A 72,089-nucleotide genomic window follows, 5' to 3' on the forward strand; every position below is an offset into this window, starting at 1 on the left:
CTTCTCTTTCCTTCATTCTTTCTTTTTCATTCTTTCTTCTTTCTTTCTTATCGAAGTACAGTTGAGTTATAATGTGTTAATTTCAGCAAAGTGATTCCTATATATATAGGAATATATATATACACACACACACACACACACACACATATATATTCTTTTTCAGTTTCTTTCCCATTATAGGTTATTACAAGATACGATCATCTTGCTTCTTTTACCTCCTCTCTGAGGCAGAATTGATTCTCATTCTTTGCATACTACTTACAGAACCACCTTTGTTTCTGAGGAGTTTAAGACCTTTTTACACAGCTTGAAATCTCTGAGTATCTCTGTTGGCGGCTATTGCTTCATAGAGTCTACAGAGGAAGGTGTGCATGAGATTTCTCTGAGTGCCTAGCCCACACCCCATATTGAGGGGGGAAATTCCACAAAGCCTGTCCATTCTGAAAAATTTCACTGACGCTTTGTGTCATACAGTCATCTCTATTCTGGCTTGCAGGAGTTCTCGGGGAGTAAATTGTCCAAAAAGGGGCAGCAAGTCAAGATGCAATTCAAGGAGGACCGGCTTCTGTTTTCTGGATTTCTACAGGGCCTTTCTCTGAGGGTTCAAAGGTGCTGAGAATAATAATACTAATGAGACATAATCTCCTAACAGAAGCCCGAGGCCCACATTTGCATAAACAGTCGCAAACGCAGACCTTGTCCGCTTGAGAGGCTATAGGTACAGATCATTTTGAAAATCCAAGTCTCCCCCTTGGCTGGAACCTCAGCGGAGGTCGGGGAGAGGGTGGCACAGCTCCCCCGTTCTCGAGAAGACATGTGATGCGTCCCGCTTATAGCTGTGGGCACAAGATTTCTTTTCCTCCCCAAATTCAAAGAGCAAGGCTTTGGAGGCCAGCAGAACAGTGGCCTGGAAGGGAAGGGGTTGGGTCCAGCCAGGGGAGCTGGCTTTGAGGAAGCAGCAGTCAGCTGTTTTAAAGACACACACACCTGGTGGTTTTTTTTTTTTCTTTTCCTAGATATTAGTGATTTCTCTCTTTTTTTCTTTTTAACATCTTTATTGGGGTATAATCGCTTTACAATGGTGTGTTAGTTTCTGCTTTATAACAAAGTGAATCAGTTATACATACACATATGTTCCCATATCTCTTCCCTCTTGCGTCTCCCTCCCTCCCACCCTCCCTATCCCACCCCTCCAGGCGGTCACAAAGCACCGAGAATGGACATATATACACTACCAAACGTAAGGTAGATAGCTAGTGGGAAGCAGCCGCATAGCACAGGGAGATCAGCACCTGGTGTTTTGAGACAACTTTCCCAACACACTCAGCAGTATGCATTCCTTTCCACAACTCTCTAAGAAAAGTGTCTCTTCTGGCTTAAGAAGAATCATAAAAAAAATTGCCGCTCCAACCCCCTCGTCTTAATCCCTTGTCATTTGGAGAACAATAGAGAAAGCATACCTGACAAAGGTGTTGGGCTCAAGCCTGGTGCCTCTTTGCTTTGTGAAGAGCACAGTGGGAGGCTTCATCTCCTCGCTACCTTCAAGTCTGGAGACACAGATCAAGCCACGCCCCTGATTTCAGTTTCTTTTGGAAATGGGTAACACTGCCATCCAAAAGATGGCTTTCTGGCGTCACCATCTGAGGCTGGTGCTTCTAGCCCCGGTCCTCCCAGGCTTTGCCTCCATGCTTTCTTTAAACTCAAAATTAGGTCTCTTAGCAGATCTAACTCTTTTGCCAAACTAGATTTGAAAATATCGGGACACTGAGATACATTTTCACATGCTTGGTAGCAGGGACACTGCCTATTTTGAAGCGGCTGCAATTCAAATGTTCCACCAAAGACAACTCAGCAAACAGTACCAAAGCATCATTGGATATAAGGAATGCTAAATTCTTATTTTCAAGTGACCTTCCTCCAAGTACTCTCTGTAAATAACATCCACAATAAAAATGGATTAATATAAGGCAATAGAGCCTAGCAGATGTGTTCGTATGGGAAAGTCAGAATCACATCTTCTTTTTCTAATAATTTTTGCAAGAGCCATCATTGCATTGAGTGTAATGGAACAGAAAGAAGATGGGAGGGGCTGCTGACTCACCCGTGCTGCCTTTTTTTCTCACCCCCTTGAAGCTGAGATCATCCGATGGGAGAAAGCCTGAATAACGGGCAGGAAGATGGTTTATTATAAAGTGCTTTAATGTTCCAAATTGAATCAATGCAAAAATTCTTCATTGGTCACTAATAGAGAGATCACTGGATATAGGGAAGCATTTTCACACAGTAGGTTGCCATGGGCTCTGCACAGTCCCTGGTGATAGTGAGAGATGGAAGTGAGACTAAGGAAGAGAAGATCAGAAAACCACCAAAGTATAACCCCAAACCCTCTGATTCTCCCGGAGTCTTCCTGACTCCATACGTCTCTCAGCTGCTGTCATTTCCTAGTGACGTCAAATAAGAAATTTTAAAAAGCAAAAGACTGAAAGTACATTTTTTTTTAGATTCTCTGTGTTTCATTTTATCAGTGATTCAACATCAACTACCTTTATGGCATGCTTTCCAAAGTGTTCCCCCGGCCTTAACATTTTTTGTACGCATGTATGTATGTATGTATTTATTATTGAAGCGTAGCTTATTTACAATATTGTGTTAGTTTCAGGTGTACAGCAAAGTGATTCGGTTATACATATATATCTATATATATTCTTTTTTTCCTATTCTTTTCCATTACAGTTTATTATTATTTCCATTATAGCTATTGAATATAGTTCCACCTTTTTTTTTTGGCTGAGCCATGAGGCATTTTAGTTCCCTAACCAGGGATCAAACCCATGCCCCCTGCAGTGGAAGCACAGACTTTAACCACAGGACCACCAGGGAAGTCACTTGTTTCCCCTCTTAACATTTAATTAAAATATTTGCTCATAGGTGACTTACCATTCCTACAAAAGAGGCAGAAACTTTGAGCAGTCTAGGTTTTTTTTTTAAAAAAAGATAGGTACATAAATAGATACATTATATATAACGTAGCTTACGTCTATCCAAAATGAAACAGCATCTCAGAAGTTGAATTCGATAGTCAATATGCTATATATCTTACTGACTAGGACACTGGTCAAATGTAAATAATAATGGCAAAAAGTATACTGACAATAGGAAACAGTGGAATCCTAATTATGTTTGTTTTGCCACCACTCCTAATACAGATTGTCCTTAAATGTCAGTGTCACTTTTAGATTAAATAGCAAATTGTTTAAGTAAGTCTTTGAGAACTTAGCTTTCTTCCAAAAAAAATGAATGAAGTCATGGAACAAGTAATTTTATTTCACAGAAAAAGCTAGGAAAATTCTAACACATAATGTTTTCTTAATTCAGCAATCAGTTATTAAGGGTCTATGCCTCCGCTAAAGGGACAGAGGCCTCAACCGTGGCACCAGACTTGAGCAAGTGTTTCTCATCAGCACTCCGATGCCCCGGAAGGGGTTTCACCTTCTCAGCCCCGCCTGTGGACAGCTTCAGACCAGAGTACAGAACTGGAACTTATCAAGCTCATTGGCATCCAATAGGCCTGCCCCTTCCCCAAGTTCAGGCCACTCGTGACATCCTAAGATATCAGCTACTTTTTTCTCAGCCTCCTTCATCTCTCTCAGAGCTCCACTGCCTTTCCTTTTTCTCTCAACATTCATTCATTCATCCAGCAAATATGTATGGAGCATGAGGCTCCATCCCTGGAGGTGAGCCGGACACTGCTCCTGCCCCGGAAGTCCAGAGTCCAGCACTGCAAGAACACATCTACCAGATAGTCACACGACTACATCTTAGTTACCAGCTATGAAAGTACTATGAATAAAAGTAATATGAGATGATTATAAAGGAGCCTTCATCTACTTTGGGGGGTGTAGGAGGGAAGGGGCTAGGGCTGCTTTTCTGAGGATGGAGCTTCGCACTGGCATCTGAAAAACAGGTCGCAATTAACTGGCTGAAAGTTGCGAAGGTGGTCCAGGCCCAGGAAGGAGAATTTGCCAAGACCCTCAGGAGGCAAGGAGTATTATTTCTCTTTTCTTTTCCTAGCTCTGATTTACTCTTATAATTATCCCCAACAAAAGAGCTTGGGTGGGGGGTGGGGAACTGCATCTACAAGAAATGAAATTCTTGCAGCTGAACAATAGTTACCAGAAGTAAGTTCAGGAAGGGGGTGGATTTCACATATGAGGATGTAGGATTTGGGGAGGTGTGGTCCTGACTGCCAACTACACCCTGGTACCCTTTCCTTCTTTCTTTTAGTACAAGAGCCATGCCCCTGCCCACTGGATCCATTGTTTTAGCAGCGCACAGGCCACCCAGCTTCAGACTACATTTCCCAGCTTCCTTTGCAGCCGTGGGGTGTTTACCTAAGTTCCAACGGGATTTAAGTGGAAATAAATATTGCTTCCTTTAAGGGAGATTGCTTGTTCTCCCTCCCTGTGGCCATGTTTTTGTTTGTTCGCTTTGGCCACGCCACGTGGCATGTGGAATCTTAGTTCCCCATCCAGGGATCGAACCCTTGCCCCCTGCAGTGGAAGCGTGGAATCTTAACCACTGGACCGCCAGCCAGGGAAGTCCCACCATGTTCTTTTCTGACAGAGAAAGTTCCTGGATCACTGGGAAGCCTCTGGTGCAGAGTCACATCCCAGGTCAGGACTGTTCCATGTGAGAGAAGTCCACTATAATCTTGTATTTGGGGTTTCTTCAAGTTAGCCTGTCCCCTAATTAACACAGAAGCGGTTACCTTACTCAATTATTTTGTCTTTATAATACCAACCAAGACAAAAATCATCACCGAAGTCATGATGGAAAAGATGAAGGAATTTGATTATGTAAAAATTTTGTAGGTTAGCAAACACCACAAGTCAAATCAAACGCCAAAGGACAAAACTGGAAAACAGTTTTGCAGCATGTGACGGATGAAAGGCTAACATCACATACATTTCATTAAATATGTACTACCGATCAGGCACTGTGCTGAGTGCTTTATAAGGATTGTCCTGATTGAGACTGACTATAACCCTGTGTGGTAGGTGCAATACAGCACAGTGATTAATCATGGGCTCCAAATTCACTGCTGACTTGCTGTGGGGCTTTGAGGAAGTGACCTAAAATGGGGATAATAGTACCTTCTTCCTAGGGTTGTTTATGAAAATTAGATGTGACAGCATTGCTGTGAACGCTGGGGCAGGTTGTGCCCTGCATAAGGATGAGCTACTGAGGCAATAATTAGGTCTAATGCTCAGCGCCTGCTCTCCAAGCCAGGTGCCCTAGTGCAGGGTGGTACCAGCTTGAGGGAGGGGTGCCTTTCTCTAATTTTCACAAAGGCACCTGTGGACTAGTGGCCATGAAATGAGATACTAGGAAATGCTCCCTGGGAAGACTAGCCAGTCAGTGGGGGAGCAATACCTGCAGTAAGTGTTCAGTACAAGTTAACGATTGTCATTAACATTGTTCTCATTCTCCTGATGAGAAAACGGAGGCTTAGAGAGGCTAAGTGATTTCTCTACTACAGAATGAAGAGATTTTTTATAGATGCATAACAAAAAGGCAAATAATCCAACAAAAATATGCAAAGGACACTGTTCACAGAAAAAAAAACATACAAAAAGATATACAAAATTACTCATAATTAAAGAAATGAAAGCTAAAACAGTAAATGAGACATTTTTCATCTCTCAGATTAGTAAACATTGGTTATATTCAGTCTTGAATAAAGCGGTGAGGAAACTGTCTCTTACACTGTTGATTGGCCTGTAAGTCATCTCATGAGGCTTCTTCCTACCCAGAGTTTCAGAAAAAAGGGATACCTTAGGGGCTTCCCTGGTGGCGCAGTGGTTGAGAGTCCGCCTGCCGATGCAGGGGACACGGGTTCGTGCCCCGGTCCGGGAGGATCCCACATGCCGCGGAGCAGCTGGACCCGTGGGCCATGGCCGCTGAGGCTGCGCGTCCGGAGCCTGTGCTCCGCAACGGGAGAGGCCACAACAGTGAGAGGCCTGCGCGTATCGCAAAAAAAAAAAAAAAAAAAAAAGGGATGCCTTAAATACTCAGAGTTTCTTATATATACGCTACTATATATAAAATAATCAACAAGGACCTACTGTATAGCACTGGGAACTCTACTCAATACTCTGTAATAACCTATATGGGAAAAAAATCGGAAAAAGAGGGGATATATGTATACGTATAACTGAACCACTTTGCTGTACACCTGACACTAACACAACATCATAAATCAACTATACCCCAATATAAAATAAAAATTAAATTAAAAAAATACCCAGGGTTTCTGATCTAGGATAACTGCCAACTGACCCTGGACATGGGCAACCTTTCACCAGTCAGCAATTCATCACTACCAAGGTTTTCTCTGAGGTTTTCACATTTCTTTTAAGTTTAGTTACCAAGAAATTTTTATTATTTCAGTGCTTAAAAAAAAGAGTGCTTCACTGTATACTTTGTATTGGATTTACCTTGGCTTTGGGGTGATAAGGTGTAAACTTTTGAAATAATTGCCTTTAAAAAGGCAACAAAGCAAAAAATGTTAACATGAGTGTTTAAAATTATTCTATGTTGGGACTTCCCTGGTGGTGCAGTGGTTAAGAATCCACCGGCCAGTGCAGGGACACGGGTTCGAGCCCTGGTCCAGGAGGACCCCACATGCTGTGGAGCAACTGAGCCTGTGTGCCACAACTACTGAGCCTTTGCTCTAGAGCCCGGAGCCAAGACTACTGAGCCCGCGTGCTGCAATTACTGAAGCCTGCATGCCTAGAGCTTGTGCTCTGCAACAAGAGAAGACATTGCAATGAGAAGCCCGCACACTGCAACAAAGAGTAACCCCCGCTTGCTGCAACTAGGGAAAGCCTGCGCGCAGCAACGAAGACCCAACACAGCCATAAATAAATAAATTTAAAAAATAAAATAAAATAATTCTACATAAATCACTCCTCCTCTTGTCTCTTAACGGAGACTACACACGTCATTTAATCTTTTATTGAAGACTCGGGGTCATCACTGATGAAAATCAATAACTGTAATCTTGAATATAAAAAATAGAACTGTAAACGTACTAGAAGAAAACATTATTTTATAATTTCAGAATAGGGAAGACCTGACAACTATGACACAAATTCTAGAAGCCTTAAAGAAGATATTGACATTTGATGTTATAAAAATGATACCTGCATGGTAAAAAAAAAAAAAAAAACAAAAAAAACCCAAAATATCACTGAAAAAAGTCAAAAGAGAATACTGGGAAAACATGTTGTAACTCATATTACAGACAAAGGGCTCAATCTCCCCAAAATATATGGAGCTCTTAGAAATTGATAAGAAAATTATTAATATCTTAAAGGAAAGTATTATCACAACTCCCACAGATCCAACTTCCAACCTAATTACTTCCTTTTTGTTGTTGTTTTTCCTTAGCTGGGGTACCTTGAGGACAGAAACTCTATTTCTTTTTTTTTTTTTTTTTTTGCAGTACGCGGGCCTCTCACTGTTGTGGCCTCTCCCGTTGCGGAGCACAGGCTTAGGACGCGCAGGCTCAGCGGCCATGGCTCACGGGCCCAGCTGCTCCGCGGCATGTGGGATCCTCCCGGACCGGGGCACGAACCCGTGTCCCCTGCATTGGCAGGCGGACTCTCAACCACTGCGCCACCAGGGAAGCCCCAAGAAACTCTATTTCTTTTGCCTTGTACAGGACCTGGCACATCTTTGTCACCCCATTAGTTTTTTTTGCTAATTTAAGAAGTTTCGTATGTTATATATTGCATTTGCAACCATTTTGCCAGATACTCTCTCCCCTAATAAGATTTGTCCAAATAACGCTCTACAAGGGGAAACCTCATATTTTAATTTTTCCAGCAGGGAAGGATCCATTTACCTTTACTTTGTGTTTCTGATCTGTGCCTTATCCATGATCAAAGGCAGTGCACTTCATTCCCAGGTTTATCAATTCAGAAAATAAATAAAAAATAAATAAAAACTATCATTTATTAATTGCCTAGTGTTTTACACACATTATCACATTCAATCCTTGGAACAATTTTAGTATTGTCATCAACCTTTTATACATGAGAAAATCATGATTTAGAGATTTAAGTAGTTCTTTAGCTGGCGGTGTTACTCCCTAAGCTTAATAAGCAGCTAAGCTGAGATCAGAACCGAGGTTCTCCCACTACAGAAACCAGAGAGCTGAAACATTTTGCTCTATTGCTGAAAAAGCCTCTGAGGCCCTTTGTCAGAGGTTCATGGGAGGCTCTGCTTTTTCTTTTTCTTTCTTTCTTTTTTTTTTTAATATTTATTTATTTGGTTGCTCTGGGTCTTAGTTGCGGCAGGCGGGCTCTTTAGTTGCGGCTCATGGGCTCCTTAGTTGCAGCACATGGGCTCCTTAGTTGGGGAATTCGAACGTTTAGTTGCAGCACGCCTGTGGGATCTAGTTCCCTAACCGGGGATCGAACCTGGGCTCCCTGCATTGGAAGCTTGGAGTCTTAACCACTGTGCCACCAGGGAAGTCCCAGAGGCTCTGCTTTAGAAGGGCAGATCCAACTAGCATCCCACAATGACTTGTGCCCTCTGTATTCAAGTTCACTCCATTTTCACCTCTCAACTCTATTTAGGAGATTTTCTTTTCTCCCAAAACCACCTCCTTTTTCCCCAAAATATATAGAAAAATAGACCCACAGACATAGAAAACAAACTTATAGTTACCAAAGGGGAAGGGGAGGGAAGGAAAAATTAGGAGTTTGGGATTAAAATATACACACTACTATATATAAACTAGTTAACTGACGAGAACCTATTGTATAGCACAGGGAACAATACTCAATATCTTGTAATAACCTATGATGGAAAAGAATCTAAAAAAAGAATAGATACATATATATGTATAACTGAATCACTTTGCTGTACACCTGAAACTAACACAACATCATAAATCAACTATGTTTCAATGAAAATGTCTTTAAAAACCCACAGAATATATATATTAACACATTCATGAGGTGATCCTGATTATTCCCACATCTTGTATCTCAACTTTCCACCTCTGCCCCTCCATTTCTGAGGGATGCTACAGGCACGTGTTTGCTAGTCGTGGCTCTCCACGTCATCTCCACATGGAGATAAAGTCAAGGACTCCTATCATTTGAAAAAGACTTTGATTGATTCTGACAGTTCGCTCTGATCTCCCCAACTTGAGAATCATTGCTTTATCACTTATTTGTATCTATAAAGGACTGTTTTTCCTCATTTTTAAAGTTCATTTTTAATAAACTTATTTATTTATTTTTGGCTGTGTTGGGTCTTCGTTGCTGCGCGTGGGCTTTCTCTCTAGTTGCAGCGAGCGGGGGCTACTCTTCGTTGCGGTGCATGGGCTTCTCACTGTGATGGCTTCTCTTGTTGCGGAGCTCAGGTTCTAGGTGTGCAGGCTTCAGTAGTGGTGGTGTGTGGGCTCAGTAGCTGTGGCTCATGGGCTCTAGAGCGCAGGCTCAGTAGATGTGGCGCATGGGCTTAGTTGGTCCGCGGCATGTGGGATCTTCCCGGACCAGGGATCGAACCCATAGCCCCTGCCTTGGCAGGCGGATTCTTAACCACTGCGCTACCAGGGAAGTCCCTCCTTTTTAAAGTTTTGAGCGGGTGATTATGCTCCCAAACCCAAGTGTTAGGATCACGAGGGGTGGAGGTTAAGAAGTACAGAGCCTGCGGGCATCCTACCCTAGAGACTCAGACTCCACCGGGTGGAGCCAAGGAATTTGCATTTTAACTGGCTCCCTGGGTCACTCTGCCACAGGACAGGGGAGCACTGGTTGGAAAATTAAGTCAGTCCAGCTTTCCCAATTTCTGCCCTGGTTGGGTGGATCTAGAGTCAGGAGACAGCCGCAGGGTCAAGGTTGTCATGAACAATGTCGTCCTCATCATCACCCTCGAAAGCCATCTATAGAGTGCTTATTACCTATAGAAGGCAATTACCAACCTCAGAAAGAAGAAGCAAAGCAAAGGGCTCTATGATAGAAAGGCTGTGGGAACTGGAATTAGAAGAATGGATCTGGGTTCAACTGGAGGTTGCTTAAGAAGAGGTGCAGTAAGTCAGTAAAATACATCTGATGCAAAGATTTTCTACATAATGGAGTCTAGCAAACTGAGGAAGCCACTGATACTGTAAAACCAGCTAATCTTTGTGTGTTTGTCAGACACAGGCTGAATTAAGACCATGGTTACATCCTGACCTGTCAACGCATACATCTGAAGGAGAGAACTGGGTTTTAAGTTTATTGACCAATTTGTGGCAAACCATGATAAGGCCTGGAAGCAATGCATTGGGAAAAGCTTGGAGGGTATTAGGACCATGGCTGGTTCACAAGAGAATGGACTCCCTTCCTTCAGGCCGGGTAGCCAAAACTATTCATCTTGTGTACAGTGGGGAACTCTTGGCCACAGAAAACTGGCAAGGAAAACTGGCAAGAAGATTCCAGGAGGCAATTAAAATTGTCAATTGTATTAAGCATAGGTCACTGAAGTCTCAGTCTTTTCAAATTTGTGAAGTGTAGGGCAGTGACTACTGCTTCATACTGAAGTTCCACTCCTGTCTTTTCAAGATAGGAGAAGAATTAAGTCTTTCTAGAAGAAAATTCTATCTTCATGGACATCATATGCATGATTGGGTAAGGATCTGCAAATTAGCATATCTTTAGATAAGTTTTGCTCATTTGAAAGCCTAAGTTATCCTTGAAGGACAAGCTTATTTCAGTATTTCCAAACAAGATAAAGTGCCCTTGGGGATGATAAACCAGTAGCCTGGGTCCCTTGGTCCTCTGGGTGGGAAACTTCTCCTTGTCTGAAGCTATGTGGGAGGAGAAATTCATGGTTTACCAGGTTTGCCTGGAGCCAGGGTCAGGGTCTGTCATACTCAATAAGTATTTCTTTTTTTTTTTTTTTGCGGTATGTGGGCCTCTCACTGCTGTGGCCTCTCCCGTTGCGGAGCACAGGCTCCGGACGCGCAGGCTCAGGGGCCATGGCTCACGGGCCCAGCCGCTCTGCGGCATATGGAATCCTCCCAGACTGGGGCACGAACCCATGTCCCCTGCCGGCAGGCAGACTCCCAACCACTGCGCCACCAGGGAAGCCCAATAAGTATTTCTTGAATAAATGAACCTGGTTACAAACTCACCTGAAATACTTGTTGAAAGTATTTTGCAGGGATGAAAAACACTTGACAGGGTTGATAAAAAGGATTTTATAAGCATGATCCAGTGACAGTAGTTAGGGCCCAAGAAATCCCTTCTCTATTCCTTTTTGGATAACATCTTGGATTATGTCTTCACAAATTTATAATGGATCCTAATGATTCCTTCAGACGGCTTCTTGAATCAAACATTTTGGAATAAAAGTTAGCCATACCTATCAAATGGGGCAATTAAATACCATTTTCCATTCCCATGTAAACACACATAAGCTGCAATTCTTCGTGCTGGAAAAAACAGAATTTGTATTACTAAAGTAGAACTTTGTCTTAATCTTATTTATTTTTAAATCGAAGTATAGTTAATTTACAATGTTCCATTTATCTTTTTTTTTTTTTTACAATGCTGTTCTTAATCTTAACTTAAAAATAAACATCGTTAAACTGAACATCGCTTTCTACTAAACTGATCATAAGTCGTGCTGTTCTTACTGAGGAATTTATTTTCAGGTTTGAATCTTTGTTAATGAAATTAAGGTAAACGTACTGTTACTTGTATTACTGTTAATGAAATTAAGTTTACTGTTATTTTTAATTTTTTTGAAATTTAACATTATTTAAGGCAACAATTTTATCAGCAGTATTAATGAACAAAATTCATTTACATTGTTTACCTTCTATCTATGGCAACGTATATATATATCTCAATCACTTTATATCTATATAGATATATAGATATATGGATATACACTTAATTTGCAGTAGTGCTATATGGTTTTCCTTCCAAATAATGGAATTTAAAAGTTGAATCAATTAAAAGAAAAATATTAAGTAGTAATTAGCATAATGGGTTAGAATCATGAAGAGGATAACAGAAGGACTGGATTTAGGGGAAACACTGAGTACGGAGCCAGTGTGGAGTGGAGAGCGGGCTGGCCAACAGGATGAGCTGTCTCTCCTAGGATCACATGCGCCATGCTGTGGAGTTTACACTTTATCCTAAGAGCCCTGGGAGCCACTAAAGACTTGTAAGTGTCATGACGAGATTTGCTCTTCTACAAAATCATTATGGTGTAGAGAGAGGATTAGACGTGACAAAAGGAGCCAGCAGGTCAGTTAGGAGCCGACTGCAAAAATCCAGGAGAGGGGGCTTCCCTGGTGGCGCAGTGGTTGAGAGTCCGCCTGCCGATGCAGGGGACACGGGTTCGTGCCCCGGTCCGGGAGGATCCCACATGCCGCGGAGCGGCTGGGCCCGTGAGCCATGGCCGCTGAGCCTGCGCGTCCGGAGCCTGTGCTCCGCAGCGGGAGAGGCCACAACAGTGACAGGCCCGCGTACCGCAAAAAAAAAAAAAAAAAAAAAAAAATCCAGGAGAGGGATGATGGTGGTCTAACTCCTGGTGTTGCCAACAAGACAAAAAGAGTAAAGAGCTATTATGGCATGACTTGGTCGTTGAGGTAGAAGAACCTCTGGTTCTTGGCTTAGACAACTGGATCAATGGCGGGAGGGAGGGCCCATCACAGAGACGGGGGAAGACAGAAGGAGAAGTGGGTTTTAAGAGGATTCTGATGATCTGCTTAGATATGTATTGGAGGTGACTTGTATGCAAATGAAGAGGAAATATTCAGTAGGAGTTGATGTCTGAGCCAGAAGCTGATGTGATTTGAATGGGAGTTACCAGCACTTAACCTTTCTTTTGAAATGGATAAAATCCTACCTGTGTGAGTTTGCTAGGGCTGCCAAAACAAGGTACCACGGACTGAGTGGCTTCAACCACAGAAACTTATTTCCTGATAGTTCTGGGGGTTAGAAGTCCAAGATCAAGGTGTCAGCAGGGTTGGTCTCCTCTTCGGGCTTCTCGCCTGAGCTTGTAGATGGCCATCTTCTCTATTTGTCTTCACACCGTCTTCCCTCTGCATGTGTGCGTGTGCATGCCTGTGTCCTAATCTCCTCTTCTGATAAAGACCTCAGTCATTTTGGATTAGGGCCCTTCCTAAGACCATAATTCACCTTAATTACCTCTGTAATGACCCTTTCTCCACATAGTCACATTCTGAGGCATAAGGAGTTAGAAAGTCAACATTGTAGTTTGGGAGACTGCGATGCAGCCTATAAATCACATCCTAACTTGTTAAATCAAAAAGAAATTCTGTTGGCTAATGAAACCAGTAAGTTCAAGCGGATGAAGGACGATTCTGAATAAAGGGATTCAAATCTTGACTCCAGGGTGTGTGTTCATTTCTCTCCCTCAGCTCTACGTGATGTCACCTGTATTTTCCCTCATGGTACCAAAGATGGCCATTTCAGGACCACAACCTCTGTACAGGAACCAAGCCCTGTGAAGAAAGGAACTTTTTCCTGATAATCCCTACAGAAAACTTGAAGATGATCTTAAGTGACCTATCTTAAATCACTCACCCACCTCAAACAAATCGTCGGTGTATGGAAAAGTAACTCTGGGCAAGGTCCAGGTTTGAGCCTCTAGACTTTCCCTGCCCACCTGTCAATCCCACATAATCCTCACAGATCGGGAATAATGGAAGAGTGTTTCCTTACAGAGTTGTTAAACAGGCAGTGACAACTGTAACAAACCGTGTCCACTACAATGACTAAAGCCACACGAGTGGATGTGGTAGCCCATGAAGAATGTGTGGGAGAGGGACTTCCCTGTTGGCGCAGTGGTTAAGAATCCGCCTGCCAATGCAGGGGACACGGGCTCGAGCCCTGGTTGGGGAAGATCCCACATGCCGCAGAGCAACTAAGCCCGTGCGCCACAACTACTGAGCCTGTGCTCTAGAGCCCGCGAGCCACAACTACTACAGCCTGTGCGCCTAGAGCCCGTGCTCTGCAACAAGAGAAGCCACCGCAAATGAGAAGCCCGCACCACAACAAAGAGTAGCCCCTGCTGGCGGCAACTACAGAAAGCCCGTGTGCAGCAACGAAGAGCCAATGCAGCCAAAACATAAATTAAAAAAAAAAAGATAATGTGTGGGAGGAATAAAAGAGGGCTGAGGTTAGGAACCCGAGGGAAAAACACAATATTCAAAGGATGAGATGTGAAATAAATAGACATCCTTTAGGAAAATGCAGAAGATAAAGGAAGAAAGGCAGGACAGAGTGTTATCACAGATGCCAACAGAAGAGACAGTTTTAACAAAGAAACCATGATTTGTGAAACCTAGGAGAGAAAAAAAATTAATATCTTTAATCACAAAGAGCTCAGACACATCAATTTTTTAAAAAGAACACAAATAGAAAAATGAGCAAAAGATCAGAGCAGGCAGTTCCCACACACACACACACACACACACACACACACAAAATTAAATTAAAATGATATGTGACTAGGTATTCATTTATCAAGGAAAACCAATGGAAACACTTTTGAGATATCGTTTTGGGCTTTTAAGATTGGCAAAATAAAAAGACTTGAAGACAAATTGAAACACTTTTGAGATATCGTTTTGGGCTTTTAAGATTGGCAAAATAAAAAGACTTGAAGACATCCGGCATTAGCAAAGAGGAAGGGAAATAAGCACCCAGGATGAATTGCTGGTGGTTCAAAGTGGGGCATCTTCTGGGAGAGCAATTTGTCAGAATTTAAAGGTACGTACTCTTTACAAAATCAGCTACGAAGTTACTATCATAAGTAAATTAAGCCTTGTTTTTTTTGTTTTTTAGAAAGGAAATAATCCAGAGATCATCTAAAATACGTTAAACTCAAAATATTGCTAACAGGTATGGAGGGGCACCCACCAATTAGAACGGACACAGGCTATAAACCACCCACGCACAACCATACTGGTGGGTCTCCACTGAAAATCCCATGAAGGGGAAAACCAGGAGGACAAAATGAGGTAGACATGTGGACATATGGGCTGCTTTGGAAAGTCCTCCAAAACATATTAATGAAAGTAGAAGGTGCAGAGCCATGTGAATAGCATGGATTCAGGTTTTAAGGCCATAGCTGTGCAGATAAATACCTGAAAACATTTTCTGGAGGAAAGCATAAGAAACTGATAGCAAGTGGTTGCCTTTGGTGAGAGGGACCATGTAAAAAGAGGTGGTAGGAGGTTGCAGGGGTGAGATTTCCAATTTCTGTTTTACGTCATTTAATGCTTTTTAATTTATTCAAGTGACAAATGATAATTGAGCAGGCCCCAATGTCAGGCACTGAACTAGGCACACGGGAAAAATACTAGAGGAGGGAAATAGAGCGGAGGGCTTTCAGCCTGCGTTCCTCAGCTAGGCTGCCTGGCTGTGAATCGGCTTTGAATCCTGGCTGCACACTTAGAAGTTGGGAGACCACAGTTAAATGACTTAACCTCTCTCTCTCTGTTGCTTCATGTGTAGAATGTGGACTAGCAGTTCTTATTTCACAGAATTGCTATAAGAAGTAAATGAGATAACACATGTAAGGTGCTTAGCACCACGCCAGGCATTTAGTACATGTTCCTTAATTGTAAGTGCTCAAAAAAAAAGTGAGCCACAAGAGACACAGTCCCCGGCCTCAGATAACACCCAGTACAGTGGGTGGCTGAACTTCAGAGGAGGAGTTGGTTATTGGAAACGAGGGTCCAGAGAGTTGGATGAAACATGCAAGCAGATGCCGGAGCCATCCAGCAAGACAGGAGGGCTTGAGGGCCTTCTTGCCCTGAGGAGGAAGGAGTTGGGGGAAACGGAGCCTCAGGGCACCATGGGAAGATCCCAGGAGAGCCAGGATGCATTCAATGCAGGGAGATGTCCTACAAGAGTTGAAGACACTCTGGGAGCTGGGTCTGGAGCAGAAGGAAGGGTCTGAGAAGTTAGCTGAGGAAGCTCCAGAATGGAGCTAATCAGCTAGAACCGGAGGCCAGGAAGCTTCCAGAGGATTGGGGAGGGGAGAGTGAGGCCACAGAAAGAGGTGTAAGGCTAAAGCAGGGGAGTGATGTATTAATAATTTTGTTCAAAGGAATTGTTGGATCACCCTTGTTTGGGCTGATAATTTTTTCTTTTATTTTTCTGTATTAAGTACCTGGAACTTCTGTGGTATCCTCAGAGGCTTCAGCCTACAAGAATCCTAAGGATGCATCCCTTTTGCTACACGTCCTGTGCCTAATGTTGGCAGTGGGAAGAAGGCCATGAGCCTTGGGGGTCAGCTGGCTTGTGGCCCAGTGATCCCTGGGCTATGCCCTTGCTTCTGAGCCTCCCTGGGTTTGATTTGTGCCCCTCACTCTGTATTTGCAGCTCATTCCAGTCTTCCCTGACTCCCAGGTGGCTGAGTAGGGGAACAGGCAGGGGCTACTTGGCCAATGGCAACATGAAGGGCTTACAAGGGAACCGTATTCTTTGAACAGAAGGCAAATGCTGGACTTCCCTTGTGGCACAGTGGTTAAGAATCCGCCTGCCAATGCAAGGGACACAGGTTCGATCCCTGGTCCGGAAAGCTCCCATATGCCGCGGAGCAACTGAGCCCGTGCCCCACAACTACTGAGCCTATGCTCTGGAGCCGCGAGCCACAACTACTGAGCCCGTGTGCCACAGCTACGGGAGCCCGCGCACCTAGAGCCCGTGCTCCACAACAAAAGAAGCCACCGCAATGAGAAGCCCACGCACCGCAATGAAGAGCAGCCCCCGCTCGCCGCAACTAGAGAAAGCCCGCGTGCAGCAACGAAAATCCAATGCAGACAAAACTAAATAAAAAAAAAAAATGATCCAGTTCAAATACTGTTTAAAAAAAAAAGAAGAAGAAGACAAATGCTAAATGGGTGGAAAACCTGCTCTCCTAGGGAAAAGGGTTGCCTCAGTTTCCCACCAGCACTTAACATTCAGTAAGTAAAGCCCTAAAAGTTTGTTAAAGGAGCAAACGGACAGCACCTCTGGGTTCTGCTTTAAGCTGCAAGTCGCAGCCTTTGAGGTAGGGGCTGGGAGTGGACAGAGGCTCTTCAGTGTGCCCCGCACTAATGACACTACCAGCTCCAAAAGGAGAACCAATTAAGTGGTCAGAAGTTGGAAAAAGTAAGGAATGAGATACTGGGCCCAGCTCCCGTTGACGCAAGATCTTTTCTTCCATAATCCATCCCATCTTCACCAAAACAATAAGTGCACTAATTAATCTTACATATTTTAGCCTACGTGATAGAGTTATTCACCTCATTTTTCCAAAAACTGTATTCTCCGATTACAATTTGAGTTTTCTTGCTTTCTTTTCTCACCTCTTCTGGTTCCTTTTTCATCTCCACTTGCACCCAGAGTTTGGTTTTTACCTTACTCTGATTTCTTGTTTCATAAAGGCCAAACCGTCTTACGTCTATTGAAGACAAAAAAGCAGGTATTTTCTGAAATGTTCTTTCCATCACTCTAGTAAATGATTTTCAGAGTTGGACTTTTTCTGCACATCTGAGTAATGCTTCTATTCCTTTTTGCTATAGAAATTTTCCCCAGGTCCCAAAGTTCCATTTTGTGTGTTTGGTTTGTGTGTGTGTGTGTGTGTGTGTGTGTGTGTGTTTACTCATCCTTGAATGGGCTTATTTATATTCCAACATGGCATTTGTAAGTAGTCATTCCTTAATTCAACAGGTACGAACTTTTCAAAAATTGATATTTGTTTGTCCTCTGGTGGGCAAGGTGTTTCAAAAACGGAATTACATATAAGGATTCAACTTCAAAGAGCCTCTGATTTATGAGAAGAGGTAAGATAGGTATAATAACTAGAGTGCAAGGTAGAAAGCCAGGTGGGGGACATGGGTAGAGTTCATAATTTCTGCTTGTGGCCTTTTTCATAGATGATACAAAGTAAACAATGATGCTGAAATTGGGAAGGACTGACTCTGTTCACAGTTCAATGTTGTTCTAAGTCACAGCCATTAGGAATTAAGACCACTGAGGCTATTTCCAACTTATGTTACCTTTTTCTTCCTCGGTAAATATGGAAAAATACTAGCAAACACTAACGTGCCAAGGTTTCTATGATGCTATCAATCAATGAGCGTAAGGAATTTTACATTCTGTTACAGTGTTTGTTACAAAATAACTACATTCCATCATAAATCACTGTTGTCGCTCAAAGAAGCCTCAAGAATATTACCAAATGTCAGTGGAAAATAAACGAGATGTTTTCCTTGGGTTGAATAATTTCTCAAAATGTTTTATTTTCCAGTGATGAAAACATGTAACATGTAATAGATACATTAATCAATTGCCTCGATTATATTCTTTTGTGAAAAGGGAATTTGACAAAACGTCATTACAGGAAACTTACATTTTAAGCATAGTTTTTTTTTTTAAATTTTTATTTATTTATTTTTGGCTGCTTTGCGTCTTCGTTGCGCGGGCTTTCTCTAGTTGCGGCGAGTGGGGGCTACTCTTCAATGCAGTGCACAGGCTTCTCACTGCCGCGGCTTCTCTTGTTGCGGAGCACGAGCTCTAGGTGCACAGGCTTCAGTAGTTGTGGCGTGCGGGCTTCAGTAGTTGTGGCACGCGGACTCAGTAGTTGTGGTTTGCGGGTTCTGGAGCGCAGGCTCAGTATTTGTGGTGCACGGGCTTAGTTGCTCCGCAGCATGTGGGATCTTCCCGGAACAGGGCTCGAACCCGTGTCCCCTGCATTGGCAGGCGGATTCTTAACCACTGCGCCACCAGGGAAGTCCCTAAGCATAGTTTTTAACTTTTTTTCCCCTAAGTATAGTTTTAATCTTTTTTTTCCCTAAGTGCACCAACTGCTTTTTAAATTTAATTTTTTTAAAAAACGGGGATTTAAAATACTATTTTAATTTTGAATTAAAAACTCAGATTATGACCAATGATAGTTTTAAGCTTATCTAATTAATATGTGATTTAAAAATAGATAGAAAAGAGTATAACTTCCAAACCCCTAGAGGGGGTGTCCACCTCACAGATCCTTATCTGGATAAATGCTGTAACAAAGGCAAGGAGACGCTAGGTGGCTCCATGATTTTTAAATAAAATTAAAGTCCGCAAAAGATAATGCATAGTCAAGGAACAAAATATCTCTACTGGGCTGAACCTTTAACCCAAACAAGAAACAATAATCTTCAATCATGGTCTCTCACTCAGGATAATTTGGAGTATAGGGTTAAGAGTTAAACTAAAACAAAACAAAACAAAACAAAAACAAACTTTCAGGACTGCAAAGTATATATGGGTAAGCAATTTGCTAAAAAATAAGGGAAGGCATTATATTATATTCTTAAGGACATCAATTACTAAGGGGGAGATGGTTTCAAATTTTTCCTAATTTATTGCCATCTAGTTTGCCAGCTCTTCTTGTGGACTTTCTCTTTTTAGTTTAAGTTTTAAATTTACAAAAAAATATTAAATTGGGGCATTATAACTTATTAAAAATTGTTTTCCTTCCTTATAGCTGTCACCCTTATTAACATCGCAAGAGAAACAGCAAAACAAAACAGCTTCGTTTGGGTTATTTGGGAAGGAAAACAAAAGCACGGTGCTTATCTAAACTAGGAAACCTAACTCAAAATACGACTAAGGCAAACACTATTCCATTCTATATCATCTGCGAGGAGATTGAAAGAAATTGCGTGACAAGAATTCCTTTCCGGTTTCACAAAAGACGAGAAAAATGTTACATCTGAAGTGTGATTTGCATTTTAGAACCAAAATTTGCTCGTTAGATGTTTCTGGATTTCATTTTTTACGAAGTGAGGTAGCAGAAGACGATCATTTTCCTGAAAGTATATAACTAACTTTGTCCTGAAAATAAATGCGGGGTGGTGGAGGGGAGGGGTTTCCGAATTATTAAATATTCTGAACTGTCAGTCTGCAATTGGCTAATAGAAAAAAATCTTTTCCCCCACCCTCTCCCTTAAACGAGAATCTCAGACCGGTCACTTCTTAAGAGCATATTTAGGAATCGTTTTAATTGTAAAAGAAACAGTTTTCTTATCGTTGTTCGGGGCCAGTAAGTAACGATCGCGTGGCACGTGGGGTCCACACAGTACTTCACTGGTTTTGTTTGTTTTTCCAGGCAGGAGCCGCATTTGAAAACTTACAAAAGTAGAGGGCAAGTCTTCTACCTAAATGAGCGCTTCTTGCACAGTTTAAATTACAGTTGGCTTTAAAATGCTAATTCCGAACCCCCTTATTTCAATGTCTTTGAAAACGTTCACCCTTCTGTTTTGAAAGACAACAAATCACACCAAAAGACTGCGCAAACGTGACCTAAATGAACATGTTTCCCGAATGTGAACGAACCTATCGTGATGTTTAGAGACGTGGTTAGAGAAATTAAAAACCGATTTCAGTCCCTCCCTTCAGAATTCCCCAGGAGAAGGGATATCTTTCGTATACCCCAAAGACTTGTAAATCACGTCTATTATTTTCGACTGTGAGCCGATCGGTCGAGACCGGACGTGAATCCGGCAACTCGATGACAAAAGGTGTAGCTCCAGGTCGAAATACCAAAGGGGGCTAGGCAGGTGGCCTGAGCGGCCACCCAGAGTTAACTTACAGACTTTTTAGAAAACAGTAGTACCGTCTCGGGTGATCTCTTTGTTTTGATATTCGTTATTTTATTTCGTTATTGTGCTGAGGACACGGTGGTTAGGAACGGGGAGCGCCTCGCTCGAATCCTGCAGGCGCCAGCCTCCCCCGGTTCCCCTGGCCCCCGGGGCTCCCCTGGCCTGGCGAGGAGGGGCTGCAGGGGCGGGGCGGGGCGGGGCGCGGCGGGCGGGGCGGGCGGCGCGAGGTTTCCGCGCGCTCGGCCGGGACGCGCGGGCAGGTGGGGCGTGGCGGGGGCGTGGAGAGCCGCGGCCCGCGGGCCGCCGCCCAGCCCCGGGACCTGCCCGGGAGGAGTCGCGCCGCCGACGGTTATAAGAAGCCAGCCTGTCGGCGCTCCGCGCGCACCCTCCCCCGCCCAGAACACCGGTCGCCCGGCCAGGGCCGAGGCGGGGCCGCAGGGTTGGCCTCCAAAGGGATGCTCTCGCCCGAGCGGCGAGATCAGCCCCGCTCGCCCCTCGCCGCCGCCGCCGCGCCGCACCCGCCGACGGTCGCCGACATGGCTCTCTACTGCGGCGACAACTTCGGCGTGTACTCGCAGCCCGGCCTGTCCCCGGGCGCCGCCGCCCCGGGCGCCCCCCCGGCCGCCCGGGCGCCCTACGGTCTGGCCGACTATGCCGCGCCGCCGGCCGCAGCCGCCAACCCCTACCTGTGGCTCAACGGGCCGGCCGTGGGCGGTCCCCCTGCCGCCGCCGCGTACCTGGGAGCCCCGCCGCCGCCGCCGCCGCCGCCCCCCGGGGGCGCGCCCGGGCCCTTCCTGCAGCCACCGACCGCCGCCGGCACCTTCGCCTGCGCGCAGCGGCCCTTCGCGCAGCCCGCGGCCGCAGCGCCCGCCTCGCCCGCCGGGCCCGCGGCGCCCGGGGAGCTGAGCTGGCTGTCCATGGCCAACCGCGAGGACCTGATGAAGATGGTGCGGCCGCCCTACTCGTACTCGGCGCTCATCGCCATGGCCATCCAGAGCGCGCCCGAGCGCAAGCTCACGCTCAGCCATATCTACCAGTTCGTGGCCGACAGCTTCCCCTTCTACCAGCGCAGCAAGGCCGGCTGGCAGAACTCCATCCGCCACAACCTGTCGCTGAACGACTGCTTCAAGAAGGTGCCCCGCGACGAGGACGACCCAGGTGAGGGCGGACAGGTGCTTCCCGGCCGGTCCCTTACCCCACCCCCCACCCCCAACTCACACACGCGCAGAGACTGGCCAGTTAGGGTTAAAGGTAAAGAACCTGAATCCTCAAGCAGAGAGCCGCCCCTGGGTGATGTTCCTCAGGCCGCTGGAAGGGCCGGTCGAGTTGCAGGGAGGTGGGTTAGGAATAAGAACACGGGTGGGCTCTCAGATAAGGGATGGCTGTAAAGATTCAGATGAGCTGAGAATCCCATTACATTTCACGAGAGAGGTGGGGAGAGACCGGGAGTTGGAACACGCTGTCCGTAGATGTACTTCCTCCTGTCTCGGGTTCCAGAGAGACTCACTGTGCCCTTCGTGGGACACGTACTGTCCCTACCTTAAGACATGATTCGAGGATGGTGGCACGGGCATCGCGAGACGGGGGGTCGAGGGATCAGGGAGCTTGAGCTGGGTCCTGCAGATTGTGGTTTGGGAACCTTATGTATTTAGAAATGTAAAAATGAAAACCCCAAGTTTGCTTCGTTCGGATCTAACCCCCGGGGGTGAGGAGGGCTGGGTTACCATGGCGTGTTAGTGGTTTCCCTCTTACCTGAGGAGTGAGGTGGAGAAAAGCTCAAAAATGAAACAGAATCTTACCTGAGGTTTTCAGAAGGAGCCCAGGACTAGGGGTGTGAGGGGAGAGTCGTGATAGGAAAAAGGGAAGAGAAAACTGTTTCAGTTGCCCTCTACAGAGATCCAGGATTTTGTGTAAATTATGTGAATGCCCTGGAGTATTTGTACCTAAAGTCATTCTCGAGCAGTGCTTTCCAATTGAAATACAGTACAACCCACACGTGGCTGTGAATTGTCTTGTAGCCACGTGAAAAAAGTGAAAAGAAGCTGGTGAAAACGTTTTTTAATTTCATTTCGACATAGAACAAATATAAAAAATTATCAGTGAGCTACTTTCCATTATTCTTTTGGTACTAAGTCTTCAAACTCCTATGTGTGTGTTTGACACCACATCTCACTTGGGACTAACCGCTTTTCAAGTGCTTAGCAGCCACGTTTGGCTAGTGGTTACTGTACTGGACAGAGCATGCAGTTCTAGAAGATAACATCTTCCAGATCTGGCTTCTCAATCACCTGAGATGATCATGTCAATTGTCATGTATACTCCTCGACTTTCTAAAAAGGTCGAGGATCTCTAGCCAGTGTCTTATCGAAGCTTTTGGTACCAGGAACTTCCCTGGAGGGCCAGTGGTTAAGACTCCGAGCTTCCACTGCCGGGGTACAGGTTTGATCCCTGATCCAGGGAACTCAGATCCAGCATGCCACGCGGCATGCCCGCCCCCCCCCCAAAAAAAAAAAAAGAAAAAAGCTTTTGGTACCAAGGTAGATATGTGAATAAGTTTTTTTCCTGCAACTACTTGCAGAAAATGTGTAGGTGGAGGTAATGGATATGGGGGAGTGTGTGCTAGTAGTTAAGAATGCTGAGTCTAGAGCCAGCCTGCTTAAATCCTGGCCCTACCTACCGTTGCTAACTGGAAAGACGGCAGGTTGCTAACCAATCTGCACCTCAGTTTTCCCATCTGAAAAATGGAGGCCATAATACTGCCTGTCTCCAAAGAGCTGTGAGGAGTAACTGAAGTTATCCATGCAGAGAATTCACTACAGGATAAGCGCTTTACAGTATTTGCAAATGCCAAAGATTCTTTTTACCAGAAGTGAAAATAGCTGTTGGGAGATAAAATCCTCCAAGACGATAGATCTTTTTTACTTCCATTGTGCTCAAAAGGGAGAGAAATTTTCTAAGCAGAAGACTAGCATTGCATGCATTAAATGGGGCCCTGATCTCTGAGATTGGCCTGGTGGAGGAAGAGCTTGGAAGAGATGCAGGGGTGCCTCCTGCCCTAGGCAAGGAAGGGGTGTGGAGCCTCCTTGTACTCCAAATATATGCCATCCAAGGCATTGTTCAACCAGTCACTTCCCCAGTAATAACCTGATTTTGTTCGGCAAGGCAGAGGGTTGGGTATTGGAGGTTGCCTTTTTCCAATGGAGTATTTTTTGGGGGGCAAGTATTGCTCCCTTTCAGCAAGTGATAACAGATACTGTTTCTTCACTCACTCACTATGGTGTGGCTACTTTGCGGAGATCTATCATTTAACCCTCACAGCCAACCTGTGAGGTGTACTGTTCTTATCCCTATCTCTACAGATAAATGAGGCTCAGTTAGTGCCATCTCCCACAAAAGGATGCATTTGAACAGCAGACTGGTTTGAGCATCTCTGTCGGAGTTTCACGAGAGCCTGCCCACCAGCCCCCTATCACATGCGAAGCTTGAGTACATGAGCCTGAACCGCGTCCTCCCCTAACTCAGCTTTCTTTCTCATCTCCATAGGGAAAGGTAATTACTGGACCCTGGATCCAAACTGTGAGAAAATGTTTGACAATGGGAACTTCCGTCGGAAGCGAAAGCGCCGCTCGGAAACCAGCAGCACCCCTACGGTGGCCGTGGGGACCTCGAAAACAGAAGAAGGGCTCTCCCCAGGACTGGGGTCTGGAGTGGGTGGGAAGCCAGAAGGAGACAGCTCCCCGGCGTTGCTGAGGCCCTCTCAGTCCCCAGAGCCTCCTGAGGGCACCAAGAGTACCGCCTCCTCCCCAGGAGGGTCCGTGCTCTCCTCCACCCCTTGCCTGAACAGCTTCTTCAGCAGCCTTAGCACGCTAAGTGTTAACAGCAGTGGGAGCACCCAGCGAGTGCTCCCCGGTGGCCGCCCCCTAGGGATCCAGGGGACCCAGATGCCCTCGGGCGGCGCGTTCCCCCCCAGCTCAGTCCCGGAGGCCTCGCCAGACACCTCGCAGCTGAGTCACAGCACCAGCAATGGCAGCAGCCAGAGGTCTTCCTACTACAGCCCCTTCCCTGCCAGCACCAGCGGGGGACCAAGCAGCCCCTTCAGCACCCCTTTCTACAATTTCAGCATGGTCAACAGCCTCATCTACCCCCGGGAGGGCTCCGAGATATAGACCCCCCGCTTCCCAGACTTGACTATGGACACCTGAAATCGTGTTGAAAATGCAGATTCCAAGGCAGTAGGTCTGGGGCAAGAACTGAGACTCCGCATTTCTCCGAAGCTCCCGGCTGAGCTTGCGGTCCACTGACCACACTTGGAGTAGCGTGGATGCAGTAGGTAACTGTTTCTACAGCCCGGCAAACTTTGACAGGTTTCCCTGGAGAGAAATCCAGCTCACTCTGTTCTGGGATCATGCCCGTGAGCCCTGTGAGGGCATGGACCACGTGTGTTTGTTCATCACTGTATATCAGGGTCACAAGCTCAGATGGGTCCAGGGACCGGCTACAAAAACAAGTGAATTAAGTTATTGGGTCGGAAAAAGATAACAGTTGGCACTGGAAGCAGTTGGGAGTGGTTGGGACCTTCGAGCTGAAGGCTGCTGTGGGCAGCTGGTTATCTCCTGCTTGACAGCATTCTGAGTTTTCTAGAAAAGTCAGAGACCTGGATTTTTTTTTTAAATTTTTTTTTAAATGAATTTATTTATTTTTATTTTTGGCTGCGTTGGGTCTTCATTGCTTCACGCAGGCTTTCTCTAGTTGTGGCGAGCAGGGCCTGCTCTTCGTTACGGTGCGTGGGCTTCTCATTGTGGTGGTTTCTCTTGTTGCGGAGCACAGGCTCTAGGTGTGCGGGCTTCAGTAGTTGTGGCTCGCGGGCTCAGTAGTTGTGGCTCGCGGGCTCAGTAGTTGCAGCTCGCGGGCACTAGAGCACAGGCTCGGTAGTTGTGGAGCACGGGCTTAGTTGCTCCGTGGCATGTGGGATCCTCCCGGACCAGGGCCCGAACCTGCGTCCCCTGCATTGGCAGGCAGATTCCCAACCACTGCGTCACCAGGGAAGCCCAGAGGCCTGGATTTTTATAGGAAACCTCCATTTGTCTTTTTTGTGGCTATTGAGAGTTTTTCGAATACTGTGCTAGGAAGCGCCACAAATCCTTGAGCTCTACGCAGCTCACAAATCACCTCTGTTTATGCTCAGTGTCAGGTACATGGCAGATACTAATAGCAATAGAACCGCCCAAGCACACCCTGTGTGCCAGGCACTGTTCTAGATACTTGACGTATATTAGCTCGTTTAATCCTCACAACAACCTTGGGAGAGAGGTATTGTTACTCCCCCTCATTTTCTGTATGAGGGCAGTGAACTGCCAAGAAGTTAGTTAACTTGCCCAAGGCCATACAGATAGTAAGTCATGGACCCAGGATCCAGTTTTGGCCGTGTGTGTGTGTGTGTGTGTGTGTGTGTGTGTGTGTGTGTGTGTGTGTGTGTGTTTTGTTTTTTAGGGTTTTTTGTTTTGTTTTGTTTTGTTTTGTTGTTTTTTGACCTCACTGTGTGGCTTGCGGTACCTCTGTCCCCCGACCAGGGATTGAACCCAGGCCACGGCAGTGACAGTGCCAAATGCTAACCACTAGGCCACCAGGGAACTCTCACCAGGATCCAGTTTTAAGGCGGTCTGGCTCCAGAGTCAGTGCTTGTAAGCTTTGTGTTCTAGTGTGTTCTAGTTCCTGAAAAGCAAAGGCACCAACATGCATAGGCAGACATGGTGTCTAAAGAGTAGGAATGAGCTAGGTTTCATCTGACCAAAGATTCTGGTTGAAATCAGTATCACTTGAGACATTCTGAGCAGCGAGGTTGGACACGAGCTCTGTCTTACTTCTGCTGCCATATTTCTGAGGTTTGGGGTGACCATCCTAATTAATTGGCATCCTATCCGTTTTAGCATTTGTCCTGGATTTTTCGTCTTTGAAACAAAGTTTTCGAATTTTATTAAAAGTAGTTTTTAAATGGAATTTTTATAAGTTTTTAAAATAAGACATTTGTGGTCAAAAAATTTTTTTTATGTAATTTATTTTTAACATTCCCTTCTACTCCTCAAGAGGTATCTTCCTTTAAATAGTTTTTTATGGTCACCCTCCTGGTGCCCAACAGCATGTCTGTACATGGCAGACATGCAGCCACTGTTTGAACTTATCCAGAAAGTGTGAACTAACATGCAGGTAGTTGGTGATTTTATTGGAATAGCGATGTATTAAGATGAAGATAATGTCCTATGAATTGTTTTTTGGACCATGTTGTTTGGTCTTTGATGGGAGCGTTGCTGGTTCGGGATTTTAATTTTTTTAGAAAAAGGAACACAAATTCATTGGAAAAATTTTTTGAACTTTCCCCTGTGTATTCTTTTTTGAGACTCTCACAGTGTTACTGTTAAATTTGAATTTTGAAATATACATACAGAAAATTATTTTTTGAAAAGTCTATTGCGGTATAAATAACATCACCATTACTTTGTAAATATTATGCAGGAGGACAACCAAAGAGACTACCTACCGCCGTATTGTGTGTACAGAAAAACGCTTTCTATAGATATTTTTCTATGTGAAAAACTGTATGGACTTTTATAAATACTGTTTCTAACACAATTCTATATTTGTAAATTAATTTATAATGTGAACTGGGACAAAGTTTTTTTTCCCCAAAAAAGCACACCGCATGCTGGAAATCACATGAAATAAACTTTAAGTGGGATGACTTATGGCTACTTTTTAGGCATTACTGTTTTTCTGTCTTTAACTTCTTTCTCCTAAAGGAATAGAGCTATAAGTGGCATGGCATGGAGGCTGCTACAGGGATTTTTGTGTGTTGAGAGAGCGAGCGATTGATTTTTTTTTTTTTTAATTGGATTTGTTCCACCTACACACATCCTAAAGGGTTGGAATGAAACAGTTCTGGAGGATCTCTAGGCATATGAGCATTTTATTTATTTTTAACAGAGTAACGGTTCTGTCATTTAGTTTAAACTAAGTTTCAGTGCACCAGATAATTTGTGTTCCAGAAAGAAATGGTGCTGTAAGGCCCCACGAGCTGGCAGCGCTCCTCAGGGGAAGCTCTGGCTTTGGCTGTTGTGGTCCTCAAGGGGGCCATGGGCAGCTCATCGTTTCCAAGGAAATTGCTAGGAAACTTGAACTTGGCCCCAGCTAGAAGAAACCTGAAAGATAAGGTTTCTAGCCTAGGGTTTCATCAGCACTATAGATATTTGGAGAGGGATAACCCATTGTAGAGGTTGCCCTGTACACCACAGAACGTTTAGTAGCATCTCTAGTCTCTACCCATTAGATACCAGAAGCACTCCCCCTTCCTCCCCGCCCCCTCCCCCCCAGGACCTGGCCATGTGTGACAACCAAAAGTTTCTCCAGACATTGACAAATGTCCCCTGGGGGGCAAAATTAGACCTGGATGAGAACCACTGATCTAGACCAACACCCACAATTGGCCAGGGAGGAAATGGAGACCCCTCACTACCCCACACAAAGTCCTAGGCTCTATGGCTAGCAGAGGAGCCCTGAATGAATGAGGCCTCTGGGCTCTGGTACAGGACAGTTTCTGTCCTATGAAATGGCTTTTCTCTTCAATGAGTTGTGAGTAGAAGCAGCCCAACGATTGTGGCATTTCTCAGAACAGATCTACCTGTTTGCCAGTCGCATTGGAGGTAGACTCGCCATATTTTAGTTGCTTGTTGTACATGCTTATGGTAGCTTCCTTCGTGGCATCTATATCTATTAATAGAGACCTCGGCTGGGAATAATTCTGACCAAACAAAATTAAACTATCTGGGTTATTATTATTTGATAGGGATGGTGGTGCGGAGAACAGACTTTTAAGGATTTTTTGGAAAGAAAGATACATTAAAAGAATGTGATTAACCTGTATTTGGAAGCATCTAAATCTGGGTGTTTGATAGCTATGAAATGCCAGAACGATGGCATTTATGAAAACAAAGGCGAAGAGGAGAATCCACTTCTGATCTCCCAGACAACCGCAAAGGGCAGCAGGGTGGCTCAGTCCCCCGAGCTGAGCCGGGGACCAAAGAAGCTGTGCCCAGGGCAGGTCTCCATCCGGGAACTGCCTCCTGCTGGGCCTGGGATTAAAGGGAAAGAGACGGAGCTGCCTGTGCCTGTGATGTTTCCAGGTCAAAGTCTGCACTGGCATCCAATTGACACCCATTTCCTGCATCTGTGACATTTTCTGCCTGAGAACCAGGTCAGGAATTCTGGACCTGAGCTAGATTTCACTTTCCGTTGTTCGGGACAATACCGAGAAGAAGACGTACCCCTCCATCCCCATGTAGTTTAGCGCCCTTCTTTCTCTGGGGTTCTCCCAGAGTCTAGGGCCTGGTGTCAAGTTGCAGCCCAGGCTGAGGACCTTTGGGCACATGTATAACTTAAAGCATCTGCCTTTCGACCTTCTAGGACCTGGTGTACCTTTTAGAATAAGACAGGGGTAAAGGAGAATTTGAAAAACTAATAAGCAGGTTTCAGGTTTCCTTCTTGATACTTTTACATCCTTTATCTTCTTGAGCTTACTGGGAAAAGGCAGCCGGGGAGCCCAGAGGCTTTGAAAACTGGGCACCTTTGCCCCCTTAACTCCTCCCCCAGCTCCCCAGGGCTCTCCAGGCAAAATGGGCCAAGCTTTGGTGCCCCAATGCCCCCCCCCCGACACACCCCGGAAGAAGGAACATCACTGAACTTCAGAGGAAACTCCCACACTGTGCTTCTCTACCTCTCTGAGACTTACTAGAACTTGGAAAGAGCCTAAATCTTCAGGATCTAAATGGTTTTTTAATCTTCTTGAGCTGCTCTAGTAGATAAAACCTTGAGGTTTTTCATGAAAAAGAAATCCGTGGTGCTTTCCTGAGGCAGGGATTTGCTGGTTTCTGGGGTAGAGACCTGGGGGCCTGTGGCCTTGCCTTTTGTCATGGAAAGCAGTCAGCTGTGCTTGTGGCTGGGTGGCTGGCACCGCTGGAAGAAGAAGGAATTTCCTGTCAGGTTTGAAAACAAAAAAAGGTCAAAAAAGACCTGATACCTACAGAATTCCTCCCTACCTTTTTATTTATGATGTTGGGGGATCATCGCCAAAACCCTGGGAGGCCTGGAGAACAGTCCTTTATCATTTTAAAAAAGGTAAACATTACAATAATAATAACTCTCTTATTAGGTGCCAAGCACAGTCCTAAAATATATATATATTAAATTTAAAAAAACAACTCTATGAAGTGGATACTGTCACTCATTTCACCAATGAGAATACTGAGACCCAGGAAGTTTGTATAACTAAGCCAAGGTCAAAAATCTAAGTGGTTGCTGCAGGTAAGTGGTTGAACTGAGATTCAAAATCAGGCCATCTGATGTCACAGCCTACCTGCCCTTAACCTACTATAATGCCGCTCCATTTTGAAGATGAGAAACAGAGAGGTTAAGTGACTTGCCCAAGGCCACACAGCTTGCTGGTTGCAGATTTGGGCTTAGAACCCAGGCTCCTGCCCTGCCACCCACTCCCTTCTTCTCTTCAGGCACTTCATTTGTAAACTCCTTGAGGTTGGTTTTTGTGTCCAGGGCTCCTTTTCAGGGATACAGGAAGGTAAACAGAGAGAAGTCACTTTTCCTTGACATGTCCTCCTTTGCAGGATAAGCCAGCAGCCAGATCAGAGGCCCAGATCTCAGGCTCTGAAGCGGCAGGGGGAAGCCAGATGTTGGAGGTGCTGATTTGGAACCTTGGACTTTGAACATAAATCTGGAAATGTATCCACTGACTCAGCAAATCCCTTTGGGCAGCAGGCCCTGTGCTAGGCATTGAGGATACTAAGATGACTAGACCCACTCAGATCCTTAGCAAGCATGGTAGGGCCTAGAACAGATGTACACAGGGTAGGGAAGATCCACAGGAAGGGACTGAGCTTCCCTCACGCAGCTGCCAGCCTCCTCCAAGGGAGACAGAATGACTTCACCTCTGGGAAGAGCAGTGGGCAATTTCCCTGTCCTGGGCCGAGAAGCTGCAGCCCTGCCACTGTCTCCTTCACCCCATGTCTCCCCTGTGCTCCTGCTGGGAGGAGACAATACCAGGGCCTTATTCAAAACCGTGGTGCTTCTGGACTGACAGAAGGGGCAGAGCAACCATGGTCAAGCGGTCAAAGGGAGTTCCCTTCAAGGCCTCAGGCCTTGGTGCACGACTACAGTCAGTTCCACTACACCGTTGCCCTTCCAGCCCTGGGCGCTTTCCAGCCACACCAACAAGCATCAAGACTTGCGGCCCCAACTCCACCGCACTTCAAAGGAGCTTCGAGGGACTTCCCTGGCTGTCCAGTGGTTAAGACTCCGTGCTTCCACTACAGGGGATGAAGTTTCGATCCCTGGTCAGGGAACTAAGATCCCGCAAGCCGAGATGCGGCTATAAAACCAAAACAATACAAATAAGCAAACAAAAGGAGGTTCGAGGCTGCAAGCATGCTGGGGTCCCCTCCTCCCCAGTTTACTCTCTCGAAAGGCATTAAGCAAACCACAGTGCAGGGATGCCTCTGCTCCAGGTTGGGATCAGCAAGTGGGGCATTACCAAGCACAAGGATCTCTTCCCTCTCAGCCCCAAAGATGATGCCAACTCACCCTATCACATCACTCTCACCTCCAACTGCCCCCACCTGGGCTGACCCATAGGCACTGTGACCGTGGCCCCTTTGTACAAACTCCCTGGGTGGGCCTCTGTCTTCTGGATAAAATGGATAATAGCGGTATCTCCTTCACAGGACTCTTGAGAGGGTTAATGCATCTATTTTATATTGAATCTGTATGTTTGCCCAGCAGTAACATCCGGAAGGGCCTCAGCATCCACTCACAGAACCTCCACTTGTTTCTTCTCAGAAGGTCTGAGGTCAGTGTCACCATTTGTTTGCCCCACAGTCTTGGAGAGTGAATATTATTAGCCTCATATTACAGAAAGGAAAAAGCAGAGTAGGATGGGCTTCCCTCGTGGCACAACGGTTAAGAATCCGCATGCCAATGCAGGGGACACGGGTTCAAGCCCTGGTCCGGGAAGATCCCACGTGCCACGGAGCAACTAAGCCCGCGTGCCACAACTACTGAAGCGCGTGCACCTAGAGCCTGTGCTCCGCAACAAGAGAAGCCCGCGCACCACGATGAAGAGTAGCCCCCACTCGCCGCAACCTAGAGAAAGCCCGCGCACAGCAACGAAGACCCAACGCATCCAAAAATAAAAATAAATACATTTATAAAAAGAAAACAAAAAAACAGAGTAGGAATCTTGGCAAACAGCTGGCTGCCAGGAGCCACGGAGATCTCATAGGAAAGGGAAGTTCACTCATTCATGGCCTCCAGTGAGCGAGTGAGTCACTTAGTAAATGTACCAAACACCTACTAACTTTTATTTTGCTTCCTGTTTCCCTCGCACCCCACCTCCAAGCCTGAAACGAGGACTGTTGGCTCCAGAATCCAAAATTAGTCTGCAGCCCACGACTTCTCACTGGTTCCTCTGCCATCACCACACCTCCCGCCTGGAGGCCTCCCAGCCCTGACTCCTGACTCCCTGCTGTGCACGCTACCTCCATCCCTACCTTTCCAAGCTCATTCTCCATTTGGAGCCCAGAGTAATCTTTTAAACAACAGATATGATGATACTGCTTTCCTGCTTAGAACCTTTTGATAACCTCTATTACTAGCAAACTCCAAAGTTCTTTTGTGCCCTGCATGAACTAGCTCCTGCCCTTACTCATGTAACCCCCGCTCTACTTGGCTCCAGACACTTACAGCTCTGCAGCCCCTCAAGCATTCCAAACTCTTCTGTTTTAGGGTCTTTGCAGTTATTTCCTCTACCATGAGAGCTCAATTCCCCAGACCTTTTTTCTTTCTTTTTTTTTTTGGTCGCACTGTGTGGCATGCAGAATCTTAGTTCCCTGACCAGGGATCGAACCCCTGTAATGGAGGCATGGAATCTTAACCACTGGACCACCAGGGAGGTCCTTCCCCAGATCTTTTCAGGCTTCCACTCAGAGGTCCATCTCCGGAGCAGCTGTCCCTTGAGCATCGTAACCCTTCCCATTTCCATCAAGTCCCCTTGGAAGCCCTTTATAAATTGTTCTTCCCACCGTAACTAAACCCCATTCATGTCTGTCTCCTCCTATTTTACTTATTTTTTTTAATTTTTATTTTTTGGCCGTGCCACGTGGCATGTGGGATCTTAGTTCCCCAGGGATCGAACCCAAGCCCCCTGCAGTGGAAGCGTGGAGTCAACCACTGGACCACCAAGGAAGTCCCTCCTCCTATTTTAAAGTGAAATAATTATCTTATTGATCTTAAAAGAAAAGTACATTTCCCCCCCTCCCTGTGTGAGGAAACTGAGGCACAGAGCATCCCTTTCCACAAGAGTTTCATTGATGATACACCTCATTTGCCCGTCTGTGGTACCACTTAGTCCGTACAGTAGAAAATTTCTCTTTCTCCTCCAGTCTTAAGTGGGCAAAACCCCAGGAATTTTTGCTATGTTTAGCCTGGATTTAGCACTCAGCCGTCCTCCTCTCCCACACATCACTTCCCCCTTTCTGCGTTCATACCTCCCCTGTGTTCTCCCGGAGACGTAAGTCTCAGCCAAACACCTGGAGTCTTTGATCATCAACCCATCAGCTACCTCCCAGCACTCATTTCAGCGACAAGACTTTCAAGTTCTCCCCCTTTACTAGGTCTGGGAAAGGAAGAAAAAAAAAACCACCCGTAGCAGCTGTTACACTGCACCTTTCTTTGCGTACTGGTGGTAAGTGCCAAGGAATTGCTGCTTCAACAAAGATTTTAAAAAACCTTCCTTCAATGGGATTAACTTCCGGGCAGCCGATAATGGCTGCCACACAGCGTCGCAATGTCAGCCACAGAACCCCAGCCTCTTCTACTGCCTTTCCAGGCTGTGTGCCGGATGTCCTGCTGTTTCCAATTTCTTGATTCAGGAACTACGGAGAACATACACATCTTAATAATGGGATTATTGCCATTGCCAAAGTAGTAGTGGGGCTGGCACTTGTGAGGCAATGATCCTCCTTTCCAGCATCTTACATGCTCAGATTCCTCCAAAAGGGCAGCATCACAATTCATCCTGGTGCTCCCAAATGCAGTGACCCTTCATTTGCTCAGCAATTTTTACTAACCACTTTCTATACCTACTCAGAGACCTGGCTAAAATCAAGGTCCCTATAAGGCTGGTGCTTTCATTCTAGGGGAGGAGGGGAAGAAAAGAAGGGGTAAGAGCAGGGTCAAAGTGCTTTGATGGGAGAAATGTGGGGTGCTGTGGGAACTTCTGGGAGAGGCCGCACCCCTCACCTGAGTAGGAGCTGGCGAGGTGAAGAGGGAAGGGAGGGAGGGAAGATGTATGGACAGGAGGAGGCTGTGGCAGCAGAATGGAGGTCTGGAAACCAGAAGCCATGGTTCTTATGGGAACTGAAAGAAGCTGCCCTCAGAGGCAGGTCACATACAGCAGAGTTTTAGGCAGGCAGGGCAGTGGAGTGGGTGGAAGCCTGCGTCAATAGAATAGAACTGGGCAGAATAGAAGAGAAATGAATCAGATTTGTATTTCAAAGCAACTTCTTTGTAGATAATCTTTTGGAAGGACAAGATCTTCTTAGAGAGACCTCTCTGGAAGCTACTGTAGCAAGCAAGAAGTGATGGGAATCTGAAATAAGGTTGGGATAATGAGGAAGAAAACAATGGGAGGTTTGAGGGACATGTAGGATATAGGAAGGTAGACTTTGGGATTTCCAGAAACTGGTGGTCGAGGGAGAAGCATGACTCCAAGATGACATCGGGGTTCTGCCTGAGGTCGTGGGGTGAAAGGTGGTGCCATTCACCAGATCAGGACACTCCAGAAGAGGGGAGACTGTCTGAGAGTCACCCAGGAGGAACTTTCCAGCAGGAGCTGGAGTCTGTAGATTAATTAGGAAGGAGGACCAGGCTAGCTGTGTAAATCTGAGAGGTATCAGAATGTGGATGAGAGATTTAATTTAGTCACTTAACAAATATTTCTTAGCAGCTACTTTGTGCCAAGCCCTGTGCCCTGGGCTGGAGATACAATGGTGAGTATAATAGACTTGTTCCCTTGTCTCTTGGATTTCATAGTCTAGTGGGAGAGGAAATAACCTTGCTAATGAATATGTAATTACAAAGTGGCCTGAGTGCTGTGAAGGGGCAGGGTGGAGTTCTGTGAGAATAAAAGGAAGGATAGTAATCAAGCCTGAGGCACCAGAAAAGGTTTTCCTGAGGGCATGAGGCTTGAATGGAGATCTGAGATAGTGGGCGGGAGTGGACCAGGTGAAAGGAACGAAAGCACATTCCAGACAGAGGGAGCAGAACTTACAAAGTCTCTGTGGCCAAGAGGACCCAGCGCGTTGGAGGGGCTGAACAGGGCTGCGCGGGTGCACGGAGCAGTATGGTGGGACATTGTCAGATTTGCATTCTGAAGGGTTGTTTGAGGTAAGGGGTCTTCAGAAGTGAAGCGGACAAGAGTAGGATGTCATTGCAGTTCAAGCAAGTGACTTGGACCACGATCGTGACAATACAGAAAGACATATGGATTCTTGTGAAAGGTATCAGGGAAGTATTGGGTGGGCCAAAGAGTGCCTTCGGTTTTTAAGTAAAAACAAAAGACACGTTTTTCATTTTCACCAAGAACTTTATTGAAAAAAGACTTTTTTACCTTTTTGAGCAAAGGACTGTTCCAGGTGCCTTTTACAGTCTTCCAGGAAATTGAAATTTTTCCATTAAAAGAATTTTGTAAAGACCTAAGTAAATGGAAATCCGAAGGTGCAATGTCTGGTGAATACAGCAGATGAACTTCCCAGTCAAGCTGTAACAGTTTCTGCCTGGTCATCAAAGAAACATGCAGTCTTGTGTTATCCTGATGGAAGATTATGCATTTTCTGTTCACTAATTCTGGACACTTTTCACTAAGTGCTGCTTTCAGTTAGTCTAATTGGGAGCAGTACTTGTTGGAATTAATCGTTTGGTTTTCTAGAAGGAGCTCATAATAGAGCTTCCAATCCGACCATATACACAACACCACCTTCTTTGCATGAAGACCGACCTTTGGTGTGGTTGATGGTGGTTCATTTCACTTGCCCCGTGCCCCGTGATCACTTCCATTCCACATTATTGTATAGTATCCACTTTTCATCCCCTGTCATAATTTGTTTCAGAAAAGGAACGTTTTCATTATGTTTCAGTAGATACTCGCGGTGGAAATACAGTCAAGACGGGTTTTTTTCCGCTTAACTTACGTGGAACCCAAACATCAAAGCGATGAGCATAACCAAGCTGGTGCAAATGATTTTCAACGCCTGATTTGGATATTTTGAGTATGTTGTCTGTCTCCCGCAAGGTATAACATTGATCATTCGCAATGTCTCGATTTGACCGCTATCAACTTCGACTGGTCTACCCGACCGTGGAGCATCGTCCAGGGAAAAATCTCCAGCATGAAACTTCGCAACACTTTTGACACGTTCAATCAGTCACAGCACCTTCTCCATACACTGCACAAATCTCTTTTCATGTTTCGGTTGCGTTTTTACCTTTCCTGAAATAATAAAGCATAATTTGCGGAAAATGTAGCTTTTTTGTTCTTCCACCTTCGATATTAAAATGGCTACACAAAAGTTCACCAATTTTGATATCTTTTTTTAGATGCATGCTGATATGACAGTTGTCACATACGGTCTAACAAAATTGTTTCAAATGAAGTTAAAGACAACTAAGTGCTACTAGAGCCATCTTATGGAAAAAACCGAACGAAACTTTTGGCCCACCCAATAAAATCAACAAGTCTTGGTGAGGCATTGGATATAGAGATGTAAGGGAGAAAGGTATCAAGGATGAGTTTTTGGTCTGTACCCTAGGAAACTGGTTGGTAAGGGTTTCCGAGATGAGGAAAATTGAAAGAAGATCAATTGTTATTTGGTGCATGTGTGTCATAAATCTGGTCTCAAATACATTGAGTTGAGGTGCCCCAGACATTCAGGTAGGAGCACAGATGATTCTGGAGCTCACAGGAGAAGCCTAGGCTGGAAATTTAAATTATGAGTCACTGGTGTGGAACTATTAATTAAGGGAATTCTGGCTTCTGACATGCAAAGAGCTTGAAGGTTATCACTTCCATGCTCGCACTAAGAAAAAGCTGAGCAAACTGAAAATCAACAACTTTTCTTACATTCATCAGAGAACTGATGCCTCCAAAACTGAAAAGAGATGAACACCAAGAATCACAGTTTACCAGGAGCAAAGTTTACTCTTGCCACTGGAGCCAGTGCTGGTAGAAAAACCTAAAATGTAATTGACAAATTGCTGGAGGATCAGTGTGGACAAGCTTGAGAGTTAAAACTTCTGGAGTCCCCGCACGTTGCTGAGTTTTACCTCCAGGAACTCTTTCAGGTTCTCAGAGTACAGGTTGGAAAAAAAAGTCCTCTCATGCTCCTGACAGGGAGAGGGGGAAAGTAACGATTTTGAAATAAACCAGATCATTCTGTTCCCCATAATAACATCCTGTTCTATGTATTTTTTTTTTTTAGATTTTATTTATTTAGTTATTTATTTACTGGCTGCGTTGGGTCTTCCGCTGCTGCACGTGGGCTCTCTCTACTTGCGGCGAGAGGGAGCTACTCTTCGTTGCCGTGAGAGAGCTTCTCATTGCGGTGGCTTCTCTTGTTGCAGAGCACAGGCTCTAGGCCTGCAGGCTTCAGTAGTTGTGGCACACGAGCTTCAGTAGTTGTGGCTCACGGGCTCTAGAGTGCGGGCTCTAGAGCGCAGGCTCAGTAGATGTGGCGCACGGACTTCGTTGCTCCGCGGCATGTGGGATTTTCCCGGACCAGGGCTCAAACCCGTGTACCCTGCATTGACAGGCGGATTCTTAACCACTGAGCCACCAGGGAAGCCCCTGCCCTATGTATTTTATCAGAGCCTAACTGACTTGGGAGAAGGGAAATACCCAACTCCAGCCCCCTCTAGACTTCCTATCTCACCTAAAGAAACAAACAAAACAGCAGAGAAGCACTTGTGCAGGTCACAGACCAGGAGCACAGGCTCACTAATAGACCAAAATTGAATTATAAACTATAAAACACTTCACCTATTCCCACCTTACCACCATATCGATCTGGCTCCTGTATAATAACAGTGGATTATAGCTAAACGAACAGTAAGGCTCAGACTCTATTTCAAGACAGAGTCTCTAGGGAAACCCAAAGACAACAAGGGATGCAAAAATGAGGACACTGGAGGAAATGTTATCCTCTGACGCATATAGCTACAGCAAACAGTAAATACAGCCTAACTCCTAGCCAAATAAACATAAACACACTAAAGGCATATCCTCAGTTTTTTTTTTTTTTACCAGATTCATCATATCTGGCTTTCAAGAAAAAAACTTACAAGGCATGCTAACAGGCAAAAAACACAGTCTGAACAAAACAAACATTAGAACCAGGCTGATGGCAAGGATGTTGGAATGATCAGACCAGGACTTTAAAATAACTATGATTAATATTAAGGGCTTTAATGGAGAGAGTGGACACCGTGAAAGAAGAGATGGATGATACAGGCAGACAGATGGGAACTCTAAGAAGGAATCAAAAGGAAATGCTAGAAGTCAAAAACACTTGAACAGAAATGTAGAATGCTTTTGATAGGCTCATAAGTAAACTGGACACATCCAAGTAAAGGATCAGTGAGCTTGAAGATATGTTGATAGAAACTTTCAAAACTGAAATGCAAAAAGGAAAAAAGGATGAAAAAGACAGAACAGATGATCCAAGAACTATGCAACAATGACAAAAGGTATAACTTACGTGTAGTGGGAATACCAGAAGGAAAAGGAGAAAGGAACAGAAGAAATAATTGAAGCAATAATGTTTGTGAATTTTCCAAAGTTAATGAAATATTAACTGAGGTAGTAGCTGTGGATGAAGCCACTTAGCAGGTAGACTGTGTAATGAGGAGAAAAGAGGGTATCAAAGCTGCCTGGAGGACCATCAGGGTTTCAGTGACTTACTGATAGAAGAGGATGGTTGCACCAAAAAGACACAGAAGAATGAATGAGCAGAGAGGAAGACAAGGAGATTGATGTGTCCCAGAAGCCAAGGAAAGTAGATGTAAATGAAGAAAGGATGGTCAATCAAGGCCAATGCTTCAAATAGAGCCCCATATTTTTCATGTGAATTTTAAAAAACTCTGACAAATTTTCCCCTAAATGTATCTATGTAAGTGCTTATATCCCCTCACCAACAGTGGGGGACATATAAATATTTCTTGTGTTTGCCAGTCTTAAGTGGCTAGATAGAAGATAAAAGCATATAAATTTATATCCTCCTTTTACACCACCCACGAATGGTACAAAAAGAAATGAGAAAAAAATCTCATTCAGGTTCCAGTTAAACATGATGGTTGAAGGAAGCCCCTGGCGATCCAGTGGTTAGGACTCCGTGCTCTCACTGCCGAGGGCCTGGGTTCAATTCCTGGTCAGGGAACTAAGATCCCACAAGCCGTGCAGTACGGCAAAAAAAAAAAAAAAAAAAAGGTCGAATGAAGATTTATCTTTACTCCCTTGAAACATCACTAAATGAGTAAAAAATGTTAAAAGGCAGCAGACAACAACGGGAAAGAGGAGACAGCAAGCAGAAAAGTGTATATGATTTAGTATCAGGTGATGGAGAGGAGGAAGAATGGGTGTGCTTCGTTTAAAAATGCATAACATATCCCTGATAGGGACAAAAGGAGCTGGTAATACCTTGGGGAGGTGAATTGGGGGGCTGGGGAAGGAGTGGGAGGGAGACTTCAATGCAGAGCCTTTTGTACTTTTTGAACTTGGAAACATATAACTGTTTTGTCCAAAACCAAGTTACTACAATTTAAATTTAAATCCAAAAGAGAATTGCCCTCATTTGTATCATTGTCCTGAGGGAGGTTGTCAGTGGGGCAAAGATGGATTCCTCCTGGCCCTTGAGTGCAGGGCAGATTCAAAAATGAGGCTCCTTCTGTATATCACGTGATGCCCTTCCAGACACTTCGTCTTTATCAGCTATCCAGCCTACTCACCTCTCCAGTATTCAGACAAACAAGACCCAAGGGCAAAAGTACAGGGTTCCCAGGGCCTTCAATAACAGCGGGTACACTGCTTACTATACACCAGGCACTGTTTCAGAAGGGCTTTACATGTATTTATTCAATCCCTACAACACTGAGGCAGGTATCATTATTTATGGGATAGATCCCTTAGGTCCTGTAACAAGCAGCTTGGAGCACTGAAGAGAATGGTAACAGGCAATTCCCACCAATGCAGGTGGGAATTCTGGATCCACTTTGGTCTTTGTTGTCTTGACCGAACTTCTCTGAGCCTTGTATCTTCATTAAAGATCTCTACTATAATTCTTCTTTTTTTAAAAATAAATTTATTTATTTTATTTATTCATTTTTTTGGCTGCATTGGGTCTTCGCTGCTGCGTGTGGGCTTTTCTCTAGTTGCGGCAAGCAGGGGATACTCTTTGTTGCAGTGTGCGGGCTTCTCATTGTGGTGGCTTCTCTTGTTGCAGAACATGGGCTCTAGGTGTGCGGGCTCAGTAGTTGTAGCACGTGGGCTCAGTAGTTGTGGCTCGAGGGCTCTAGAGCGCAGGCTCAGTAGTTGTGGCTCACGGGCTTAGTTGCTCTGCAGCATGTGGGATCTTCCCAGACCAGGGCTTGAACCCATGTCCCCTGCACTGGCAAGCAGATTCTTAACCACTGCACCACCAGGGAAGCCCTCTACTATAATTCTTTTACCAACAGTAATCATCTTGTACCCAAAATAAAACCTCTAGCCTTGCCATAGTCATTAATAAAAATAGCCATTAAACAAATAGTTGCATAAATAACTATAATTCCATGAAGGAAACATTTTGTGATAGATACAAGGGAATAGCTCAAGGTCTGGGCAGTCATTGAAGAACATGGGTGACTGGGCTGGCCAAATGGATAAGGAGAAGGCATTCCAGACAAAAGATAGAGTATGGGTTAGGTGCCAAGGTGAGAAGGTACAGGGGGAAGATCAATGGGACTCAAGTGTCTTGAGTGAGTGGAGAGTGGGAAAGCAGAGGGAGGCGGGCCAGAGACATAGGTGGATCTCATGCACCACTGGCAGCCAGGAGGAGAATTTTGAACACTGCTCTGTGAACACTGGGAAGCCATTGAAGGGTTTTAAGCAGAGGAACGGCATGACTAGATTTCCATGTTTACAAGATCCATATGCAGGCTGCAGTACAGAGACATAGTAAGAGAATTCCATAAAGTTATGACATAAATACAGAAAACACATTTTCTTTCCATTGTACAGTATTAACAAGGTAGAAAAGGAGACTGGAAAAGGAAATCCCCACACAAAATGGCAACCAAAGGTTTAAAATAGAAGAAGAAAATGGAAGAAGATAAACTAAGAGAAGAAATGTTTCCAGAGGTTAGAAAAAGACTGGACTCTTTAGTTTTCATCATCTCTCATTTCATTATTTCTTTTTTATTTTATTTTTTAAAATTAATTAATTCATTATTTAATTTATTTTTGGCTGTGCTGTGTCTTTGTTGCTGTGCACAGGCTTTTCTTTAGTTGTGGCGAGTGGGGGCTACTCTTGATTGCAGTGCACAGGCTTCTCATTGCGATGGCTTCTCTTGTGGGGGAGCACTGACTCTAGGCGTGTTGGCTTCAGTAGTTGTGGCACGCGGACTCAGTAGTTGTGGCTCGTGGGCTCTAGGCTTAGTTGCTCCATGGCATGTGGGATCTTCCTGGACCAGGGCTCGAACCCATGTCCCCTGCATTGGCAGGCAGATTCTTAATCATTGCGCCACCAGGAAAGTCCCAACAATTAATTTATTGATATTTATAATCTTCAGATGGAAAGGACCCACCCAATGCTAAGCAGGATTTTTTGGGGAAAAAAAAGACCTATACACGGACATTCTGGTAAAACTCTAGAAATCCAAGGATAATACCTACTAAGGAAAGAAAATCAGATGGTCAGCAGACTTCTCCTCAAAAGCACTGCACCCTCTGAGGACTTCTTGGTGATACGCAAGACATTCCATCTAACTTAGGCAAAAAAGGAATTTATTAGGAGGGTATGCAGTAACTCACAGAATCAAAGGAAACCTGAAAAACTGTGTCTTGTTGGGGAGGGAATCATATTAGCTCTGAAGGTCACAGCAGCAGGTCTCCTCTGGACCCCATCATTGGGAGGAGGGAGCTGCAGCCAGGTATGGTATCTGTGTCACTCTGCATAAGATTCAAATTTCAGGGAAAAATTTCTGATTGACTCCTGGGCTGGGAGGCGGGTGGGACACCTTAATTGACAGGATACAGTTACCAGAATACTGAGGATGAATTTGCAGTCAAACAACACATTAATTCATCTAGTTGATCCATGTTTATTGAGTCCTTCTATGTGCCAGGCACTGTTCTGGGTACTGGACATAAGCAGTGAACAAACCAGACAGAGACACTATTCTCATGGAGCATACATTCTGGTGAGGGAGGTGGTGGTTGACAGAAAATAAATACAGCTCCATGATCTCTTTTCTCCAGTGATGAAATTGAAAAAGGTATGAAGTAGTATCCTTGTCCCTATTCTTATTATTTTATAAGGAAATATTTGTTTGGATTTACCTAAAAGTCAATCACTTTCTATGCTCACCATCTTTTCTTACATTTCTTTAAAGACATTTTCTTTTTTGCTGAAGTAAATCATACAGATGTTCTTTTAGTGAAGTTCTCTTGGCCATATACTCCTTCAATTTTTCCTTGTAGAGAAATGTTCCATTTGCCCTAGTTCTTGAAAGGTAGTATGCTTTCAGGACACAGAAATCTACGTTGACATGTGTTTCCCTCAACTCTTTAAAGATGTTATTCTGTATCTTCTGGTTTCTTTCTTTTTTAAATAAATATTTATTTTAAAATAAATAAATAACATTAGTCTTTGTTGCAGCATGCAGAAACTTCATTGTGGCATGCAGGATCTAGCTCCCTGACCAGGGATCGAACCCGGGCCCCTTGCATTGGGAGCGTGTAGTCTTAACCACTGGACCACCAGGGAAGTTCACATATCTTCTGATTTCTGTTACCAGCTGTCTGAATAATTGTCATTCCTCTGGAGAGGATCTGTCTTCTCTTTCTGGCTGCTAATAACATGTTCTCTTTGCCTTTGGTGTTCTACAGTTTCACTAAAATATGTATAGGTATAGATTTGTTTTTGCTTACCCTGCTTGGTGTATGCTATCTTCCTTGTTTCTGTAGATTTTTGCCTTTTATCTATTTTGGAAAATGCACAGCCATTATCTCTTTAAATATAGCTTCTCCTCCATCCTCAGGATTTTCTGTTTCTGGGACTATGATTAAATGTATATCCCATTTCTCATTCTACATATGTAACCTCTCTCTCTATCATATGTTTCATCACCTTGTCTCTCTAAGTTGCATCCTCCATAACGTTATTCGCTCTACCTCCCAGGTCACTCTTTCCCTCTTCATTTTTCCCTAGGCTTTGTATAACTTTTCCACTATTGATCTTTAAATTTGAACAATAACACTTTTCATTCCAAAAAATTCGATTTGGGGACTTCCCTGGTTGTCCAGTGGTTAAGTCTCTGCACTCCCAATGCAGGGGGCCTGGGTTTGATCCCTGGTCAGGGAACTAGATCCTGCATGCCAAAACTAAGAGCCCACACTCGGCAACTAAGAGCTCGCATGCGGCAACTAAGAGATTGCATGCTGCAACTGAGCCCGCATGCTGCAAGGAAGATCCCGTGTACCACAACTAAGACCCAGCGCAGCCAAATAAATATGTTTTTTAAAAAAAGACGCTGAGACTAACTCAATGAAAATAACCAGTCTTTAAAAAAAAAAGTTTGATTTGTTTCTTTTCCAAATCTGCCTTAGCATTTCAGATAGTGTCTGATGGATTGCTTAGCTTTACAATCCATCTTTTATTTTGTAAACATGTTGTACATATTTTATATTCTAGATCTGATAATTCCAATATCTGAAGTCTTTTCAAGTCTAAATCTATTGATTGTTTCAGCTTACTCTCACTCATTATGACTTGTCTCTCTGTGTCACTTGCCTTGATTGTGAATTAATATATGGTTAATGTTAATCTCTGGGAAAGAGGATTTATATAAGCTTCTGCTATCAGGAGGGGATGCTACCAACATGTGAGCATTTTAGCCCTTTTTGAGGGTCCCAGTTTATGCTGGGACTCCCCGGCATTCAGCATCCCCACCCTGCTGCCTGCTGTATTTGTGTGCCTTAGTAATATACGAGGCCAATTTCAATATTTGCCCTCTGGTCAAATTCCACCTTTGTACTTGTTTGCTTACTACTCTCTATTGGTTTCAGTTCATCTTTTTGCTTGTTTTTAACTTTTCATTTTGAAATAATTTTATACCTACAGAAAAGCTGCAACAACAGTACAAAAGACTCCCATATACTCTTTCTTCACCCAGATATCCCATTACACATGAATACTTTAGTACGTATATTTTCCCAAAATAAAGCTACTCTGTTACACAATCGGAACACAACCACAAAACTCAGGAAATTAACATTGATAAAATACTACAGCTAATCCACAGACCCTTTCAAAATTTTGCTAATTGCCTCAATAATATCCTTTATAAAAGCTGTCTCCTTTCTGGTCCAGGATCAAATCCAGGATCACACATATTTAGCTGTTGTGTCTCTTAAGTTTTCATCAATTTGGAACAGTTCTTCAGTTTTTCCATACCTTTCAAGACTTTGTCATTTTTGAGGAGTACTGGACAGTTATTTTTCAATTTGAATGTCTTATGTTTTCCTCATGGTTAGATTCAGGTTATTACTATTTCTTTTTTTTTTGGCAGAAGTATCACAGATTTGGTTCTGTTCCCCTTAGTGCATCAGATTCAGAGGCAAATGATATTGATCGGTCCTATTATTGGTGATGACAACTTTTTTTCACTTAGTTAAGATGATGCTATAGACTGAATTGTGTCCCTCCCAAAATTTTATGTTGAAGCCCTAATCCCCAGTGTGATGCTATTTGGAGACAGGCCTTTGGAAGATAATTAGATTTAGACGAGGCTTAGGATCAGTGCCCTTATAAGAAGAGACATCCAGAGAGCTTGTTCTCTCTGCCATGTGAGGGCACAGCAAGAAGGCGGCTATCTGCAAGCCAGAAGGACAGCTATCACCAGAAACTGACCAGGTTGGCACCCTGATCTTGGACTTCCAGAACTGTGAGAAAATAAATTTCTGTTGTTTAAGCCACCCATCTATGGTATTTTTTTTTAAACATCTTTATTGGGGTATAATTGCTTTACAATGGTGTGTTAGTTTCTGCTTTATAACAAAGTGAATCAGTTATACATATACATATGTTCCCATATCTCTTCCCTCTTGCGTCTCCCTCCCTCCCACCCTCCCTATCCCACCCCTCCAGGCAGTCACAAAGCACTGAGCCGATATCCCTGTGCCATGTGACTGCTTCCCACTAGCTATCTACTTTACGTTGTTAGTGTATATATGTCCATGCCTCTCTCTCACCCTGTCACAGCTCACCCTTCCCCCTCCCCATATCCTCAAGTCTGTTCTCCAGTAGGTCTGTGTCTTTATTCCTGTCTTACCCCTAGGTTCTTCATGACCTTTTTCTTTTTCTTAAATTCCATATATATGTGTTAGCATACGGTATTTGTCTTTCTCTTTCTGACTTACTTCACTCTGTATGACAGACTCTAGGTCCATCCACCTCATTACAAATAGCTCAATTTCGTTTCTTTTTATGGCTGAGTAATATTCCATTGTATATATGTGCCACATCTTCTTTATCCATTCATCCGATGATGGGCACTTAGGTTGTTTCCATCTCCGGGCTATTGTAAATAGAGCTGCAATGAATATTTTGGTACATGACTCTTTTTGAATTTTGGTTTTCTCAGGGTATATGCCCAGTAGTGGGATTTCTGGGTCATATGGTAGTTCTATTTGTAGTTTTTTAAGGAACCTCCATACTGTGGGAATGTGAATTGGTTCCGCTACTATGGAGAACAGTATGGTATTTTTAATAGCAGCCCTAACTGACTAATATAGATGGTATTTTCAGGTTTCTTCACTACAAAGTTAATTTATAAGTAATTTTACTTATGAATTAGTAAGAAAATTGATAAGTATTTTGTAGAGAGCTACCTTGAGACTGGGTATTCTGTTTCTCATCAAATTTTACCCATTAGCAACAAGGCAATTTCCTCTTGATTGCTGCGTCTCCTCTCCTCCTCCCTCTCTCCCTCCATCTGTGCCATCCTTCCCCCATTCCCCCTTTTCCCCCCTCCCTCCCCTCCTTCCTCTGTTCCTCCCTCCTTCTTTCCTTTCTTCCTTCCCTGAGATCTCAAAATGAACAAGTGACTGTTTCAGCTCCCAGTTCCATCACAATCATTACTGTGTTCCTATGACATGAGCGATCCTTCCTTCTAAATCAGCAGAGCCCAGATCTTTTGAGAATGGGAAGGAAAAAATTGTTGAGCCTTTCATTGGGTGTCATATGAGAGGTGTGACTCCCAAGCTCTACCTCTTCATTCTCTGGCCAATGAACTTTTGCTTGGGAGAAAGAGCACCATTACTTTCCTTGTTCACAGCCAACGGCTGTTTGAATAGCCGTTCAAGAGTCAGTCAAATGGCTGACTTTTTAATAGCCATTCAAGAGCAGCTCTTTCTGGATGATGGAGTACATGCAGACCAATGACTCCTTTGGGTGTCATCTGATTTGTTTACTTTATTATGAAGTGAGTTTCTTTGTAGAAGGTAATAGTGTATGGTTTACCGTCATAGTGAATGATATTAAGTAAGGTGTTTGGTGGTGTTCCTAGTAGTGGCATGACAGGCAAGAACACAAATCCATTTCTAGAGAAAGTCTATTTAAGCAAAGACAGATTTATCCTTCCTCCATGATGGAAGAGATACCATGTAACCAGCTAGAAACCACGTGCCCTGGAGGTATCTTTCTATTATTAAAGATTCAGGGTTTCCAAGGCTAATGGTGAATTTAGTGCTTGGTGGCTGTGGTCAGACAAGCTTGGCGTTGCTGGTCTTCTCAAGAGAAGATAAACTCCATGAAGGAAGATGTTGTCTGACTTGTTTATCCAGTGTAATTAGTGACAGATATGTGTCTGAGACATATTGAGTGTTTAATAAGCATCATGCTCAGGAATCAATAAGGTCCTCACCTTAGACCAGAAGGTCTTCTTGAGGCAAAGTGGACAGTGAGATATTTTCTTGAAGCTTTGTCTTCCGGGAGAATTTCCTTTCTCTACTGTCTTTCAAGGCGTGGAGATGTAAGGCTGAAGTCAGACACTTGCGGTTGACGCTGCAGTATTGTGCATATCCATCTGTAAATCAGGGCTAGGTTGTTTGTTTTTTTCTTCTCAATCAACTTTCCTTGGGGCCAAGTTGTTTGCACTCACAAAATATGTACTCCCACCTACGTAACTTCTTGTGTCTTCATGAGAAGCCCACTTCACAAGGCCCACTTCTCTCATTCTCTCTTTCATCGCCACTTGATGAAGGGCTGCTTCTGGGCACCTCTAACATCATGGCATAGGATCAAGGTGAAGAGGAGAACCCCACGAGGGAACTTTGCATCAGCGAGCTCTACCTCACCATCTGTGTGGGGGAAAGTTGAGACAGACTGACCCCAGCAGCCAAGGTGCTGGTGCAGCTCACAGGCCAGACCCCTGTGTTCTCCAAAGCCAGATACACCGTCAGATCCTTCGGCATCAGGAGAAATGAAAAGATGGTTCACTGCACAGTCCGTGGCGCCAAGGCAGAAGAAATCCTGGAAAAATGTCTAAAGGTGTGGAGAACATGTGTTAAGAAAAAGTAACTTCTCAGATATCAGAAACTGGTTTTGCGATCCAAGAACACATCGATTGGGGATCACATATGACCCAAGAATTGATATCTACGAGCTGGACTTCTACATGGTGCTGGGTAGGCCAGTTTTCAGCATTGCAGGTGAGAAGCACAGGACAGGCTGAATCAGGGCCAAACACAGAATCAGAAAAGAGGAGGCCATGCACTGGTTCCAGCAGAAGTATGATGGGATCATCCTTCCTGGCAAATAAGTTCTCATTTCTATCCAAAAGGTCAATAAAAAGTTTTCAGCAAAATGTAAAAAACAAAAACAAAAACCCCACAAATTAGTAAATGTATATTGAATGCTATATAACAGTAAATAATTAAATCTAGATGAAATGGAAACATTTCTAAAGATACTGTATATCAGCTAATAAAACTGACACATAAGATGTAGAAGCTCTGAACAGATTAATAACTACAGAAGAAATTTGAATAGTAGTAAAAAATCTACACCTAAAAAAGACACTAGGCCAAGATAGATTTATGAGTAAGCTCTACCAATGTTTCAAAGACAGTATTACCCCAATGCTACTTTTAAACATGGACAAGTATGAAAATTTATTAATTTGTTCTATGAAGCCAGCAAAATCCCAATACCTCTTTTTTTTTTTAACATCTTTATTGGAGTATAATTGCTTTACGATGGTGTGTTAGTTTCTGCTTTATATCAAAGTGAATTAGCTGTACATATACATATACCTCCATATCTCCTCCCTCTTGCATCTCCCTCCCACCTTTCCTATCCCACCCCTCTAAGTGGTCACAAAGCACCGAGCTGATCTTCCTGTGCTATGTGGCTGCTTCCCACTAGCTATCTATTTTACATTTGGTAGTGTGTATATGTCCATGCCACTCTCTCACATCATCCCAGCTTAGCCTTCCCCCTCCCTGTGTCCTCAAGTCCATTCTCTATGTTGTGTCTTTATTCCTGTCCTGCCCCTAGGTTCTTCAGAACCTTTTTTTTTTTTTTTAGATTCCATATATATGTGTTAGCATAAGGTATTTATTTTTCTCTTTCTGACTTACTTCACTCTGTATGACAGTCTCTAGGTTCATCTACCTCACTACAAGTAATTCAATTTTTTTTCTTTTTATGGCTGAGCAATATTCCATTGTATATTCGTGCCACATCTTCTTTATCCATTCATCTGTTGATGGACACTTAGCTTACTTCCATGTCCTGGCTATTGTAAATAGAGCTGCAATGAACATTGTGGTCCTTGACTCTTTTTGAATTATGTTTTTCTCAGGGTATATGCCCAGTAGTGGGGTTGCTAGGTCACATGGTAGTTCTATTTTTAGTTTTTTAAGGAACCTCCATACTGTTCTCCATAGTGGCTGTATCAATTTACATTCCCACCAACAGTGCAAGAGGGTTCCCTTTTCTCCACACCCTCTCCAGCATTTATTGTTTGTAGGTTTTTAAAAATTAATTAATTAATATATTTATTTATTTATCTTTGGCTGTATTGGGTCTTCATTGCTGCACACGGGCTTTCTCTATTTGTGGCGAGTGGGGGCTACTCTTCGTTGCAGTGCACAGGCTTCTCCTTATGCTGGCTTCTCTTGTTGCGGAGCATGAGCTCTAGTTGTGTGGGCTTCAGTAGTTGTGGCATGTGGGCTCAGTAGTTGTGGATTGCAGGCTGTAGAGCACAGGCTCAGTAGTTGTGGAGCTCAGGCTTAGTTGCTCAGCAGCATGTGGGATCTTCCCGGACAAGGGCTTGGACCCATATCCCCTGCATTGGCAGGCGGGTTCTTAACCACTGCACCACCAGGGAAGCCCTGTTTGTAGATTTTTTTTAATGATGGCCACTCTGACTGGTGTGAGGTGATACCTCATTGTACTTTTGATTTGCATTTCTCTAATGATTAGTGATGTTGAGCATCCTTTCATGTGTTTGTTGGCAATCTGTATATCTTCTTTGGAGAAAGGTCTATTGAGGTCTTCTGCCCATTTTTGGATTGGGTTTCTTGTTTTTTGATATTGAGCTGTATGAGCTGCTTGTAAATTTTGGAGATTAATCCTTTGTCAGTTGCTTCGTTTGCAAATATTTTCTCCCATTCTGAGGGCTGTTTTTTTGTCTTATGTTTTCCCTTGCTGTGCAAAAGCTTTTAATTTTCATTAGGTCCCATTTGTTTCTTTTTGTTTTTATTTCCATTTCTGTAGGAGGTGGGTCAAAAAGAATCTTGCTGTGATTTATGTCATAGAGTGTTCTGCCTATGTTTTCCTCTAAGAGTTTTATAGTGTCCGGCCTTACATTTAGGTCTTTAATCCATTTTGAGTTTATTTTTGTGTATGGTGTTACAAGTGTTCTAATTTCACTCTTTTTCGTGTAGCTGTCCAGCTTTCCCAGAACCACTTTTGAAGAGGCTGTCTTTTCTCCATTGTATATTCTTGCCTCCTTTATCAAAGATAAGGTGACCATATGTGTGCGGGTTTATCTCTGAGCTTTCTATCCTGTTCCATTGATCTATATTTCTGTTTTTGTGCCAGTACCATACTTTCTCGATTACTGTAGCTTTGTAGTATAGTCTGAAGTCTGGGAGCCTGATTCCTCCAGCTCCTTTTTTCTTTCTGAAGATTGCTTTGGTTATTTGGGGTCTTTTGTGTTTCTACACAAATTGTGAAATTTTTTGTTCTAGTTCTGTGAAAAATGCCGTTGGTAGTTTGATAGCGATTGCATTGAATCTGTAGAGTGCTTTGGGTAGTATCGTCATTTTCTCAATGTTGATTCTTCCAATCCAAGAACATGATATATCTCTCCATCTGTTTGTATCATCTTGAATTTCTTTCATCAGTGTCTTACAGTTTTCTGCATACAGGTCCTTTGTCTCCTTAGGTAGGTTTATTCCTAGGTATTTTATTCTTTTTGTTGCAGTGGTAAGTGGGAGTGTTTCTTTAACTTCTCTTTCAGATTTTTCATCATTAGTGTATAGGAATGCAAGAGATTTATGTGCATTCATTTTGTATCCTGCTACTTTACCAAATTCATTGATTAGCTCTAGTAGTTTTCTGGTAGCATCTTTAGGATTCTCTATGTATACTATCATGTCATCTGAAAATAGTGACAGCTTTACTTCTTTTCTGATTTGGATTCCTTTTATTTCTTTTTCTTCTCTGACTGCTGTGGCTAAAACTTCCAAAACTATATTGAATAATAGTGGTGAGAGTGGACAACCTTGTCTTGCTCCTGATCTTAGAGGAAATGGTTTCAGTTTTTCACCATTGAGAATGATGTTGGCTGTGGGTTTGTCATATATGGCCTTTATTATGTTGAGGTAAGTTCGCTCTATGCCTGCTTCCTGGAGGGTTTTTATCATAAATGGGTGTTGAATTTTGTCAAAAGCTTTTTCTGCATCTATTGAGATGGTCATATGGTTTTTCTCCTTCAGTTTGTTAATATGGTGTATCACGTTGATTGATTTGCGTATAGTGAAGAATCCTTGCATTCCTGGAATAAACCCCACTTGATCATGGTGTATGATTGTTTTAATGTGCTGTTGGATTCTGTTTGCTAGTATTTTGTTGAGGATTTTTGCATCTATGTTCATCAGTGATATTAGCCTGTAGTTTTCTTTTTTTGTCACATCTTTGTCTGGTTTTGGTATCCGGGTGATGGTGGCCTCATAGAATGAGTTTGGGAGTGTTCCTCCCTCTGCTATATTTTGGAAGAGTTTGAGGAGGATAGGTGTTAGCTCTTCTCTAAGTGTTTGATAGAATTCGCCTGTGAAGCCATGTGGTCCTGGGCTTTTGTTTGTTGGAAGATTTTTAATCACAGTTTCAATTTCAGTGCTTGTGATTAGTCTGTTCATATTTTCTATTTCTTCCTGGTTCAGTCTCGGAAGGTTTTGCATTTCTAAGAATTTGTCCATTTCTTCCAGGTTGTCCATTTTATTGGCATATAGCTGCTTGTAGTAATCTCTCATGATCCTTTGTATTTCTGCAGTGTCAGTTGCTACTTACAAAATCCCAATAACTCTTAAACTGGTTAGCTCTCCAAATAAAAGTATAGACAAATTTCACTTACAAATGAGTGCTAATATACACAAAAGTCTGTCAAGAGACAGGCTCTGTGAGACTCTTGTGTTTCTACACATCTTGCAAACAGAGGTACTAACTGCCCTTTTGTTCCAGGTTATAATTTCAAGGATGTTTGTATAGTCAGCAACCTTGGATGATAGTGATAGAACCTCCACCTGGAATAGAGAGAAGATAGCTTACTGTATGATAAAAATGATGTCTCCCTCCAGTGCCTTTGCTTAATTCTCTTTACAAAAGATTCAGGTTCCTAACCTTGGAGTTCTGAACTGTGATGCAAGCCTGCTGGTTGTATAGCAACTACCTGTGTTGCCCCTATGGGATTTATGGAGCAAGGGAAACCAATGGAAACTTATGGTTATGGATGCTTATGCTGCTTGCTGTGCTGTGTGTAATAAAATCCTTTGCCTTTGACCCAAGAGTCTCGTGTATTCTGTAAGCTTATATGATACTATATTGGGTGAACTTGTTAGCTGGCAAGCAAGGAAAAAAAATCTGAGAACTTTCACATTTCTTAATAAAGTCTTAAACTCTTATCAGGTTGAATTCAGTAAGGTGTGAAAAGATCATATATCATGGAAAAATAGGGCTTATTCTAGTTATTCAAGGATCATTCATCATTAGAAAAATCTCTTAATGTGAGAATTCCCTGGTGGCTCAGTGGATAAGACTCTGAGCTCTCAAGGCAGGGGGCCTGGGTTCGATCCCTGGTCAGGGAACTAGATCCCACATGCATGCCACAACTAAGGAGCCCCCTGCTGCAAACGAAAAAAAAAAAAAAGAAAATCTGTTAATTAATTGAATATATTAAGAAAGCAAGAAAACAAAGCATATGCTGAAAAACATTTGTTAAAATGTATCAATTATTTCTTAATAAAACTAAATAAAACAATAAGTATCAACAAAACTATTTATTAATGAGCTAGGAATAGGAAAAAAACATTCCTTAATTTAAGAAAATGTTTTTATAAGGAACCAAAAACAATGCTTTAAAAGCATTCCCATTGGGCTTCCCTGGTGGTGCAATGGTTAAGAATCTGCCTGCCAGTGTCGGGGACATGAGTTCGAGCCCTGGTCTGGGAAGACCCCACATGCCACGGAGCAACTAAGTCCGTGCGCCACGACTACTGAGCCTGTGCTCTAGAGCCCGCAAGCCACAGCTACTGAAGCCCGCTCACTAGAGCCCATGCTCCACAACAAGAGAAGCCACTGCAATGAGAAACCCACACACCACAATAGCAGTAACTATTATGTAGCTCGCTGCAACTAAAGAAAGCCCGTGCACAGCAATGAGGACCCAACACAGCCAAAAATAAATAATAAATAAAGTAATTAATTTTTTAAAAAAGCATTCCCATTAAAGACAGGAACAAGGCAAAATTTTACACTGTTACCTATACTTTTCAACATTGAATTGGAGTTAACTAGTCAGTAAGAATAATAAGCAAGAGGTATAAATATTGAAAAAAGAGAAAGATTTGTCATTTTGCAGGTGGACAATATTATCCTCTAAAAAATATAAGAGGGCTTCCCTGGTGGCGCAGTGGTTGAGAGTCCGCCTGCCGATGCAGGGGACACGGGTTCGTGCCCCGGTCCAGGAAGATCCCACATGCCGCGGAGCGACTGGGCCCGTGAGCCATGGCCGCTGAGCCTGCGCGTCTGGAACCTGTGCTCCGCAACGGGAGAGGCCACAGCAGTGACAGGCCCGCGTACCGCAAAAAAAAAACAAAAAACAAGAGAATCATCTACAGAAGTATTAAAACTAATGAGATAGTTCAGTAATATGATCACGATCAGATACAAAAATTCATGGCTTTCCTTTATAGAATCAATAATCAATAGAAAATATAAATTTAAAAATATCCCATTTTCAATATTAATAAAATCTATAAAATTACTAGCTATAAATTTAACAAGGAAAAGTCAAGCTCCATGTTATATATAAATATTTTTATAACAATCCATAAAATCTTACCGAATGTCATTAAAAAGGAAAACAAAAAAACATGCTCTTGAATAGGAAAACTCAATATGTAAAGATGTCACTGTCCCCCAAACAATGTTTAATGTAATACTAATTGATGCCCCTAAAGAATTTTTTAATGTAACTAAAGAACTCCAGTGCTTACCTGTAGTAAGTAATAATATATGAGATAATTTTGGAAAAAGGAAAAATACGTGTATATATATATATATATATATCCTCTTTCCCTTACTATCTATTAAGATATAGCACTTACAGGGACTTCCTTGGTGGTGCAGTGGTTAAGGCTCTGAGCTTCTACTGCAGGGTGTGTGGGTTCAATCCCTGGTCAGAGAACTAAGATCCCACATGCCATGCAGCGTGGCCAAAAAAATAAATAAATAAATAAATAAAAAAAAAAGAATCTGCCTGCCAATGCAGGGGACACAGATTCGAGCCCTAGTCTGGGAAGGTCCCACATGCTGAGGAGGAACTAAGCCCATGTGCCACAACTACTGAACCTGTGCTCTAGAACCCATGAGCCACAACTACTGAGCCCACGTGCTGCAACTACTGAAGCCCTCCTGCCTAGAGCCTGTGCTCCACAACCAGAGGAGCCACCACAATGAGAAGCCCGTGCACCGCAACGAAGAGTAGCCTCCTCTCGCCTCAACTAGGGAAAGACCACGCACATCAACGAAGACCCAATGTAGCCAAAAATAAATAAATAAATAAATAAATAAAAACAAAAAAGATACAGCATTTACAAACTTTAAAACAGCATGTATCGGGACTTCTCTGGCGGTCCAGTGGTTAAGACTCTATGATTCCACTGCAGGGGGCATGGGTTTGATCCCTGGTCAGGGAACTAAGATCCCACTTGCCACGCAGTGCAGCCAAAAAATAAAAATAAAACAGCATGTATTAGTGTAGGAAAATACAATGGATCAAGGAGACAGTCTGGAGATGCCATTAAGGAACCTACGTACATTTAGAATATCCTCGAGGTGGCATTTCAAATCAGTGGAAAAGGAAAAAACACTCAAAAGAAAGAGTTAGGGCACTTGGAATCCATAAAGAAAACATACATTTAAACTCTTATGTATACCATATACAAAAATAAATTCCAGAAGGTTAAAGAGATAAATCTGAAAACAAAGGTATAAAATTATTATTAAAAAATGAGGATAATTTTATAATCTTGGAAATATTTGCATATGAAAGGTAAATAATTACTTTCCATATATTTCAGCTACAAATCCATAAAAACTAGACAAATATAGAACAGGTTAGTCACAGAAGAAATAACAGATGCCAATATATACATAAAGATTCTGAGCCTCATTTTTAGTCGGGGAAATTCAAATGAAAACAAATGCTTTTTCTTTTTACTCATATTAATTAACAAATTGAAGAAGATTGATAATTTCCAAGGTTAGCAATGGTGTATTCTTATACATTACTTGTGCCAGTATAAATTACTTCTACTACTTAGCAATTCTGAAGGCAGTATGTCATACAAAATTTAAAGTACACTTATTTTTGGCCCAGAAATTCTACTTCTGGCCAATTATTTCAAGCCACTCTAAGATTTGCACAAATATTGTCAGATATTCATCTATAACCTTGCTCTTTTCTTAATAGCATTTTCATGGTGTCTGTTTACCTGCCTTCTAAACTGTAACTTTTAAAATTTAGTTTCTTTTAGCTGTGTTTCTTTCACACAACATATTGTGGGATTTTGTATTTGAGGCATTCCAGAAATCTTGTTCTTTCATGGATGAGCTTATCACACCCACGTTTATTGTCACACAGGTTTGATCTAACTTTTGTCATCTCATTAAATTATTTTTCTTCTTTGCTGTTTTGCTCTGTTTCATTGTTACATTTTACTATAAGGACTGTAATTTCTTCTTTTTTTCCTCTCCCTTTGCTTATTCAATCCTGTTGCTTAACCTCTAGGTCTGTTTCATCTTGTACAAAATGAACAGCATAATATTTATTTACCATCTCATGGGGTCTCATCTTTGCTTCCTGACAACTTGTTAGGAGCCCTTACTAGGCTAAATTCTTCCTCTGCTCCTGAATTCAATTTCTCAGTCTTCAAGGGAGAGGGGAGATTTTTCCCTCTGGGTTTCTGCCTGCCCTCTGCTAACTGTTGGTAATTGGTTCTTGTCAGAGCAATGAACTCCCAGCCCCAATTACCTGCCAGGCTTTTGCATGGAAAAAGGACTGCACCGTTTGGCTTGCCTCTGAGGCTTTAAACATTTCTATGACTGGAACAACTAGACAACACCAAATTGACCAACTAAACAAAATCCCCTAACTTCTGGCAGAACCGGGCAGAGAAGGGCACAGGGATGATCAGATCTACATCAGAGCCTGAAGGTCACTGCTTCACCGTAAGGCCCAGTCCCACCCGGAACGATACTTCAGTTCACCCTAATACGTGGGGCTGACCTTGACCTTCCTTCTCCTTGCTCCTGCCCTCCTTCCATCTACACCAGAGGTACAAGAGTTCTAGCCTGCAGATAGAGAGAGAATGTGGCCTTGAGCTCCACCCTAAGGCACAGGAATTTGGTACTCTAGAAGCAACTCCCAGGAAACCTGTGTCCTCTCTGGCTAGGGGGAAGCCCTATCACTAATGTTTTCTGGGCCTTGCCTCTGTATTTGTCCCCTCTCCAGACCCACAATCTCTTGGAAGCCCCTTTCACTCACTCCCTATCCAGAATCTCCTTGTCATTGGTGGTCTCACCCCCCAGACAAGGCAAAATCCTCTCTTCTTTTTCTAGTTTGGCCTTAGGGGTACAGCGAAGACTGCTACTAGCTCAGATCCCCCAAGACTGGGACTATTTCTGCTCTAAGCTGCAGGGCTGAATCTCCAGGGCTTGGTTGGAATTTCATAAGATCTGCAACGCTCTCCCTGTAGGGAACTCCGTTCTCTGACATTCAAGGTGTGTTTTCTGGCATCTCATTTGGAGCACTGCCCGAGCAGATAAAAATCTATTCCCAAAGTGCCCTAAAGCAGTATTTCATTCCAACCACATGAAATCCCTGATAAATAAGGCAGGGGGCTTTCTTTCCTCAATTCTCTTGGTCAGGAGAAAAGACTTCTGTCAGCCTAACCTCTCCAAGCCCGTTTTCAGGGCAAACGTCCTCACTCTGTATAAGAAGCAGTTGGCAACACCCGGTGTAGAGCAGCTAGAGACCCCCTGAGAGACCTGGTGTTGGGAAACCATTCTGAGGTCCAGATTTTAAAGCTGCCTTTTAAGCTACCCTTAAATGTGCGTTCTGTTATGTTTTATCTATTCCTGGAAACAGTAATCACTGAGCAAGAGAGAATCCTAGCAAAAGCGTTCAAGTGACACTGGAAAGGGGATCTGATTGTCAAAGCCCGATGGCACAGGAGCTCAGAACATCTGGAAGAAAGGATTTGGGACACAGACCCCTCCCACAGATCCGGGGAGCCCCCATCTACCTCAGTCTAATAGGATCTCTCCTGAAGAGATGTAAGAGACAGAATAGGCCTAGATCAGGAGTTAGCAACCTACAGCCCTTGAAACAAATCCCACATAAGGCCTGTTTTTGTGCAGAACCAAGAATGGTTTTTCCATTTTTAAATGTTGGAAAAAATCAAAAGAATACTCTTCTATGACACATGAAAATTATATGAAATTCAAATTTTGGCATAAATGAAGTTTTATTGGAACATAGCTTCTCCCGTTCGTTTGCATATTATGCCGGGCTGCTGTGGGGCTCCCACTGCACTGCCGACAGTGAACACAGACCACGCGACCCTCCAAGCCTAAAATGTTTATCCTCTGACACTTTACAGAAAAAGTGTGCTGCCTACTTGTTTAGATCATAAGGAAAGTAAAGTCCTTGATTTGACGTAGTTGCAGCGGAATAGGTTTACTCAATTCTTGGTCAGTTAAAAACAACTTCTCCTGGTCCTTCTTCCTCTTCTCCTCCTTCTCTCCTCCTTCTCCTTCTCCTTCTCCTTCTTCTTCATTTTGGAGAATATGACAGTGAGGTGGCCAGAGCAGCCATGGTCAAGGCTACTCCTTGCTTTTGGGCATTTGGTTTTTGTCTTTTCTCTTAGCTGCTTTTTAAAATTTTGTGGCAATGCTCTTAGTTACATTTTTCTTTTCCAGAAAGTTATCTTTAAAAGCTAGGCTGAATAAATAGCATTTACACACAAGACAAAACCATCAAAGGCTTTTGTAAGAATCCAAGGTAAACGTACAGAGGTGCATCAACTATTTCAAACTCTAAAATCAACACCTGCATATAAGCAATCACCCCGATTATCTTAGTTACTTTAAAAAGGAAATTATGAAACTTGTGAAACAGTGACAAGAGACGGCTCTCAGGGACTCACTCAGTTCCCCTTCCAGTGTCACCTAATCGTTTGCTGCTCACAAAAGGTGGATCAGAGAAAAATGACTTCTTTATTCTTCCCCTTTACATCATCGCCCCCACACCTGGGGTGTCTGATGCACTGAGACCAAATACAGCACATCTGATGATGGGTTACACGAAAACACACCGAGATCTAAATCCCTCCCAGATTTATGGAGATTTTCTATAGCTTAACTAGATTCCTAATTGTCCTGCCACCTGTACTGAAATGTACAGTATGTGTTAATCTCGAATTCTTTTCTGTTTCCATAATCTTGGTAAAGTTTCCTGCACTCAAACAGTAAATCCAGTTTGGTCCATGGGTTTTAAAGAGGGACCCAAATTCACTTTTACGCCTTCCAGCATAAAGGCTTCTTTGGAGGTATTTGGGCAACGAAAAGGCCTGCATAATTTCTCTTTTTTGTGGTCCCTGTGCTATGCCTTCCGGGCTGAAAGCCTGAGTTCACGTGTCTATTGTCTCATTATAAAGTTCCTACCATTTCAGAGGAGTTTAGAAGGAAACGGGGAAGGGTTTCCACATATTCAGCACACCAGCAGTTCTGCTGTCCCTACAAACAGTTCATCTGAAGATGACAGCTCCCTAATTTGTTTATTTCCCAGGGACGTTGAGGGTACAGAATGAAAAGACAAACTCAGTACCTGTTTACACAACCATTCTTCTGGACATTTCTTTAGGCAACTTTATCTGAGTTTGCCCTCTAACTTCAGACAACTTGCTTAAACGTCACTTTCCTCACATGTGAAGTTGGAGTAAGACATTCTCTGCCCTGCTGCCTCCTAGAGCTGTTTTCAGGAACTAAATGGGATAAAATATGTAGCCATTTCTGAAAAGTAAAGCATTCTGTGGGAGCGCTCAGTCCTCAAAAGGAGAAGCCCCTATTTTCTAACTGTCCCTTCTCTGTCCCCGACTCCCCCAACGCCCCCCCGCCCCAAAATTAAGGGTCGTTTTTTTCTTTAGTTGAAGACCTTGAGTTTGTCTGTCCTTGGGCAAGTTGCTTGACTTAGCTTCAGTTTCTTCCTCTGGAAAGTTTCATCTTAAAAAAGAAATTATAGGTATGGATGTGTAAGATGTTATCATTGGAGGAAGTTGGGGGAAGGGTACACGGACCTCTCTGAACTGTTTTTCCAGCTTTCTCTGCGTCTAAATTACTCCAAAAAAAAAAAAATTAATTATGTATAAAGCACTTGATGTGATGCCTGACATATTTTAGAAGCTCAGATTTGGTAGGTTAAAAAAGTAAATGGACACGTCGAAGTTTTTTGTGCCATAAGCATTATGTAAACCTGAGCTTTATTATTATCATCATTATTATTATCTAACACCATAATAACTAATAATATTTGTTGAATACTTACTATGTACTGGACACTATTTTAATATTATATTATATTATTTATTTACTTTATAAGTTTATTTATTTATTTATTTTTGGCTGCGTTGGTTCTTCATTGCTGCGCACGGGCTTTTCTCTAGTTGCGGCTAGCGGGGGCTACTCTTCGTTGTGGTGCGCGGGCTTCTCCTGTTGAGGACCACGGGCTCTAGGCACGCGGGCTTCGGTAGTTGTGGTGCACGGGCTCAGTAGTTGTGGCTCGCGGGCTCTAGAGCGCAGGCTCAGTAGTTGTGGCGCACGGGCTTAGTTGCTCCGTGGCATGTGGGATCTTCCCGGACCAGGGCTCGAACCCATGTCCCCTGCATTGGCAGGCGGATTCTTAACCACTGTGCCACCAGGGAAGTCCCCGAGTATTATATTATTTAATTCTGACAATATCCTCAGGCGGTAGCTATGATTACCATCCCCCATTTTATAGATGAGAAGGCTGGGGCACAGAGAGGTTAGGTAATCAGTCTAAACTCACGAAGTTTAGAAGTTGAGGAGCCAGAATGCAAACCCAAGTAGTATGACTCTACTAAGCTTATTCAAAGAAAACATCACTATTTAGTCTTTTGAGGAACTTTAGCTGAGATCAAGCCCCAAGGTGGGAAACCTGCACCCCCCCACTTCTTTCCAGAGTGTTTCCTGGAGGATTGTATCAGGTGAGATTTTTCAGCTACTTAAGAAATCCCCCACTGCTCCCCAATAATTTACCTCACACAACTCTCCAGCTGGTAGAAATTCCACTAATGAGGAGTTTCCTGGGTTATTATGATCGTTCACAAATGGGGATGCCCCATGAAAAATGTACCTTCCCTAGCCTCTGTGCTAAAGAGTAAAATTCAGTGGTCTGGGCTGGGATTCCAGACCCTGTTAAGAGAATCTTATTAAGAGAATCTACAGATAGATCCTTATCATTAGCCAAATTTGGGAAAATATGACTGAAGATTGTATTTTCCAGAGATATCTAATATAAAGCATATGGTGGTTTTGATGGGGGGAGTTTGCGGTAAGGGATAAATGTCTCACTCAGACGAGAGTGGATTTGGGAGCAGGTGGTCTTGGGCTCTAATCCTGATTTTCTGATTTTGAACTCTGTGGTTCCTTGGTTTCAGTTTTCTCATCTTTGAAATGGAGACAATTCAACCCACCTCACAGGGGTGCTATGAGGATTCACGTTAATGTCACAGAAAGTGTTGTACTTTCTAAATTATTATTGTCATTGTTAATTTACCATCTACTACCACATAAATAGGATTGAATTATCAGTCAAGCAGCCCATCCCTTGGACGGTGGAGAGTCAGACCTTGGGAAATTTCAATAGTATGGTCGATTTTGATTAAATGGAGGCAGGTTTCCAGAGATGGGAGGACACAGTGCAGGGTCTTGGGCAGGTGAAAATACGTCCCTTGGGAAAGCAGCCCAAACAAGACTTGCCTCTTTGAAAAGCCAACAGTAGTCAGCAGAGGAGTTGATGATGAACCATCACAAATCCATTACCACTGTTGAAAAAAACACTTGAATGCAACAAGCCCGCTGACTTTGGGAGTAATGATATCTTTGAATAAAAAGACTGACCTTTTCATCAGCCTCCCAGTGCCAGAAATGATTCTACCTTTCAGGAGAGACCGGGCCTTTTGCCTCCAGGGATGAGGTCTCATCTTTTTTTTTTTTTTAAATAAATTTATTTATTTATTTGTTTATTTTTGGCTGTGTTGGGTCTTCGTTACTGTGCGCGGGCTTTCTCTAGTTATGGTGAGCGGGGGCTATTCTTCGTTGTGGTGCGTGGGCTTCTCAATTTCGTGGCTTCTCTTGCTGCAGAGCACGGGCTCTAGGCATGCAGGCTTCAGTAGTTGTGGCACGTGGGCTCAGTAGTTGTGGCTCGCGGGCTCTAGAGCGCAGGCTCAGTAGTTGTGGCGCACGGGCTTAGTTGCTCTGCGGCATGTGGGATCTTCCCGGACCAGGGCTTGAACCCGTGTTCCTTGCATTGGCAGGCAGATTCTTAACCACTGAGCCACCAGGGAAGCCCTGAGGTCTCATCTTTACAGGCTTTGATAGGATACAATATCATGACATCAAGGTTCTTGCATCTAGCAATTGAGCACATATAGAAGAGATGTCCTGACTGTTCCTCTTAAATCACATGTCTATCTGCACATCTGTAGCAAAGATCTCTTATTTTCTCAGGGAGTCTTTCTGGGGATAAGCCAGTTAGCCCAGGTAAGACGTTTAATGGCCATTTAGACCTTTAATATCATAAGCAGGATAAAAGAATACCTTTACTAGTGGGGACTGTTTTTATTTAATTTTTTTTTGGTGTGTGTGTGGTACGCGGGCCCCTCACTGTTGTGGCCTCTCCCGCTGCGGAGCACAGGCTCCGGACGCGCAGGCTCAGCGGCCATGGCTCACGGGCCCAGCCGCTCCGCGGCATGTGGGATCTTCCCGGACCGGGGCACGAACCCGTGTCCCCTGCATCGGCAGGCGGACTCTCAACCACTGCGCCACCAGGGAAGCCCTATTTAATATTATTTTCCATTTTAATAATTGAAGCAAAATTCATGAGGACTGAATAGGGTAAACTCAGAGTTCCAAAACTTTGGGGCTTCATATATCTCATCATCCATGGAGTTATGCTTTAGGGGGTGCCATTCGTTTGGAAAATAAAATTATTAGAGTGGGCAACTGGGGAACAAGGAGACCATGCATGAATGTTCCACAACTACATACCAACACAAAGGTGTTGGCTATAGTTATGTGTTAGAATCATCTGAGAACATAATAGGAGATGTCCTGACCCTTACCTGGAAGGTTCTGAGCAGGAAGCCTAGGCTGGGAGGCTTCTAGACCCAGCATTTTAAAAAAGCTCCCCCCAGTGATTCGGATGCACACCAGAATTTGAGAACCACTGTGCTAGCAGATTTCATTGCTTTGTTTCCCCAGAACTTGACATCCTCCAAGCCAGCAGCTGGTCCAGTTCGCTCTAGATCTCCTCCAGCTTCTCTTAATCCTGTGCCAGGTGTGTGCCAGTTCACCCTCTGCCCAGTCTGTATTCCATCCGCCCTGGGCAAATACCTTGGTTGGTCCAGTTTCCTTGCCTGGGAAGGTGAACTGAACCTTTTTCTTCCTAAAGGGCTTGAGCCAATAGCAGACCTGCCTGCATTGGGCTGTTGTAGTTTTCCACTGAGTTTTATCACAGCCTTCGGGAGTCCTAAGAGGACCCCAGGGAAGCCCCTGCATTCCAGACATATTCCTCGTCATCTCTGTTGTGCAGCTGCAGCCCGATTTTCTCTGGAGAGTCAGGATCAATCACCCCAAACAGTAGAGTGACCTCTTTGCCTGTTGATTCACTGGAGTGAAGAGGCAACGTGGCCAGATGGCCGTCCCAGCTTCCTCTTCAGTGCACCCCGTGCTGTGTCCCCTGTGGGAGATCCCCACCCCCTTGGGGACTGAGACCTCTTCACCAGCAGAGCTCGGAGTTGTGGAAGCGGGAAGCCAGATGCTGGCTGTGGATCAGCAGGGCTAACAGTGAGAGGGGCCGCTCCCATCCCTGCCCTGTGGTCCCCTGCCTGCAGATCCTTAGAAACAGCAGCGTATGTGGGTCACTGATTTAGAGCACACATGGCCCTAGCCCCTGAGAGGTGTTGCCACCCAGTTGATGGCATACATAACTGATGATGTCCTCAAAAGGACATCAGCTGTTCTATAAAGGCTCTGCCTTAGAATAATAGGGAGCATGATAAGAGAAGCGAACTCTATGATCCTAAGCACATTGCAGTCCTCATCGCTGTAAAAGAAGTTCCTTGGTCAGAAGCAATGCTATGTGAATAAAGGTGAATAAGACACTCTGTAAGTCCCCACGGGATGGTTTTAGCAGAAGAATTGTGGGCAGGCAGGCACACCATATGCAGAATAAGTGTCTAGTTCAGAAAGAACATATGACGGCAGTGGCACAGTGAAGCCTAGTTTTTATACATTCTCTTGGAAAAAAAATTTAAATACAAAATGTAGAGCGTAAAAGGGGAAAATCTCAGTTTACTCCCATCCCTTACTTTTCCCCTTCCCCTGTCCAAGCACAATCCCAATACCCTCACCAGAGCTTCTGACTATCCATCTTTGCTCTTGCATTCTCTCTTCAGTTTCCTGTGCATGTATATATATGTACATAGAAACAGAGCTTTTATTTTTCTCTATATCTTAATCGGCTCTTATTACATATACTGTTTCAGAACTTTCTCTTAATATTCCTTTTCTTCATTAACTCTTAAAATATTGCTTTGAGATGCAGGGATGCTTATGTGTGAGATCTCTCACTCTGTCTCCACATCTACATTTACACCTACATCTAGACCTCCATCTCTGTCAATATCTATACCCACATCTATATCTATATAAAACGTCATGGACTTCCCTGGTGGCGCAGTGGTTGAGAATCCACCTGCCAATGTAGGGGACACGGGTTTGAGTGCTGGTCCGGGAAGACCCCACATGCTGTGGAGCAACTAAGCCCTTGCGCCACAACTACTGAGCCTGTGCTGTAGAGCCCACGGGCCACAGCTACTGAGGCCACGTGCCACAACTACTGAAGCCCGCGCACCCAGAGCCCGTGCTTTGCAACAAGAGAAGCCACCATAATGAGTAGCCCCCACTCACCACAAGAGAAAGCCTGCGCACAGCAACGAAGTCCCAACACAGCCAAAAATAAATTAAAACAAGCAAACAAACAAACAAAAACGTCATAAGACAGGGAATAGCCACAAATGTATCAGTGAACTCAGAACGACAACATAACTAGTAACTTACAGCTACTTTTATATTTCTTATTTATTCCATTCCCCTGCATCTCTCCTGGGTAACTACTTTCAGAAGTTTTGCAATGATTGTTCCCTTGCTTTTCCTTTAATAACTTAAAATTTTTTTTTAATAGTTTAAGTCACAGAAGAAGGTGTAAATATAGTACAGGGAGTTTCAGTGTTCCATTTACCTAACTTCCCCCAATGATAATATCTTACACAACATTGTCAAAGCCAGAAAGGTAAGGTTAATATAATAAAACTCAGGTACAGATCTTATTTGGATCTCACTAGTTTTATGGGCACTCCTCTGTGTGTGTGTGTGTGTGTGTGTGTGCATAAATAGTTATATGAAATTTTGTCATGTGCAGATAACAGTAGCCACCAACACAACCAGGATACAGAACTGTTCTTTCACTACAACTCTAGCAACTACTGATATATTCTCTTTACTGTAATTCTGCCACTTCAAGAATATTTTATATACAGAACCGTCGAGTAAGTAACCCTTTGAGATTGGCTTTTTTTTCATTCAACATAGTGTCCTTGAGATCCATCTGAGATTTTGCGTGCATCAATAGTTCATTCTTTTTGTGTGTGTGAATATAAGTTGTTTTTTTGGCGGTACGCGGGCCTCTCGCTGTTGTGGCCTCTCCCGCTGCGGAGCACAGGCTCCGGACGCACAGGCTCAGCGGCCATGGCTCATGGGCCCAGCCGCTCCGCGGCATGTGGGATCCTCCCGGACCGGGGCACGAACCTGCGCCCCCTGCATCGGCAGGCGGACTCTCAACCACTGCGCCACCAGGGGAGCCCCGAATATAAGTTTTAATTTCTCTGGGATAAATAGGCAGGACTGTCATTGCTGGGTAAAGTTACTTTTATCAGAAATGGCTGAACCTTATTTCAGAGTGGCTGAACCATTTTACATCCCCGTTAGCAACGTACGAGAGATCCAGTTGCACCACATCCTCACCAGCACTTGGTATAATCAGTACTTTTTCTTTTACTCATTCTATAGGTGTGTAATAATCGCGAATGATATTAACAATCTTTTTATGTTCTAATTTGCCTTCCATATATTCTCTTTGATAAAGTGCCTTCTCAAGTGTTGCCTGTTTTCTAGTTGGATTTTTTTCCCTTGCTGTTGAAGTTGGAGAGTTCTCTATACATTCCGGATGCAAATTCATTGTTGGATGTGTGATTTGCAAACATTTGATCACAGTCTGTGGCTTCTTTCCATCTTTTTCTTTTTCTTAAAGTAATTTTTTTAAAGAAAATTTTAAGACTGCATTGGGTCTTAGTTGTGGCACGAGGGATCTTCATTGCAGCATGCGGGCTCTTCGTTGCGGCGCACGAGCATCTCTCTAGTTGTGGCATGCGGGTTCCAGTGTGCGGGCTCAGTAGTTGTGGCACGTGGGCTCTCTAGTTGTGGCATGTGGGCTCTAGAGCACACAGACTTAGTTGCCCTCTGGCATGTGGGATCTTAGTTCCCCGAACAGGGATTGAACCTGTATCCCCTGCATTGGAAGGCAGATTCTTAACCAGTGGACCACCAGAGCAGTCCCCTTTCCATCTTCTTGACAGAGTCTTCCACAGAGTGAAAGGTTTTAATTTTGGTGAAAAGCAGGTTATCAATTTTTTTCCTCTTGTGGATCATGCTTTGTTGTCATGTCTAAGAACTCTTCACCTAACACTAGGTAACGAAGATTTTCTCCTGTGTTTTCTTCTAGAAGTTTTATAGTTTTTTTTTTTTTCTTTTTTTTTGCGGTATGTGGGCCTCTCACTGTTGCGGCCTCTCCTGTTGGGGAGCACAGGCTCTGGATGCGCAGGCCCAGCGGCCATGGCTCACGGGCCCAGCCGCTCCGCGGCATGTGGAATCTTCCCGGACCGGAGCACGAACCCGTGTCCCCTGCATCGGCAGGCGGACTCTCAACCACTGAGCCACCAGGGAAGCCCTAGAAGTTTTATAGTTTTAAGCTTAGCATTTAGGTCTATGACCTATTTTTTTTTTTAAGATTCTTTTTGATATGGACCATTTTTAAAGTCTTTATTGAATTTGTTACAATATTGCTTCTATGTTTTGGTTTTTTTGGCCAAGAGCCATGTGGGATCCCAGCTCCCTGACCAGGGATTGAACCCACACCCCCTGCATTGGAAAGCAAAGTATTAACCAGTGGACCACCAGGGAAGTCCCTATGATGTATTTTGAGCTAGTTTTTGTATAAGTTGTGAGATTCAGGTGAAGGTTCTTTTCTCTCTCTGAATATCAATATTTTCAACACCATTTGTTATAAAGATTATCTTTCCTTCATTGAATTGCTTTTGCACCTTTGTCAAAGGGACTTCCCTGTCGGGCCAGTGGTTAAGACTTCTCCTTCCAGTGCACGGGTTGTGTGTTCATCCCTGGTCGGGGAACTAAGATGCTGCATGTGGCTTGGCCAAAAAAAAAAAAAAAAAAAATCAGTTGGTAAAACTTTGTGTGTGTTCATTTCTGGACTCTCTATTCTGTGCTGTGATCTAAGTGTCCCTCCCTCTATTGACACTGTACTGTCTTAATTACCGAAGCTGTATAAATAGCTTCAGATCAGGTAGTGTGACTCTTCCCACTTTATTCTTTTTCAAAATTGTTTTGGCTATTCTATTTTTTTTGTATTTCCATATAAATTTCAGGATTACTTTGTCTATATCTACAAAGAATCCTGCTGGGACGTTGATAAATCAATTTAGGGGTAATTGAGGTACTTTCCTGGTGGTCCAGTGGGTAAGACTCCATGCTCCCAGTGCAGGGGGGGCCCAGGTTTGAACCCTGGTCAGGGAACTAGATCCCACATGAATGCCACAACTAAGAGTCCACATGCTGCAACTAAGACCCGGTGCAGCCAAAATAAATATTTTTTTTAAAATTTAGGGATAATTGACATTTTTACTATGTTGGGTTTTTCAATTAATGAAGATAGTATTTCTCTCCATTTATTTAGATTTTTAAAAACTTTTTTCATCGGTTTTTAATTCATTTTGTAGATTTTAGCATATAGGTTCTAACCATGTTTTGTTAGATTTATACCGAATATTTCCTTTTTTGTTTTTTAGCAATTATAAAGAGTAGTGTGCTTTAACTTCATTGCTAGCATTGGTTGTTAGCCTGATAGCTTTTGTGTGTTGATGTTGAATCCTGAGAATCCGCTAAACTCACTTATTAGCTCTAGGCATTTGGGGGGGGTTTGTTTTCTTTTGTTTTGGGTCGATTCCTTGAGATTTTGTAGACAATAATGTAAATTCGGATAGTTTATTTCTCCCTTTCCAATCTGTATTTCCTCTCCTCACCTTTTCATTCATTGGAACTTATCCCAACTTATTCATTCTCCTGTTGATGGAAACCCCATTCTTACTTTGTCCCAAGTACCTCTTCTGATATCTGTACAAGTCCACATGCTTTATTCAGATCCCTAAGAGCTAGTTGTGTTTGGAATTCTGAATTTTTTTGATTTAAAAAAAGGTAATTCATTGCACTTACTGAATATTTCATAATACTCCCAGCAAAATCTGGGGCAGCACCATGTAATCTGATATATTAATTTTTTTGCAAAGAAATAAATGAATATTCACATGAAATGAGATAAAGTCTAAAAATAGCTCCACCTCAGTTCTGGTCGGGTTTTGCTTCAAATGTTTCTGCTAAACTTAGGAAAAAACCTTTCCGTCTTGAGAGTTTTGGACTTAAGAATTGCAGATACAAGATTGCATATCTTTATTATTTGACTTAGAGTTTGGTGTGGCTTTGAATTTGTTTTTCCTCACCTGTATTTTTGCCTAAGTGTTTTTAGAGTTTCTCTTCTTACTTATCTGCTTCCTTTCTTTATTCTGTCTTCTGGGAATTCTTCATGATTTCTGATCTGCTAGTAGCATCTCTCCTATTTGCTATGATAAACTTATTCTTTAAGCCACTTTTCCTTCATTTTTAGGGTTGCAGAGTTGAAGAAGTGTATTGTCATCTGCCACCTTGATCTGATATCTCAGATCATTATGTTTTCTGCTTCATATATGCACGATACACAGACACATGCATACACACACCCGTACAATGTTTTGTTTGTTTTCTTTGGGGTTTTTTTGGCCCCCTTGTGTGGCTTGTGGGATCTTCCCTGATCAGGGATGGAACCCGCACCCTCAGTGGTGAAAGCACAGAGTCCTAACCACTGGACCGCCAGGGAAGTCCCCACACGATGTTTTTTAACAATGACCGTGTGCTACTTTTGTAATAAGTAAGTAATCATGGGCTTGAGGCAGGTCTAATAGGGATCCCCCAGCCCCAGCCCAGCAAGGTGAGCATTGATCGTTTTTCTTTGAAGGAACCAAGGAAAAACAGAGGGAAGGGGCTCACCCAACAGAGTTGGCCTCTTTCCAGAGCTTCACCCTTCACAAGACTCAGAACTCAAGGAGTGAGAAAAAAGAACGGATGGAAATGTACCAACATGCTAGCAGTGGTTGATCAGATCATGGATGATATTTACTGTCTTTCTTCCAATATTTCACATTTTCCAAATTTCCTACAGTGAATGTGTAGACTTTTTTTCCTTTTCCTTTTTCTTTTTTTTTTTTTTGACTGCACCGCACAGCTTGTTGGATCTTAATTCCCTGATCAGGGATCGAACACAGGGCTGGGCAGTGAGAACTCTGAGTCCTAACCACTGGGCTGCCAGGGAATTCCTGGGACTTTTTTTTCTTTTTACTTTTTTGAGAAGCTTTTTATATGGCTTGGTAAAATATAGACAGCTCAGTTCTCACATCTGCTTCTGCGTTCAATCTTTTGCATTATAATGTATTGCTGAATTATATAAAGAAAAATCCAGCCTCGCGTGGATGTGTAGTTGGAAAGGTAAGTACTTGCAGACACCCCAAAAGATGTAGGGAATTGCCAGGATTCTTGGCTCACGATTTGACAATAATTTTTTCTGGAGTAAGATTAGTGTACTATACACTTTTTTTTTAAGTGTACAATTCAATGGTTTTTAGTATATTTACAGAATTGTGCAACCAACATCACAATCAACTTTAGAATATTTTCATCACCTCAAAGAGAAGCTCTGCACCCCTTCACCATCTAACCCCTCCCGCCACCAGTTCCCATTCTCCTTGGACCTAAGCAATCATGAATCAACTCTCTATGTATCTATATTTGCCCATTGTGGACATTTCATATAAATGGAATCATATAATAAGTGGGTTTTTTTGCGTGTGACTGGTTTCTTAGCATAATGTTTTCAAGATTCATTAATGCTATAGTGATTCATTCATGTTCTTTCCTTTTTATGACCAAATAATATTCCATTGTATGGATACACCACTTTTGTTTATCCATTTGTCCGTTGAGAGACACTTGGGTTGTTTCCACTTTCTGGATATTATGAATAATGCTTCTGTGAATATTTGTGTTCACGTTTTTGTTTGGATATATGTTTTCAATTTTCTTGGGAGAGTTCCCAGGAGTGGAATTGCTGAGTCAAAAGGTAACTCTATATTTAACCATTTGAGGAACTGCCAGATGATTTTCCAATTTTTTCCAATTTTGCCACTTGAATGGCTGCACCATGCTCAACAATTGTGTAAATGACTATGTAGACTTCTATAATAAAATACATTCGTATTTTCTTTCTCAAAAGAAAGAAAAAAATATTGGAAAATAATTGTGGATTCTAGTTTTGTGTCTTCTGCAAAGAGCAAGTCACTTTGTCTTCATCAATAAAATGGGAACAACCAACAGTACCATCTGGAATTCTCCGACAGGTGAAACTGGTCTGTGTTTGCTAAATACCATGAACAGAATTCTTTCACGGAAACTCTTTGAACCTGAAACTGAGTAGTACTCAGTGACCAAGGGTCCTCAGTCTTAGGAAAGCCTTAATCAGCCTTGGCCAGGGAGGCAGAACCGATACAGGAGTATGTGGGGTCTGCCCCCAAACCTCAATTAAAGAGCAGTTTATGCAACATGCCTTCTTTTTGAATCAGAGCCAGGGTCATTGTTGGGCTGAGGTAACATTAATTATTTTTCCGCTTGTCGGATTCCATGAAAAAGATGTGAAAATGGCCTGTTTGTAAAAGAGTGCAGGCAGAGGCTCTGAGCTGATTATGTCAAACCTAGTCAAAGCTCCCTTGGTGTGGGAGATTGTAATCAACAAAGCATGGCGGCATCTGCGCCCATTACAGGAGGAGCCCCATCCGCCTGGCTGCTCCCCAGCAGAGACAAGAAGCCAGCTTTAACCCCTGCTGGACCGAATCGTGCTGACTGTCTGCAGCAAAGAAATTTTACTCTCCATCCCCCGCCACCTTCCGTGGAAAAATTTTCTTCCAAGAAACCGGTCCCTGGTGCCAAAAATGTTGGAGACCGCTGATCTAGTACATATTTAGGGGACAGAGCAGCACAGGAGGTAATTGTCCTTAATTTGCAGGGGAGAAGACTTCGAATTGCTCCCTTAATAGAGCGGCATCAATTCTTTCTGTGACTTGGGCAGCCATACAGATGAGTCAAGGCACAAAGTGGCAAAGCTCGAAAGATACAGAATTAGCTGAAAAAAAAAAAAGTCTGAAGAAGACCTCAGAGATCATTCGTGGGGTGCTTCAGACTTTCTACGTAGGTGGGGCTTAGGGACTGTGTTCTGGTGGAAAGAGGTGTCCCCAGATGGCAGCGGACAAGCATTCATTTTATGCAAGATTGAGAAATCTTCAACTGTCTCATCGGAGAACTGGGTAAGGCAGCCGATGGTGCCATGGACAAACTAAAGCTCATCCCCTCTTGGCAAGCATTCGACGCAGTGATAATCAAATGTGTTGGGCCCAATTTTCTTTTTTTATCACCAATATTTATGATGTTCACTTTCCTTTCCTGAAATGAAAGACGTTGATAATAAAGCCTACTTCCAGATATGACTATAAAAAGATCATATGCCGTTATTTCTCTGCAATGACAGAAAGAGCTTATACCAGAAATGAAAATCAACCATATTGAAACACACTATTTAGTTTAGTGGACACTTTTTTCATAGCAAGACTTTCTTGGTGAAGAAAACAAGATGTTGATCTACATTCTGGTGCAAGTTTTTTGTTTGTTTTAATTAATTAATTTATGTACTTATTTTCGGCTGCGTTGGGTCTTCATTGCTGCTGCGTGGGCTTTTCTCTAGTTGCGGTGAGCTGGGGTTACTCCTTGTTGCGGTGCACGGGCTTCTCATTGCAGTGGCTTCGCTTGTTGCGGAGCACGGGCTCTAGGGCATGGGCTTCAGTAGTTGTGGCACACGGGCTCATAGTTGTGGTGCACGGGCTTAGTTGCTCTGCGGCATGTGGGATCTTCCCTGACCAGGGATCGAACCCATGTCCCCTGCATTGGCAGGCAGATTCTTAACCACTGTACCACCAGGGAAGTCCCTGGTGCAAGTTCTTTATCTGGTAGCACACTGTCTTGAAATGCATTGCTCTAGATGACATCAAGAAGTGATCAGATGCATGAATCCATACTTCGAGTCAACAGGAATGTGACAGCTACCAGTGAAGACTGATACAGGCCTGTAACATTGGCAATTTAACAAAAACCCGAGTACTGTTATCATTAGTAACGAGATTTCCCAAAATTGTGGTAAAGTTCTGAATACATAAAGTACAATCTTCTCTTGGTTCCTAATGCAGTTGCATTCCTGGAAATTTCAGCGCATATTAAACCATTTATGTGCAGCTAAGGATTCGGTTCTAGGCTCTGATCATTGGTAGCAGGTTTTTCACCTCCTGCATTAATGTCCAGGGGAACATCAGAAAATCAAGCAACAGGCAGTGCAGTTCTGCAAGGTGAGGAAC

At 43.4% G+C, this 72,089-nt stretch overlaps 1 protein-coding gene and 1 pseudogene across 1 annotated transcript; both read left to right on the forward strand.

Annotated features, from left to right (window-relative positions):
* Positions 1–21,135: 21,135 nt before the first annotated feature.
* FOXI3 (forkhead box I3) lies at positions 21,136–25,042 on the forward strand. The gene is made up of 2 exons (XM_022556119.2): positions 21,136–21,838; positions 24,224–25,042. Exons 1-2 carry the CDS (start codon positions 21,136–21,138, stop codon positions 24,844–24,846), a joined length of 1,326 nt encoding a protein of 441 aa, XP_022411827.2. The 3' UTR covers positions 24,847–25,042.
* Positions 25,043–47,334: 22,292 nt separating this feature from the next.
* LOC111165439 (large ribosomal subunit protein uL5 pseudogene) lies at positions 47,335–48,298 on the forward strand (annotated as a pseudogene).
* The last annotated feature ends 23,791 nt before the right edge of the window (positions 48,299–72,089 follow it).

This window comes from Delphinapterus leucas, chromosome 13, assembly GCF_059928025.1.
Source record: "Delphinapterus leucas isolate spDelLeu-1000000601 "Yukka" chromosome 13, BTC_Dleu_Yukka2, whole genome shotgun sequence".
NCBI lineage: Eukaryota > Metazoa > Chordata > Mammalia > Artiodactyla > Monodontidae > Delphinapterus > Delphinapterus leucas.

Bases quoted from the DNA above. Each gene is read 5' to 3' on its own strand.
- FOXI3 (XM_022556119.2), top strand. From the start codon at position 21,136: ATGCTCTCGCCCGAGCGGCGAGATCAGCCCCGCTCGCCCCTCGCCGCC. The intron at 21,839-24,223 runs GTGAGGGCGGAC...TCATCTCCATAG, and splicing joins CCGCGACGAGGACGACCCAG to GGAAAGGTAATTACTGGACC.